Source organism: Barbus barbus, assembly GCF_936440315.1.
Source record: "Barbus barbus genome assembly, chromosome: 15".
Taxonomy (NCBI): Eukaryota; Metazoa; Chordata; class Actinopteri; order Cypriniformes; family Cyprinidae; genus Barbus; species Barbus barbus.
Genome location: NC_136743.1, coordinates 28,142,150 through 28,206,521, shown reverse-complemented (window position 1 = coordinate 28,206,521; position 64,372 = coordinate 28,142,150). Strand labels below are relative to the sequence as shown.

The window sequence follows — 64,372 nt, the reverse complement described above, 5'->3', positions numbered from 1 at the left end:
ATTTCGTCGGGTTCACTCTGTAAGCATGCTGCTTAATTGGTAGATGGTCTCCCACATCAATGTCATGACACACTGCAGTCGTTCTGGTTGGCACATCAGAGAACAAAGTCAAATAGGTTTGTATTAACTGACAAATATCTGCTCGAGGGGTTTCAGACAGATATGACAAATGCGACTTCAAGTCTTTAAGAATCTCAGAGTTTTGCAAACGAGCACCAGCAACAGAACCACTTCGCATAGTTAACCCATCTGTATCAGTGCCATCAGAAACAGGTGCAGACATAACAGATACAGGAACAATTAAGGCAGCAGAACATTTCATTTCGCGGTCACGCGGAACATATAACTTCAGCATATTAATGTGACAAACGCGAGTTTTCCTCTGACGATCAGGTGTGCGAATTACATAGTCTGTTTCACTAAGTTTAGCATCAATTACATATGGGCCAGAAAATTTCGCCTGCAAGGCTGATCCGGGGACGGGAAGCAAAACCAGTACCATATCACCCTGATTAAAAGAACGTGCAACAGCCTTCTTATCAAATCGGGTTTTCATCTTTGCTTGAACGGATGCCATAGAGGCATGAGCTAGTTCACACACATGATGCAAACGCTCACGAAATGAACTAACATAGTCCAAAATATTGGTGACACCGCTGGGTTCACAACCCATCATTTTCTCTTTCAACAGCTTCAACGGCCCCCTTACAGTGTGACCGAAAACCAATTCAGCAGGACTAAATCCAAGCGACTCTTGCTGAGTTTCACGCACAGCAAACAACAATAGGGGTAAACCCTCATCCCATTCTTTGTCGGACTGTACACAAAAAGTACGCAACATTGACTTTAATGTCTGGTGAAACCGTTCTAGCGCGCCCTGCGATTCTGGATGGTACGCGCTAGAGACTTCGTGTTTTATATGGAGCTGTGATAACACTTGTTTAAATAACCGAGACATAAAATTTGTGCCCTGGTCGGTCTGCACAACCTTCGGTAACCCGAAGGTAGAAAAAAATTTCGTTAACGCTTGCAGAACTCCCTTAGTTTTTATGGTGCGTAACGGCACAGCTTCCGGGAAGCGCGTGTTAGAGCACATCATAGTTAGTATAAATTTATGTCCGGACTTAGTCCGTGGCAAAGGACCAACACAGTCTAATATCACCCGTTCGAACGGCTCACCAACAACAGGAATGGGGCAAAGAGGCGCTGGAGAAATTAACTGATTTGGCTTGCCCACAATCTGGCATGTATGGCACGACCGGCAATATCTCACAACATCAGATCTTAACCCAGGCCAAAAGAAATGACGTAAGATGCGGTAGTATGTTTTTGTAATGCCCAAATGGCCTGAAAAACTGTGATCGTGAGCTAACGTCAACACGTGAGAACGAAACTGAATGGGCACGACTATTTGATAAACTGCATCAGCTTCACATTCAGAAGTCACTGGTGTTCTTTTCCGCATTAGCAACCCGTCATCCCAAAAATAAGCAACGGGTTTTTCAAACACATCTTCCTTTTTCACAACAGCAGCTCTGCAACGAGCTAATGAATCATCATATTTTTGTGCGCTCGCTAAAGTGACTCTATCAATAGTCAAAGACAGATCAATTTCAGCACTAGGCACGGTGGACAGTGACTCAAAGCGCCCGCATTCTACCTCTCCATGAAACTCTTGGCAAACATCAGCGCTGTCAGGGGAAGCTAGGAAGCTGTCTGAGAGTTCAACCACGTCACTATATTTACGAGACTGCGCTCGCGTGATCGCACATGCAGGAAATACAGATGTTAAACTTGAAATTATCTCTACAACATTTTGTGGTTCAGAAAGCGGATTCTCCACTACCTCAGGAAGGGGCAGTACCTTCTCGCCTGCCAAATCATTACCGAGAATCAAATCAACCCCTTTAATAGGCAGTTGCGAACGAACAGCGATTTTAACAAATCCGGAAACGAGATCAGATCGAATATTTATATAATGTAAAGGAACTCTGACTATTCCTAGTTCAATCCCTTGAACCAGTACATCGGAACCACAATACGACTCCCTAGTAAATGGTAAGATACTTCCAAGTGCGAAAGATTGGGCCGACCCAGTATCTCGAAGAATACGAATGGGAACTTCATCTCTCTCCTGTCCAGTAAGAAAGACCACACCACTAAAAACAAATGGATCATATCCAGGATCAATTCCTGGCTCATCAGCACTAACTGGCGGACCGGTAACACGAACAAATCCAACACTCTTCGGAGCCTGACGTTTCGGAGACTGGTTCTTCTTTTTCAAAACTGGACACCCAGCAATGAGGTGACCAACCCCGTGACAATAAAAACACTCACGTGACTCAGCTTGATTTGGTATAATAGCCTTTACGGTTTTCACATTTTTCTCAGCTCCAAATTGAGAAGATTCATGACGCGCCGACGAAACAAAAACATGTTTATGAGTCAATACGAATTCGTCAGCTAAAACGGCAGCTTGTGCCAGCACGTTTACTTTTTGCTCATTTAAATGTACTACAATTTTATCCGGCAAAGTGTTTTTAAAATCTTCCAATAGCACAAGTTCACGAAGTTGCTCAAAATCATTTATCTTGCTGGACTGACACCATTTATCAAAAAGAGCTCCCTTCTCACGGGCAAACTCAACAAAAGTCTGATTGGCGGCCTTTAAATGACCACGGAATTTTTGACGGTAAGCTTCGGGAACAAGCTCATAAGCTCTAAGAACCGAGGCCTTCAAAATATCGTAATCTAAACTCTCCTCGATGGACAAAGCTGCAGAAATTTCCTGAGCTTTACCTGTCAGTCTGCACTGCAACAAGAGCGACCATATCTCCCTTGGCCAATGCAGAGCGACAGCTATCCGCTCAAACGCACTGAAATAAGAATCAATCTCAGTTTCCCTAAAAGCAGGGACTAAACGAATCTGTCTACTGATGTCAAACTCACCTGTACTTGGAGAACGTAGAACAGGAGAAACCACAGGAGGACCGCTAGGTACAGATGCTATTGGGGCTTGTAATCCACTCACCGGTCTAGGCGAAACGCGACGAGCCTCAAGTTCACACTGCCTGACACGCAGCAGCTGTGTATCATGTTCTTGCTGCTTGACTCGCAAATCAAGCTCTTTAAGTCGTATCGCCAATTTAAGATCTACTGTATTTAGACCAATCAATGAATTCGGATCTACCATCGAAAATTGAGCTGAAGCCCCTGCCTCATCTCCGTCAGTCATCAACCCAGCGTCGACATCCCTCGACTCCGGTTCAATTATCAAAACCCCCACAGCCACTAAATTCTCCTGCACTCTCTCTCTTATTGCTTGTTTAGTGTCCGCTTTAGAGATGGCTATATCATAATAATCTGCAATAAGGATTAAGTCAGATTTACGACATATATTTAACGCCTCTACAGTAGGAAACTGTTTAAAATCCTCAATACTAAACTCCATAGTTACCCTACACTCCCCCTTTTACAAATAAAAACCGCCAATCAGAAAAAGACAAAAGTTTACTCACCAGCAAGGTAAATTCTATAAAGAATAAATTAGATGAAACAGTCATCCCGGACGAGCCCCCATTTTATTACGTCCGCTAGGGGTGAGACGCAATAAATAAAAAAACAAAAAAAACAAAAAGACTTCCAGCAGGCCGTCAGATCAAAAAGAACCCGAACAAATCACAATAAATTATAAAGTAAATTTATTATGGATTACAAAAGAAGATAAGAAACACCAATAATTAGTGGATCTCCCAAAGAGACCCACAACCCAACCAGAAAATCATTAAAGCAATACAATTAAATATAAAATTAATTAATGAAGTGGCATTTTTCGTCAGAGAGACCCAAAGCCAAAATAACAAACAAAACCCAATCTAATCAAATAAAACGGCAATATAAATAACCTACCACAAAGAAAAGAAAAAATAAATACAACCAACCGTACCTAAACTACCCTAAACATAAACATCATGAAAAATGAGGATTAAATCAAAAAGGCAGGTCTCTCCTACATTTCTACCACATTCCAAACTAAACAACAAAGAAAGAAAAGGACAAAAGAAACACTAGAAACACATTTGGTCTGGCGGCTAGCAGGAAGCCCGGAGCAGTGCGACCGGCCCGATGTCACACCAACTCCCTTCTGAGAAACGGAAGAGGCGTTTTAAAGGAAACCGCCAGCTGATCATCCAATTACCGTTGCTAGGCGGCAACACTTAGCAAATCAGCGGCGATCTGAAACTCAAGAAAAAGAAAACATCCAACAACATATAAACATTATAAAACATAATTACACATAACGTAACAGTCATTCAAATATGACGATGAGGACCCCAACGATTGGCCTTCCTTTCCTTCTCAAACAAACTGCATCTTTAACAGCCCAAGTTTCAAAATTTCCCGGGGGAGAAACCCCCGGACCCCGTTAAAATAAAAGACTCAACATGCAGGGCTAAAGCCCCGGATCTTTTGCAGTACTAGCGACGCGGACGCGCCGACGCCCCTGGACATGCATACTACACGCACAAAACTAACATTTTTATTTAAAACATTGTCTTACCTGCAAGCGACGCGCGAGCATCATCCCGCTGTCTCTTCTTTTTTCTTTTTTCCGCCCCCGACTCTTGGTGCCTTTTCGAGGCCATGTCTGAGGTCGGTGTCGGCCAAATTTGAAATTGATTGAAGCATAATTGAACAGACCACTGGGAGGTGGGGAAGGGGGGGGCACCAGAGGGAGACTGGCACAGAGATTCACCTTTTTCTCGACTAATTTGGTCTAGGCCTATATTACTTTTGTATTGCGTTTGTATATTAACATGCTAGAAATATTTTATTTGTTATTTATACTAGTAGCCTATATTGTGATGATATTTTCACGACCCAGATTTTTTGGTGCCCCCCCCAAGCACTTGGTGCCCTACGCGCAGTGCGTGATGTGCGTGTGCGGAGCGCCGGCCCTGTATATAGCATTTAATGTTTTTGAGCTTTCTGTGAGTACACCGTATGGTAGGATGTACACTCTCTCTCTATTACTTTTTATATATCGCTGGACGATGATATATTTTACAATTTTTGACAATATACAGTAACTATCAATCAGTTTTCTCTATCAAGAGATTTGCTATATAGTACATATTGCATAACATGAATGTACTGAATGCATCTGGTTAAGGTTGGACATACTTACAGTAGCTGTATAATTTATTTCTGATTATTAATTTGTTAATTTGTTTGAGTTATTAATTTGTTATTTGGTGATATTGAGAATAGACCGTAGTCATGGTAGTAGCACCATATTTAATTTCTGACAGGAATGAAAACGAGGCAGTGAAGGACAGAAGTATAGTGTGTTCAATGGATTGTACTCACTCTGGGACAAAAAAAAAAATCAGCCCAGGCATTTTGTCTGATCACTACAATCAGAATCGGTCCAGCTGGACAGCATATGTATATATATATGTATATATGCATACACCCACTGTCATTCAAAATACACACACACGGATCATGATTGTCAGCAAATGGGCTGATTCTGATACCAATTGCTGATTTTTTTCTTTAAGCAAGAGACAAGAAAGAATGAAAGAGTAGGCTACATTAAAAAACTGTTTATTTGCTCTATTACAGGCTAAACTGAAAAAAGTAATAATAATAATATGTAGCCATTTGAAATTTGAGGCAACCACTTCATTTTAATCACAGTCCAAACAAAAATGCTACATACATGTAGCATGAGCAGTCATTTTTATTTAAATTAGATTGTACAATTAAAAGATTTAAAGCAAACAGAATGGTCTGACTTTAGCTTTGTGAAATTATGCTAAAAATGTAAATTAACTCTTTGCCAGTAGGTGGCACTTATGGAACAGCTGCAATATAGCATTTTGTCTATGGCGCATTGCAATTGGGTTTATGCTGTTAATACAGAAGACAAACCAATGCATCGCTGTCTCTGCATGATGGGCCATAGTATCAGCTCCAAAGTGTGTCGACCCACCAGAAAAACACCCTAAATACCAGATGGCCAGTCCGCCCCTGATTGTACTGTTGTTTAATACGAAACGTCTTTCAGTAGACAACAGCGCCATAAAACATTTGTGAGTTGTGAACATGACACAATCTAGGACTTTTATACAGTATGTGCATTTGTAAAAACTAAGTCTATCCAGCATAGCCGTGTTTTTATCCGCATTAAATTCAATATGACATCCACCCCGACATCCAGGTTTTGATCAATTCATAACAATTTGGTATAGTGACAATCTTAATTATTATTTAGTGATGTGTATCACTTGACACGACAATCCAACATCACAAAGCACTATAACTTTTTAAGCCTTACACAACAACTACCTGTCATAGAGTCAATTTTCACTCTATTTTCACTCCCACGTCCTTCATAAATAGCTATTAATCTTATGTGTGTGCGTTTGTGGTTAATTGGTTGTTTATGTTCTTGTAGACACAATAGCCTAGAGCTTGTTGACTGTTTTAGCTCTTTCTCTAGAAATCGAAGAACATATTTCAGAGAAAACCTGGCTGCTTCATAGGTGTGAAACATATGGAGAAAAACTAGAAGGGATTTTTTAAACATCTAAATGGCATGGAGCTCTGTGTGTATTAAGGGCAGAATAAAAAATAAATAAATCACTGCATAGCATTATCTTCTATTCATGTTGAAACACAACAGTAAGATGTCTCACATCACTAGGTGTCACTGCCAAGACGCTCCGACTCTTCCTCATGATCTCTGCTGACAGCTCAAGCTCAGAAAGTTCTTCTGTCTCTCGGGATTCTCCACCGGCATACAAATGAACTTCAGCTGTGAACTGTAGCCAGAGGAACAAAATCCATTAGCATAATTTTTCATCAGACCCTCCACTGGGCCAGTTTTCACAATTCACAATTGTCTCAGTTTTGATGTTAATTTCTTGTTTTCAGTAACATTAGAATGAAGACAGTAAACCAAAGAAACATCAAATTGTAAACAATTGGTTATACTATCTCTATAATGTCATACCGTGTTTCATATGAACTTTTCATTCAAAAATGTGAAAATTCAGTTTCATTGAATATAACTTTTGGAAACAGTATTATACCGCAATTTTATAGTGCAAAATGTCTAGATTAATGATGATTAACCCTTTCCCCGCCAATGACAGAATTTTCCAGTTTTCATTGTTATACAGTAGGGGGACTATTACACAACTTCTGAAAGAGTACTGAATCTCTGGATCAAAATATGTTGAAGAAGAAGCAACATATGTAAGAAGATGCATACGTAAAATAATGCAGTCATTGAACATTAAACTGCCTAATGCTATCAAATGAAATTTTGACCCAGAAAGTGGTATAGGACTGTGCAAGCTTTGGGGGTTTGATGGATGCGATCTATTTCATCTCAATTTTGATCATCGCTCTGAATCCGATCCGGATGCTAATGGTTAAAGAGTTTATTATATATTACCAGTTAGAGCCTGAGGCAATTGAATTCTCAATAATTCTTTATTAAAATGCTTAGTGATGGTGTGGAATGGACATGGGAAATTAAATGGAAAATACACACATTTTGTGCGTTCAACATTTTCACATTGACGCCAAACATCTTGTTCGTGTGTGTGTGTGCACCTGAGATGCACCTGTCCTCATGTTTCAGTAAATTGCTTGTCAATCTTACATCGGTGGAAAGTTCTTTAGTGCTTGGCACAGTTTGAACCGTGTCTATTCTGTAAGTGAGCAGCTTGATGCAACACGTCAGGATAATAGCACCCATTATAATCAACAGAACAAAGTGTAGAATGCTTTGTTGATTACAAATGGGTATTTATTAGCTAGCTAGGCTAGTCAACCTTAACTCAAATTTAAGCTAGCTAGCTAGTAAATTGTAGTTAGTTAGCTGGTTAATCTTACGTAACGTTATTACAGGTATGGACGAAAACTTTTTTTTTTTTTTGCTCTGTGTTAAATGGGATATATGCGGTTTTGAAAATATAAAATATCATCATTTACATGTGTCTGTTTAGTCCAAAAATCTGTAGGGTATTGGTGACTTTAAAGTTCTTTACATTGAATCGTTCACTTGACCAATTTGTTAATAATAGTTGAATAAATGTTACATTTTTGATTGCGCTGATATTTAGGAAAAACAACACTTGTGTGATATTGCTTAACTATATTATATGTTGTAAATACATAGAACAAAAACTAAATTTCAATTTTGGAGCCCTTTTGACTAATTTCAGTGGCATTTGTACCCCAAGCCCCCATTCATTTCCAATTTCCACAGTCAGCTTGGTTGCATGTGGAACCTTTCTTGTTTTTTAATGTATTTTTTGTTGTATAATATACAGTTTAATTACTGTATAGTGCCTTACAATATATTCAAAGATTTGCCAACTTGTTTTGATTTTATGATAGAAATAGAATAAGAAAAAAAAACTGACTAATATCGCTAAGAACAATTTGTTACATTAAGATTTTATGATTAACTGCCATCGTTGCATATACAGTTTGTTAATAATGTCAGCCTATTCTTTGCAACAGGTTTTTTCAAGCTTGTTGAGGTTGGTCAGATGATGAGAGTGAATCACAGTTTTCAGACAGTGCCACAATCATTTCTCATTGGCACTGAGATCAGAAGTCTGACTGGATCGCTGTATGGCTTTGTGTTCCTGAGCCACAGCAGATGGCTCTGTCCCCGGCCTTACAGATCCCTGTTCAGCTGAAACACTCAACTTTGTCCAAGCATCGGTTTTTAACCAACTAAGGCATGGAAATACTTCTTTTGGTATACTGTATGTTTCCCTGCATGCTTCTAAAATCATGAATTTTGGTCTTGTTCAGTAATAACTTATTGTAAGGATGGTGTTTCATAAGATGTTTGCAAATGAAAAACAAAAACAATGTTATAAATGTATAAACACAACAGAAGCATAATTTACCAGCCTAACACACAAATAAACACTGGAGCAAATATTTATATCTTCTGCCAAGAGAATCTGAAAGCCATAGAGTTTGATTGGATGCCAAACCTTTGACATCAATAAAAACCGATAGGGAATATTTTCTATTCCTTTTTAAAAGTTGATAAGTCTATTTACTTTGCTGTCTGAACTATATACAATTACTTGGTTAGTTGGATTTGATTATGTGGATTTGGCATAGCTTTTTCACTGCTGTTTGTCACGCTATCAGAAGTGAGCTGACTTATTTTTAGTCGACTCGCAACCCCACTGATTTACGACCACATGTAAAATATTGCATTTATCTGATTTTTCTGATCTGATTTATATGCAGAATCATGGGCAGTGTAGTTTTTCCACCAAGAATTCTACTGTTAAACATGATTATTTAAACAAAACGAGGGCTAATGGCTTCAACAAAAGCACAGTAGGTCTGCCTTTTATGGCTTGTAAGTTATTATTAAAATGATTTCCTATTTGGAGAAAATGAATAGGATTTTTTAATTCCGGCCCGACTGTTGCACTCGAATGAATTAACTATTGTATAAACATTCTGACATGTCTCCTTTCCTTATGTTGTCTTCAAGTGTCTAAGGCTGTGGTTCGCAACCTTTTTGACAATGTTTTATTAAAATAATAAAACATTGCTTGGCATTAGGAAACGTATACATTATATAAATGCCCATAGAGTTTTAAGATTTTAGTAATTCCCAAAAGTTTTTCAGGTCTAGAAATCTCACTTTTAAAATTAGGCTACCTTATATAGCACATCCAGCTTTTCCAAAACTGTAGGAACCCTGTTTTGTCAAAGACAGTTGTTTAAGGGGCGAATTGAAAGTTTTATTTTGTCTTACTTTATGAAATTTTGAAGCCTGCTTTGAAGTTTACTCTGCCCCCGATTGAGAACCACTTGTTTAATGCCAAGCACAGGTATAAAGAATTCCCCAAATGGTTACAATCCGGTTATATTACATTATACTGAGTGGTTGACCAAGCCTTTCACAAGTAAACTGGCATGGTTTTCTACACTTTCATGTGCATCATTACCTTTTGAAATGGAAAAATTCAAGATTTCATAGTACAAACAGCCTGAATTCATCAATGATAAAACTGTTTGCCTTTTATTTGCCTTTGCACTCAAATAAATGACACCTTGAAATTTAAGGTCGGGGGAGATAAATAATGAGGTCTTGATGGATACTACCTCACTTCCATGCAGTTTTTATGTGCGAGGTGAAAAATGATTGCATTGCCTCTTGTGCAGAACCTTGATTAGCCAATTTACATTTCAGCTCCACACTTTCTCATTTCTGTTTTTTTTTCCTTCTCATCTTTCTCTAATTTGGTGGGGTTACTCAATCTGTTAGACACATTTTCCTAAGATAAAAGATTGGTTTATACAAAATTGCAACAGAACATAGGGTGATGGATTCAATTAGTTTGAAATGTATTTAACGTCTGTTTTCTAACAGCAGCTATGAACTGTAATCATGTCAAGGGAAAGGTCTGGACAGGTTAGTTGGGATGAGATCATCTATATTTTACAATGTAATATCCATATTTCTCCAGCTACCACCTACAGCACTGATTATAAAATCTACATCCACATTGATTGAAGAAATTTGAAAAAAAAAATTCTTTCTACATTTTGGCCTTTTGCCATACTGACATGCCACTTTTATGAAGTACCGTGTACTGTGAAAATGATGATGCATATTGTACCCATATATAACAATGGTTTTAATGACATTGTGCCTGCTATTCACTTATAATGCTGCTAATTATAAATGTTAATCTTCATACTAAACTCCTGCAAAGATGACAGAATATTTACTTGCAATTGTTTTCCTATGGCAAAACATGATGATTGATGCGTTACACAAACTATACATGGTTTATGCAAAATTACAACACATTTTGAGGAGATGTTTACAAGCGACCATTTTCAACTAAAAACAGAAGCATATTTATGTGTTTTGGTCATTCAGTTACATAACAATGGCTTTTGGGGGCAAAACGCAAACTTTGTAAACAGGTTTCAAATATTTAAAAACTGGTCTGTGCTGAACAATACTGTTAACAAAACTTACATGTAGTTTGTAATGTTTTGATTTCACTTTTAGCAGTACAGCCGTCTTCATTTTAGAAAATTCATAGCTACAGTAAATACCAAAAATGCGGTTTTTGCATCCTTATTCCTGACAAACAGGCGTGTATTGTGTATTGAGACAGACACAAGATGTTATTTGAGCTGAAACAAAGACTCCATGGTGCTCACCAGCTCCACAATCTTCTTACCAGAACCAGTGCTTGGTTATAACCTCATGCTGTACACACAATGATGTTCCTGTCCCACCAAAACCACGGGTTACTGTGTACTTGATCGATAAAAAAAGCTGTCCTGGCATAAAAGTTTTTGTATTGAGAGCAAAAAGTACAGATGTAGATTCTCACAGACTTGTGACTTCTTCAATATAGGATCTATTTATTTTTGTTCTGCCAACCATTCCAAATCCAGTGAAGCTATGAGAAGCAGGGTTTTTAATTCCTAAAGCAATTACTAGAGTTAAATGAGTGTGACAATACAATTGGTTCGGTATTTTGTGAATTCCTAATGGGTTGCGAGTTTCACTGAACCCTGCAAGATTGAAACGTCGTTCCAAAACAACACTACATGGCTTTCATAGCCTCATATTATGTGATGACATGTCAAGACTTAAGAGAACAATTATGAAGTCAACAAAGGCCACTGATTATCACAGTATGAATTACTCAAGGATGTCCATATCCAGCATGGAGAAAACTATTAGCCTGTTTAATGGATTTCAGGATGAAACTGGATATTGTTACAATTGTCAGAGAGTCACCACAGTCACCGCAGTCTCCACCAACGACACTCACCAGATCCCAATCCCCTGATTTCTGATCACCGCCACCTGTCAGCACTAATCAGCAGCACTATATCCCTGCACTCCTCCCGTTCACTCACTGTGTGGTCTCAAACTTTCCATGTTGACTAACCTGACCCACTTACCTTTTGTCTACTTACCAGTTGCTCCAGTGTTCCAATCCCTGTTCTTCACCGTCTGCACGCTCCACTGTTACCTCCGGATCCCCTGGAAAAGGAAAAAGGACATTCACACACAGATAAGCCACTAGAGACATTCCCATTCCCTGCCTGCTTCCCTGGACATTCTGCTCATCTCATTCCCCTCTGCTACTACTCAATAAACCTGTTGATTGTATTGCGATCTATGATGACACTGTCGGTCTGGAGAGCTTTATGCAGAAGGCCGTTAAGATCTCCCAACGTCTCACGGCTTGTCAGCCGGACATAACCGCTCATTTTCCGTCCTCACCAGCTGCCTGTACTCCGGTACCAAAACCTATGCAAACAGATACAAATCGCTCTCACGCACTGAGCGCACTGAAGATCGAGACCATACAGGGAAAACCACTCGGGCATGGGCACATCATCTCTGCAAGTAGGCTGTCTTCATCAGGAGAGGATTTCCTTTCTGGTACTGGAGAGACCCACTGTCGATATCATCCTGGGACGCCCCTGGCTATCTCAACATTCCCCCAAAGTCAGATGGGATACCAGCCGATGGAGTAAAATGAGATTCTCCGATGGAGTAAAACCTGCATCCAAAACTGTCTCTCCAACGTCCCTGTACCCCTGGTTAGTAACCTGAAGCTCCAGGTTTGTTCCACCCTAGTGGAGAGCCCCGAACCTCATGAGGTTCCGACGATCCCATCTGACTACCTGGCGTTCCAGGATATGTTCAGCAAACAGGCAGCCACAAAGTTACCACCGCACAGGCCATGGGATTGTGCCATCGACCTGCTGCCTGGAGCTATACTCCCCAAGGGTCGTGTATACCCCCTGTCCATCCCGGAGCACAAGACGATGGAGGATTACATCAAGGAGGCACTCCAACAACAGTTCATTCGGCCTTCCATCTCTTCCAGCCAGAGGCTTGCGGCCCTGCGTCGACTATCAGACCCTCAATGATCACACTGTCAAGCTCCCTTATCCTCTTCCCCTGGTCCCGGCCGCCCTCGAGGAACTCCGTGGGGCCCACATCTTCTTGAAGCTGGACCTGCGGAGCACCTATAACCTCGTTCATATCCGGGAAGGCGACGAGTGGAAGACGGAACATGGCAGAACATCGCCATTACGTGACGCAGGTCCTACGCCAACTCCGGAAACACCACCTCTACCTGAAGCTCAAGAAGTGTGAGTTACACCGCCCCCATGGTACAGTTCCTCGGCTACATCCTCAGTTCGAATGGGATCCAGATGGACCAGGGGAAGGTCCATGCCATCCGGGACTGGCCCCAGCCTCCATCAGTAAAGGTCCTGCAATGATTCCTCAGCTTTGCAAATTTCTACTGGAGGTTCATTCTGAACTTCAGTCTCCTCTCAGCCCCCCTCACTTCCATGCTCCGTCAGAAACTCTGTCTATGTCCTTTAACTCCGAAGCTTGAGCCGCCTACAAGAAGCTCCAGGAGGCCTTCTGCACTGCTCCCATCCTCTCACACACCAAATCTCATGCATAGTGGAAGTGGAGGCCTCCACCCCCGGCATGGGAGCAGTGCTGTCTCAATACCACGGAGAGCCTCCCTGACTCCACCCTTGCGCTTACTTCTCCAGGAAGCTTTCCCCACCGGAGCGGAACTACAATATTGGAAATCGGGAGCTGCTCGCCATTAAACTGGCGCTGGAGGAATGGAGACACTGGCTGGAGGGAGCTCAACACCCCTTTACATTCATCACTGACCACAAAAACCTGGAATATTTCCAAAGTGTTAAGAAGTTAAACCCCCGGAAGGCTCGCTGGGCCCTCTTCTTCACCCGGTTCCAGTTTTCCGTCACGTATCGACCCGGAGATAAGAATGTCAAGGCAGATTCCCTCTCACGTATCCATGTCCCCGACGAACCCTCCACACCTGAACCCATACTCCCTCCAGCCGTCGTTGTGAGCCCCATCCGGTGGGCCCTGGATGAACAGATCCGCATCGCCTCCATTACCGAACCCGCTCCGCTGGGAGGCCCAGAGGGCAAAACCTACGTGCTCACTTCCTTGAGGACTTCCTTTCTGGGCTCCCTGCATGCTTCTCCGGGCTCTGGAAACCCAGGCAGCCAGCGTACTCTCTCGCTCCTCCAAGCTCAGTACTGGTGGCCCAGTATGGCCTGGGATGTCTCCCAGTACGTTCGTGGATGCTCAGTCTGCGCCATCTCCAAGACTCCACATCACTTACCCGCCGGAAAATTAGTCCCATTACCCATTCCACGTCGCCCCTGGTCCCACGTCGGAGTCGACTTCGTCAAGTCAGAAGGTTATACCTGCATACTCGTTGCAGTTGACAGATTCTCCAAAGCTTGCAAGTTAATTTCCCTCCGGGGTTTTCCCCACAGCCCTCGAAACAGCAGAGGCCCTCTTCCATAATCTCTTCCACACCTTCAACATCCCGGAAGATGTCGTGTCCGACCGTGGGCCACAGTTTGTCTCCCGTGTCTGGAAGGCATTCTTCAAAGGAAAAAGGACATTCACACTCCGATAAGCCCCTAGAGACATTCACCTTCCCCGCCTGCTTACCTGGACATTCTGCTCATCTCATTCCTCAGTCTATCTGCTGACAACAATGAGGCACAGATCTGTTATTTTGTATAATTATCTTTGGGAAGCTTAGTGTTTTGGCTGTAGTCAATTACTTAATTATTTCTGCTAAATATGGTGAGCTATTTACCACATGTGCTCTTAACACATGACAAATTTTTACCTTTGGCAATCTGACCAGAAACTCAAGATATATTGATTAATGGTCATGATAAAGATTAATAAATGTATCTATTGACATCCATGGCATAAAATATGGTATGAACTCAAATATGAATGTGATTGCCCAATGCCATCAAATTATTTAACAAAGATACTAAGATAGCTATGCCAAGAGATTGTGTCCAATTGCTATTTTAGCTCAGTTTTAAAGATGCTAATAATTTGGCTGCTAAATAGAAAAGTTTTGATTTACTAACATTGTGCGCAGAGACACAAAGTGATCAATAATACAACAATTTTATGTAAATCTAGGTTTTTGTCATTCACATAACTGTATATTACATTACAGAAAGTTTGGGGTCAGTTTTTAAATAAATTTTATATTTGTAATTAATTCTTCACGTGGATGCAATCAAAATGACAGTAAAGAATATGTTTTGCTACACAAGATTTCTGTTTCAAATAAATGCTGAAATCATTTCAATTTCAAATATTGCTGAATCTTTTATACAAAGAATCCAGAGAAAAATGCATCACTGTTTCAGAAAAATATTAAGCAAACTTTTTTCAACATATGATAATAATAAGAATGGTTTCTGAAGGATCATGTGACACTGAAGACTAGAGTAATGATGCTGAAAATTCAGCTTGGCCTCACAGGAATAAATCGCATTTTAAAATATACTAAAATAGAAAACATTTTCCTTGTTACATGTGCCTACTATAGTAATAACAGTAAATTATGCATAATTACATGCAAACCAAACACTAATTCTCTAACCCTATAGTAAATGCATGTTGTTAATTAATATTACTCAATACTTAAATGTATAATTACACTGTAAGAAGGAGATAAAATAACTAAAATGTAATAATAATAAAAAATAAGCCATTAAAGTTTTCTGTTTGAACATATTTTAAAATGTAATTTTCAGTCTCAGCCTTCAGTGTCACATGATCCTTCAGAAATCATTCTAATATGCTGATTTGCTGCTGAAGTAACATTTATTATTATACATTTTGAAAATAGTTGTGCTGTTGAATATTTTTGTGGAAAGCATACACTTTTGTGGATTCACTGATCAATAAAAAGTTCAAAATGCATTTACTTAGTATAATACTTTTACTTAATTACATATTTTCTTTTTATCACAAATATTTGTTTACAGCACCACCATGGACCCTGCAGAGGTTACGGGCCCCTGCTGAAGCCCCTGATTTAGAGTAATATCCTGTGGGGGAATGGCAATCACATGCAGGTTAGCTGATGTCTCTCACTAGCCTGCAGGGAAATCATTGGCTTTGTACTGTAAACAATCTTTGGACAACACAATGTCACGCTATGTGATGTGAACTCATTAATACTCACTAATGCTCAGTATAATTATTTAACATGGCCATACAATTCTCTGACACACTGCAACATCTCATTACAAAACAAACAGCTTCTGGGGTTGCCAAGTCTTTGTTTCTCTATCTGCTTTAATTACTTTGATTTGTTCTTTGACACAATTGATTTTGCAATTTCGTAAGGATTACATGTAAGAAACAGACAGTCCATCATGTAACACCAAGCAATCAAACAGAATGATAGTTCAAATGGTCATTTAAGATAAATGCATGTATGCTGTTTACATAAACATCAGACAATTAGATTTTACAAACACATCCAAATTAAAATCTGCAGCTATTATTTGATTGGGTGCACACAGATGGATGGGTTATTATGTAATTATTCACCTTAAGAGGGCGAAAACAACGCTTTCCACAATATGTTTTACTAAGGTTAGTGTACGGTTGGTGTTTGGTATTTTTGGGGGTGGAACCAATATCTTACATTCTAACATTTTTTTTTTTAGAACTATAAACAAACATTCCCAGAATGTTTTGGGAACTGATATCTGTCAGTTGTGTTTGCATCAATCATGCCTGAAAACATATACAAGGATATATGAGCTGTTTCCTTAACATGTAAGAATCCCATTTATTTCTTTAGTTTTAACAATCTAAGATTGTTCTTTTTATGTTTTTATGTCTTTTTTTTATTCTAAAGTTCTAATGATCTTTTCAGTATAGGGCACATGAGCTGATTTTTTATTTATTTTTTTAAAAACCGTAAAGTAACATTCTCAGAGCATTTTCAGGACCAAAATGTATTAGTTGTGTATGAGCTGGAGGAAATGAGGAGCTGGGGTTGGTGGGGAGAAGAGAACAGTGTGTGAGATGTATTTAATTTGTCTTATTAGGTTTCAATGTGCCACTGAATACAAGACCTATTTCCTGGAGAGAAAAAAAAATAAGGTCAATTGGAAATTCCAAGAATTACCTGGAATTATTAACTAAGCTAAGACTTCATTCACTAAATCATTGATTTTTTCCAAAGAGAACGTTGTCACTCAGAAAGGCTCTTCTTAATGTAAAAGTTAAATCAAGTCATTTCTGTATTGCCAATCTACAAGAGAAAGATTAATGTGCTACACTACTCATAAAAGTTTAAGAACATCATACCACTTATACATCTGTATGCACATTCCTCCATAAATAATGACAATGCTTATTGAATTTAATGCAGATTATTTTAAGGAAGGAATGAATGCACAGCGTCGACTCATAGTGCCTTCATATTAAACCACAGCAACTCACTATATTAGTCTGATAGCAAGGAATTTGTATAACGTCAATTAATATTCATGAGAATGGATGATGAGCTTTCACACTTTTCCCAGAGCAGACAGTGAAAAGGGTATCTGGCAATAAAGTTCATCAAGTTAATTAAGATGATTCACAAGCCGGTGCTCCTAAACATGATAAAGCGTAGTTCGAAAGATAAAACAACAGTATATTAGTTCAAATATTTAATAACATGACATCTCCAGTGAAACACCTTCACGACTCACGGACAGTCCTATAACTGCGTGTGCCTTGTGCATCGTTTAACGAGACGAACTTCAAATGGCCTGTGATTTTAATTTAGCCCGGCTTGGCAGATATTTAGTCAAGAAATTAAATTGTATCGGTACTTTGACAGACCACTGTTACATACATGAACCATGATGCACGCGCGTAACGATGTTAACACGTTAACGGATGCAACTTACATCAGCCTACACAGTCACGATCATCGAGGGCGATTCAGGTCTCAAGTCTAATGCTTAGAAAGCGACAATGTAATGTTCTCTTTGTCAACGAAGTGCACGGTAGCGTCGTTGTATGCAACGAGCAATATAGACCGAGAGAAGCGTGCAAACTTACCGTATATGCATGCGCTGTCGTTTCGAGATGATAGTCATCTATGAACGAATAAAATCGGCGCGCGAGGAAATAAAACAGACCTTTCCGTAAACCCCTCCTATCCTATTGGTAATGGTCACTCATCACCAGCGTATGGGACATCCCTCCTCCTCCCCATCCTCCTCCTCCTCTCTGGGACTCTGGCATTGATGGTGTGCTGTGATCCTCCTGACACTCTTATTCCCTCCAACTGAGAAGATGAGAGAAACCAGGAAAACAAAGAATCACAACTACACAGAGACTGGTGAAGAATCTATCTATCTATCTATCTATCTATCTATCTATCTATCTATCTATCTATCTATCTATCTATCTATCTATCTATCTATCTATCTATCTATCTATCTATCTATCTATCTATCTATCTATCTATCTATCTATCTTTTCATAAAGAAACTTTCAAATAAACTTATTTTCATAAGTAATTATCTTAAATTTAGATTAAAAGTGACTATTCAAGGTCATAACTGTGTCTTGTAAAATGTGCAGTCAAGATTCATGATCTTCCATCGAGCTTTCATCTCTATATGTAGTCCTCCGTACAGTAAGTTGCCTTATATGTTGTATTTGAGAAACATCAATAAACCCACAAGATTGCAGACATTGCAGTGTGTCAGAAAGTCAAGCAAGGTCAGCGTTACCTAAATATGAAATGAAATAAAACAGAACAAGTAAAATGTGGTAAATGAATGAAATAAATAAATCAGAGGATCACTGGGCTGTTTCCAGGCAACGGGTGTGAGGTGCAGAGATTCATGGCCACTGGAGGGCCCTTTCCTAAACCCACAACCACTGTTTTTAGAAAAACTATCCTGTATCTCTCCAGTGTCTCAGAATTAAGCATTAGGATTTATAAGAACTATTTGCTGAATTATTATTTTTTTCTGAAGGCATGAATGCATATGACTAAGCATTCAGAAATGCTTATTCATTGATGTTTTCTGAAAGTAAACATCATGCAGTCTCTTATGAATGATGCTCTTGTATTTCAAATGCTTGTCAGGTTGCCAACCCTACAGAACACGGCTACTCAGTTTCCCTCTTTAATTAGGATATGTGCCATTATAACAATTTTAAGAGATCAATATTTAAAATAATATATTTTTGGGTATATATTTTGCCATATTTCATAATCAAAAGCATGAATATGTTACAAGATGTTTCTTATCTGCTTTAGGACACCTCTGAAGACCAGGCTTCCTCTCTTTAATTATCATCATTCAGTCTGGCCACTTTGATTGTGCTTAAAAATAGAGCAGAACTCCCCAGGGAAGGTCATTAGCGAGTGGCACTGCTGCCGTTAGGGCCAGTGTCTGCGGACCACTCATTTATTTATTTGAATCCAAGCACGAGAGAATCGTTCAGAGAAAGACACAGCTCAGCAGTCTTCAGGCAGGTTTTCTGTGATATTTTGTCATTTAATCCCTCCATCATTAAAGTATATAATTTATTTTAAACTTTAGCTGCTTGCTTGCAATACATTATGCTTGGGATTTTGCTTATAGAGAAGTCTAGCTATTTTAAAGTTTATCAAATGTGGTCCACTTTTAAAAGCAAGATGCAGTATGTAAAATGAAAATTTTATGCATGCACTGGTTACTCTTTTCTATGCAGTTACAATCAACTGGAACTGAAGCTTTCAAGATTAAAAAAAGGATGCAAAAGCATAATAATATGTTTATAAAAATGGTAAATATGACTAATAATGTTACGAGTTGCTGAGGAAGGAATGCAGGACGACGAGGGATGAAGAATAAACAGGTTCTTTTAATCATGCAGATGAATTAACAACAGAAATAGCAGCTTAAACATAACTTTACTTTGTAGACTCGACCCAGGCTAGAACAAAACTGAATGCTTAAAAGGAACAGGAACAAAGGAGTAAACGAGATAATTAACACAAAACAGGTGAATAGGATGAATGATTAACTAAACTAGGACAGGAACTACCAAATAAGGGCAAAACAGAACTGAAAGGAAACCGACACGTGACAGATATCGCCCCCCCCCCCCCTCCCGGAAGGTGCGTCCCGCACCGTAACATACACATAGGGGAGGGGGGGCGGGCGCCCTGGAGGCTGGAGCAGGGCCAGGACAGGGAGGAGACACGGGAAGCCTCCAGGGCGGATCAGGGGATTCCGGAAGCCATGGCGGATCAGGAGACTTGGGGAGCTATGGTGGGACTGGAGACTCGGGAGGCCATGGCGGGACAGGAGACTCGGGAGGCCATGGCGGGACTGGAGATTCGGGGGGCCATGGCGGGACAGGAGACTCGGGAGGCCATGGCTGGACAGGAGACTCGGGGAGCCATGGCGGGACTGGAGACTCGGGGAGCCATGGTGGGACTGGAGACTTGGGAGGCCAAGGCGGATCAAGGGGTACCATGGCCTTGGCCTTGGCCTGGCCACACAGGCCGTGACTATATGGCACCCCCCCCAAAATTTTCTTGGGGAAGTTCCCCTCTGGGAGCCATTGAGGAGGAGCGGGCACTTGAGGGCGCTCTGGAGGCGCGGAGCTGGACGGAACCAGCGGGGAGACAGGCGAGCTGGACGGGACCAGTGGAGACGCAGAAGAGCTGGACGGGATCATCATCGTCACGGGCGGTGGAACCATCTTTGTCGCGGGCGGCGGAACCATCATCGCCGCGGTCGGCGGCACACTCTTCATCGCGGGCGGTGGAACCATCATCGCCGCGGACTGGGCTCCGGCTTGAGTTCGTCTCCGTTGAGAGAGCTGGCGAGGGCGAGCGGCACAAAAGGCCAAACTAAATCCAGAGGCTCCTTTGTGACGTGAGCCATCAAAATGAACTGGTTACGTTCATCCATATTATTTGCGGTCGAGTCTTCTGTTATGAGTTGCTGAGGAAGGAATGCAGAACCTGAAAGGAAACCGACACGTGACAAATACCAGTTTAAATAACTATTGTATGAATAAAGAAATGTGTATTACAGTTTTTCTTAATTGCTTTGGCACATTTTTCGAAACAGTCTTAACATTCTCTAAACTGTGAGTGCAAATGTCACAACTGTTTGCTGGAAATTCAGAACTTTATTGCATGTCTGCAAAATGTAGTTACTCACCCAAAACATTTCTTTCATGCTTCAAAACCTAGTTATTGTGTCAGTAATTTGGCCAAGGCCACCAAAATATAAAGTATTTTTGTCATTGTGTGAGCCACACTGGTCAAAATGTTTAGTTGTTTTTTCACCATGACAGTCAACCATAGAAATTAAGGTTTTATAAAAATAAATCTGATATTTGTTGAGAAGAGTCAATAGTACATAGGAAAAAAAAGTATATGAACATTTGTATTTATTCAGTACATTTATTTTTGTACAAATGTATTACATGTAGTATGAAGTGTAACAGTGCACTCTGTTACAGTAGTATTTCCTGATGTAAACGTTGGCAACAGTTTGGATGACAGTTACTGTACTGAAATGCAGAAGGCTGCACTTCTTATGTATGCCATATTTCCTTTCAAAAGTACAAATTTACACATTACTGTATGTGGGATATTGATTGAAAGAGACTGTTTCAAAATGTTTGAATTATTGAGGATATGGTCGATCTCCCAATTTTTAGCTGCAGCCTTCAGCCGTTGTAAGGCCATGATTGACAACATTATTTCATCTGATATGCACCTCTGTCCTTGGCCTCTTCTGTCTCTTCCTCTGTTTTGCCTCTGTACACTTCCATGCATCCTTACTCCTCTTCTTCCTCTCGGCTGTTGTGCCTGATCGTTTTCTGGATGTTCATCCATCGTCAGAATTTGTAACATTTGTAATACAGGCCAAAAAAATACTTAAAATCAGCGGCCAAAATGACTTATATGAACGAGAATATATAGAGAATATATGAATAAAGTGAACTTTTTCTTGCAAAATTTTCTAAATGTATTTTATTTGTCCTGTTTGCCAAAATTTCCAAAAGGCAATTAATTCCATTTATGGCCTAAATATAATCCAAATTATTATCGAAAAATAATCATGAAGACATTAACAGGAGACCGCTTGCTGAATTGAGATTCTGAAGACCAAGACCTCCAGATGTTGAAGGTGATCACCTGACTTTGGCAGACCACACAGGTGCAACAATCCAGAAAAATCGTATGGCTTTCTCTCAGACCCATCATATTTAAGCTTCAGTGATTTCTCAGTTACTCTGCACACACTCCTACAATATCTGCCACCTCCAGATACAAAAATATGTTCCTCCTTTCTCATACGTAACATCTTTACTCTCTGCATTGGCATCCTGTGTCTGCAGCAAACATGGGAAGTAAACCAGATGTGAATTCAAATATGTCATTGTGCTGTCACTCACATACATTATATTTCAATGTGAAACGGACCTTATATAGTTGCACTCACTGAACAGCCATCCTCTGGTCTGTATCTCTCCGCTCTGTAAGCAGTTTGGCACTTGCATTGCTGACATCAACAGAAACCATTGCTATGATTTACTGTATGCATAATTTAAAGTCACACTGGTCAAAAAGTGTGCAATATTAAACAAACAATTACGCTATTTATAAAGAGTTACTGAAAAAGACAAAATTATGACAAGACAAAAAATGAAAAATTCAAGTGTTTTTTAATTCATATAATCAAATGGATATTGTTTGAAAGTGCTGAAACAAGATCACAAAGGTATATCAAAAACATCCCTTATACAAGTGATTCAATGTAGAGTCAGTTTAACCTCTGAAGAAACAAAACAGGAAGATTTTAAACCTTACAATCCTTTATAAACTATTAACGACAACAGAAGTAGTGTGAAACTGTCAGTCATTAAACCCCAAAACTATCATTCAGATGAAACTGGATCTCAAACAATGCATTTACTACATAGCCTACAATATAAATTACATAATCATGTCAAAGTGTTTCATAAGCTTTGATGTGGAATTATGTCAGCTGTAAGAAAATGTTGCTGGAATTTCATGCAATAAAAAGTAACTATAAAAAGCATTCTATAATCACTGAAAAGCTGTTTAAGATTGCATTCTGCATGAATTTAAAACTTTTCTTCCTGTTTCTACAGAGCCACAGAACAGCAGGAAGATGTTTGCTTTGGTAATGTGGTGTAAACTGTTTAAGAAGGTTAAAGCTTAACGGCTCCGATCCGTAATTTACATTAGTGGCATTGCAAAAACAAAGACACAAACACTTCATAGACTGCCATGGTTGCAGTGCTTCTGTTTGCAAACACAAAGCATTGCTCTTAGGTGACATTGTTTCATAATTCATTATGCCTCTTAACTGGCAGGCCTATATATCAAGTGCAAATCATTCATGATTTAATCAGGATAATTAAGTACTAACAATTCAAGCTGCTAAAAAAAGGACAGAAAGATGCTTCCCTTTGTGTATTATTAAATTCTAAATCGTAATGATGGTTTAATTGGCTTGCATGAAAGATTTCTAGTTCATACTAAAATTAGTTATTTGATCGTGAATCTCACAAAAACAGTGTACTGTGTATATGTAAAAGTAGAAGCCTACTTTTAGGACTTTTATTTAGGAATTATTGTAATATTATATATTTTTTTATGTTTTTAATATATCAAATAATAAATAATTTTTGCATTGTGTTGAAAAAACACATCTGTTGATGAGAGGGTGGGGAAGAAATCTTAAATGTTCCAAAAACAGGCTTCTTTTTATTTAAGGAAATCATAATTGACTGTTTTTTGCTTTTGATTTGAGTAAATATGACCCAAACTGTACTATACAGATTTCGTGAGATTTACTCTTTTTGCTGTTCAAACAAGTTTAAATGCAATATTTCTATAAATGCAACTTCATAATTACCATTTTTAAGCAAATTATTGTATACACTGAGCCATGCATATGTAATGCAAATGAAAAGGCAGAAGCAGAGCACCAAAGCAGCCATAACCCGAAAGTAAAACAAAGCAATGGACACAGTCTCTGTCAAGGCCTGGGTTAATCAACATTGCCATGGCAAGCAATTTAAAGTTTCATAGTTTATAATGTATTTATGTTCTTCTTCCGGATAGGTTTTACCACTGTTCCCAGCTAAAGTCATCTCCACCTCCGAATATCAGGAAGAAACCCAGAATGGTCAGAAAAATAACACAATTGCCTGCCATTACCAGGCCACAGGCGCCCCACTGGATCTGCAGAGGAAGACAGCCATTAGTTTCATTCATGGTGACACATTTCATTCATTGTACTGTCTGGTTTGCCTTTTTAGAAAGCATATTCTGTCTGTATATGCTTTTAAGTCATTTTGAGGATACTGGGAGCACTAAATGCAATCTGAACAAAAATATAATGAAATTTAATCAATGCCTCTATAGTGAAGGTTTTTCCTCTTGTACAAAACAGAATTCTGTTATAACCTCTAAGAAGCTATTATTATATGAACTTTATGGGTCACCTGGAAATCTAATTAAACAAGAAAAAAATAATCATTTAAAGAACGGAAGACAGGCTATTTTCAAAAACCAGTAAGGTATCTGCAAGAAGTCAATGAAGCGGTGAAAGTATTGAAGCATTCGTCAGGATTTTATACGAGCTGGCAGAGTATTGTGATTTCGGTGCTACTAAAGAGGAGCAGATTCGCGTTCGCATTGTGATTGGAATTGCAGATAGTAACGTGTCTGAAAAGCTGCAATAAGAGCCTGATTTGACGCTGGAGAAAGCGATACAGATTGCTCGCCAGTCAGAACTGATTAAAACACAAAACGCTGATATTCGAGGTGCCTGTGATGTAAATGAAGTAGGCTACAAGTCTAAACACACGAAACATTTCAAGAAACACACAGGAGGTAAATGCAGAGATCCTGACACTAAACCATGAGATGAAAGTAACAAAGTGACCTGTTCAAGATGCGGATGTGTGCACGAATATGGGGCCTGTCCTGCCTGAGGGAAACGATGCCACAAGTGTAACAAAACAGGCCATTTCGAGGTCGCTTGTAAAACAAAGACTGTAAAAGAAGTGACCAGTGACTGAAAAGATGATGAAAGAAAAGAAATGTGGTTTCTGGTGTCAGTTTCAGATGATGCTAATGAGGATGAGTGGCATGTGAAGTCACCAATGCAGGGGACTACTGTTAAGTTCAAGATCGATACTGGTGCATAAATCACAGTCATGTTTGAGCAAACATTTCTGAAACTTCCTAGTTGCCCTCATCTTACTAAAACACTTGCAGACATCAGGAGTCCAGGCAGCAAACTGGAGTGTATTGGTAAATTCTTAGCCTGTACAGAAAGAAAAGTACAAAATGTCAGTTTCTGGACCTATGTAGTTAAAGGCCCATACACCAACAACCTCTTTAGTCGTAAAACTGCCTGTGAAATGAAGCTGGTGAGCAGAGTCGATTCTATTAGCACTGAGGACAGTGTTTTTGGAGACTTCAGACTCCTGGATTGCGAGCCAATCAAAATTGAGCTCATACAGGATGCCAAATCCCTTTCCATTACTGCCAAAAGTGGAAGAGGAGCTGCAACGTATGCTAAAGTCAAGAATCATAGAAGAGGTCACGGAAGCAACAGACTGGTGTGCCCCAATGGTGCCTGTGATAAAGAAGAACGGCAAGGTGAGAATTTGCGTTGACCTTAAGAAATTGAACGAAGCAGTAAAGCGTGAGAGATTCATTCTGCCCACACTTGAGGATATCCTACCACAACTGTCTGGTGCATGCATATTCTCCACATTAGACGCGTCTAGTGGATTTTGGCAGATACCATTGGATGCGAGCTGCAGGAAACTCACCACCATTATCACACCAGTTGGCCACTTCTGTTTCCGGAGACTCCCCTTCGGAATTTTCTCAGCTCCGGAGATATTTCAGAGAGAAATGAGCACTCTCCTCAAAGACCATGCCGGCACGGTAGCGGTGATGGATGATATACTGGTGTTCGGTAGAGACAAGGAGGAGCATGATCGCAACCTCAAGGCAGTCTTAAGGTCCATCAGAGAATCTGGTCTTAAGTTAAACAAAGAAAAGTGTCACTTTGGAAAATCTGAGATTCAATTCTTTGGACATGTCATTGGAAAGGATAGGATCTGGCCAGACACTAACAAAGTGAGAGCTATAACTGAGATCCCCTGCCCTACGAATCTGACTGAACTGCGACAGGTCTTAGGAATGATAAATTACCTGGGCAAATTCCTCCCGGGTCTCTCCTCAGTTCTTCATCCAATGACTGAACTGTTGAAGGGTGACACTGAATGTACCTGGAATGTAGCACAGACACAGGCATTTAACAGGGTCAAGATCATGTTGACCACAGCACCGGCACTAGCATTCTATGATGCAAACAGGACCACAGTAGTCAGTGCAGACGCAAGTAGTTATGGCCTAGGGGCTGCCCTGTTTCAGCAGCAGGAAAATGGACTACGTCCTATTGCTTTCTGTTCAAGGACTTTAACAGAGACAGAACGCCGCTACTCACAAGTCGAGAAGGAATGCCTAGCTGGTGTGTGGGCATGTGAGCGGTTCTCACGGTACTTGCAAGGTATGGACAAATTTGAACTCCAGACTGACCACAAGCCGCTTGTACCCTTAATAAACTCCTATGATGTCGACAAAGCTCTCTTAAGATACCAACGCCTACTGATGCGCTTGATGAGATTTAAATGTCAAAGCAGTGCATGTACCAGGCAAACAGCTCGTGGTGGCAGACACTCTTTCCAGAAATCCACTGACTCATCATGGTGAGTCTGACACAGAGCGTGATGTGACAGTGTTTGTACAAGCAGTACTGTCCACTAAGCCTGTGAGTGGAGACAGGCTAAATGCAATAAGGAAAGCCACACAACAAGATCCAGATCTCCAGTCGGTTTGCAAGTACATCCGCCAAGGATGGCCCAGTCAGACATCTCAATTGACAAACACACTGCACAGGTTTCATGCAGCTAGAGCTCACCTTTCTGAAATTGATGGACTTTTGCTGTATGAGGATAGAATTGTGATTCCTGGTTCTCAGAGACTGGAGGTGTTACATCAGCTTCCCACAGGTCATCAGGGCCTCACAAAGTGCAGGGAGAGGGCTAATATGTCGGTGTGGTGGCCTGGAATAGGCAGGGACATCACAAAAACAGTAGAGACATGTGAGTTCTGTCAAGTTTACAAAGTGACACAAGAGAGAGAGCCCTTGATGGTTATATCCCTTCCCAACGCGCCATGGCAAAAGATCGCTGCGGACATCTGTTAATTAGATAGTAAGAAATACCTGATAGTCGTGGACTATTATTCTCGTGACATTGAGATTGCACATCTGTAAACTATTTTTAGCCAGCAGGTGATAATGCATCTGAAAAATGTTCGTACGGTGGGGGATCCCATACGAGCTTGTGACAGACAACGCTACTCGGTTCACATCTACAGAGTTTGCTGAGTTCAAAATGACATACAACTTCGCTCACACTACTTCCAGCCCTCGTTACCCACAGGCTAACGGTGCTGCTGAAAGAAGTGTTGCTATTGCAAAAAGAGTGCTGAGACAACCAGATCCACAGCTGGCTCTTATGAGCTATCGTGCTACACCGATCAATGCCACAGGATTGAGCCCAGCTCAACTGATGATCGGACGTCAGTTCTGACACTACCAAAGAACCTGCTACCCAGCCCAATTGACTATGAACAAGTCAGACTGAAAGACAAATAAACCAAACAAGCTTATAAGTACTTCTATAACCGACGATAGTCAGCACGTTCTCCATCTGACCTACATCCTGGACAAAGTGTGAAAGTTAAGTTGGATGGAGAAAAAGCATGGAAAACATCAGCGACAGTTGTCGGAAAAGCTCCTGAACCCAGATCATACATTGAGCAAACAAAGGAAGGCACAATCTCTCGCCGGAACCGGAGACACATTCAGAGTGTCCCTGAAACACCTATAACTCCTGAAACATCTGAGACACCACATAGACAGACTGTAACTGAGAACGGTGAAGTAACTGATGGACCCTCTCTTGAGCCTGATTTAACCACGGACTCTAGGAATGGGTCCAGTACCCCAGCTTCCATTACACCACACACTCATACACCCACCTGCAAAAGAACCCTTGCTGGTAGGGAAGTAAAACAGCCCGTAAAGTTTAAGGATTATGTTTTGGGGTAGTTGTTAACAACCAAACTGATGCAAAGAGTTTCCTTGCATGTTAACTTATATAGTGTACTGTAAGATTGTGGAAAGAAATGAAAAGTGAATTATTAAATCCTAACATGTTCTGTTTAAGGGCCAAGTTATGGTGAAGAGATTGTGATCAGTGAATATTATTACTGATATCTGATGTTTATATTGATGCCCGTTACGTGGTTGAGAAAGTAATTCGCTTTGTTTTATATTGTTTAAAGAAAACTAAAATAATAAGGGACTAGCTGAACTTTAAGATGTGGTGAAATGTGAATGGTTTATTGTGATTGGCTGTTCTGTGTCGGGGTCCAGGGTTGCTGGGCAACGGGGGCGGTGCCAGTGATGCAGTCTACCACTGACGGCTAAGAGAGAGTGTGTGCTTGTTAATAAAGTTGAGACTGAGTTCATCGAGTTGTCTGCTCCGTGCATCATGACAGACATATATAAAAAAATTCACATATATTATAAAAACATTGAAAAAACAAAAATACAACAAAATGACTAAAACGAAATTCAAAATGAAAGTAGAAAATATTAAAATTAAAAACTGATTCAAAATATTAATAAACTTGCTATATTAATAAATGAACTATAACAGCACCTCTAAATAGTTTACTGAAATAACACTGATTGGCAAAACTGAAAAAGTATTTATTGATTAAAAATTAAATCAAATGTATTAAGTCAAATGCAAAATATATAAATAAAATGCCTTAGGTTCTTTCTTTCTTTTTAGGTTAAACGTGACTTGGACATGTTTTATTATACATGTTGATAGCCAACAAAGAATATTCTGTCATCATTACCCACCATCCACTTGCTCCATACCTGTATGAGTTTCTCTCTTCTGTTGAACACAAAAAGAAGATATTTTGAATAAAGTTGGTATCCAAATAGTTGATGGTAGCCTTTTTTTCAATACTATGTAAGTCAGTGGCTACCGTCAGATGCTTGGTTACCAACATTCTTAAAAATACCTTTCTTTTGCGTTCAACAGAAGAAGAAACTCATACAGGTTTAGAAAAACTTGAGGGTGAGTAAATGACAGAATTTTCATTTTTTATTCACTTTTTGGCATAACAAAGATAAAACCGAAGCAGGACATATAGGCCTGCAGCATATTCTGTACTCACCACAGATTTTCGTGCAAGGACGACAGGTATCCCATACGCTGACACCACGATTCCAGTGGTTAAAAAGTATGCAAGCTCCCTGCATGTATTGCTTGACTCAGTGTCGTCCGCATGCCTCCTGGCTATTAAATTTGGGATAGGTGACAGGATGTAGAACATCAGGACAAACATTGGCCAGTACACTCTGTGAGGAAGGAAGCACATAGAGGTTATCTTGAATTACTGCACTTCAGATCTTTACAGATGACAAAAAACATAGACCTACCCAAACTGTTCCAGTGCACATCCCAAAAGGAGAAAAGTGAGTCCAAGTGCACCACTGAAGGATAACGCAACAAGAGCTGAAAAGCAATAATTCAGATTAGTCCAGGCCAAGGATTTGAGCACTGGCACATTGTCTGTTTGGCCCCCTTGCGGCCATAGCTCGCAACTACAGAAGTGGCGTACTTATATATATATATATATATTATAAATAAATACCGTGATTTTCCTGTTTAAGCTCATTTCTCAATTTGATTATCATTGGTTGAATACTGAATATGACCGAAAAAAGACTGCAGCACAACGGTATAACAAAAGTAAGTAAAACTTAAACCGTACTGACAATGTATTATTATTTACCATTGCTACATGATACTTAATAGACTTGAACTAACCCATCTGCACTATATCTACACTTATATTATACTGAGGCCTATAGCTTATATGCAGCAGTCTGTAGTTATGAAACTTCAACAAAGTATACAAGACTTTTAGGTAATTACTCTCGACAGCAGATGCTCTCGTAAAAGCATCGGTGTGTTTTTAAATAAAGTGTTATAAAGTACTGATCAGAACAAGAGTTACCGATTAGTTTTACCTTTTATTCCTGCCATCATTCACAAACGCCTTTTGTTTTTTGTGCTAAATGTTACTGGACTGACTTCCTATTTCCTCAAACTACACTCTTAAAGGAGCAGTCTTACAATAACACAATATACTGATCTTTTTTCTCCCCTTTTCTTCTTTTTGTTTCTTGATTTGTATGTTACTGTTCTTTGAATAATAATAATAATAAAATAATCTACTGCTCTGAAGCTCTCCAGTATAACAAACATACAAACAAATAATAATAATTATTATTATTTACGTAGATTCAATCTCTATCTGTAACTAGTTATTATTAATGCATTAACTAACATTAATGAACAAGACATTTGTTACAGTATTTATTTATCTTAGTTAACGTTATACTGTTTTGATTTTGATTGTTTTATTGTTAAAAAACCATTACCAGATAAAACATTGCATTTGAATATTAGAAACTGTTGTAATTAACATTTACTAAGATTAATAAATACTTTTGAAGTATTTTTCATTGTTAGTTCATATGTCTGTCTGTCTAAAAATAATGAATATTATATGAGCCTAGTTCATCTTAAAATAGCCTAAACAATAAAATACATTGACAAGATCCGAAAATGCCATATTGTGGACAATTGAACGTGCATTCATTATTTAGTAAGACCGCTACCCGTAAACACACAAACGCACACACACACACGCACGCACACACGCACACACACGCACACGCACACACACACACACACACAGAGACTTTCGCTATCCTTGTGGGGACTTCCATAGGCGTAATGGTTTTCTACTGTACAGACCGTATATTCTATTGCCCTACTACACCAACCCTACACCTAAACTTAGCCCTCACAGGAGACTTTTTGCAGTTTTAGATTTTCAAAAAACTTCATTCTGTGTGATTTATAAGCTTGTTTACCCGCGGGGACCTCAATTTAGGCCCCCACCGTGACACAAGTCCCCATGAGTCTGTGTGTATTCAGGTTTAAGTCCCCACCGGAATATAAAAACAAAAACACACACACACACACACGCACGCACGCACGCACGCACGCACACGCACACACACACACAGAGAAACAGATTTTTTCGCTGGAAAATAACGTTGGGACTTTCGCAAGAGGTCTGTATCATAATTATAGTACAGTGACAGAAACTCGACTAATTAAGGGTTAAATAAACGTGACGTCAACGTCAAGCAGCCAATCAGAGTCAGTGTGTGGCTGACGTAATTTATCAGAATCTAGTCATCATCAGTTTCTTCGGAAGTGAATCTCATCCAGATGATCTTTCGACGGTAAGGCAAATTACTTTCCATGGTTTCTATCTTTTATAAGTTCATTCGATGTCGCTGTAAGAATCCAAACACACTAATGACAGTCAGAAATAGGAGAGAAGTGTGTTAGTCGTGAATTGAGCTCTTCTGCGAACTTTCAGTTTCTATTAAACTGTCTGTAAAGACTGCAGGTGTTCCTAAAGAACGTGCTTCACTGTATTTCAAATACTGAAATGCTCTTCTATACCATGTTTGATGGCAGAATTTTATTCCACTATACTTAGGAAATTGTTGGAATGGAATTTTGCCTGGACCTCATTAATAAAGCGCTGAAAAAGAAGAAGTAGTGATGGCCTCAGTGATATTACAGGGGCTGGAGATACACTTTTACCTGCCAGAGACACACCAGATCATTCATCTCTCAGGAAGTTTCACAGCAGAGGAGCTGTGTGTTGAAGCAGCCAAGAAGTTGGGTAGGTGTTTCAGATATTACACAAAATAAACACTGTTATCATCACAGACTCAGTAATGTCTCGGTATTACAGGTATATCTCCACTGTGTAGCGCTTTGTTCGCCCTTTATGATGAATTTAGCAAGATCTGGTATCCACCCAATCACCCATTCACCATTGATAAGACTACAAGATTGAAGCTTTACTATCGCATGAGGTATTCCTATTCTCTTTTAGTTTTTCTTCCCTGTTTTGTGTGATGTGTGAAATGATGTTGCATATTTACGTTATAATGGCATTCGTGGCACAGGTTCTATTTTACAAACTGGCATGGGACATCTCCTCTCAAGACATCTCCTCCAGTATCCAGACACTGTCTCAAGAGAGGGACGGAGTCTACAGGAACGGCTGTTCTGGATATGGTTTCACTAACGTACCTCTATGCACAGGTACGGTGACAAAAACATTGCCTGCTTTTAAAGGATGTGCTGTTCAAGAGAGTTGTGGCTGCTCATTTGTATGTGTGTTTTTGTGTTTTTCAGAGTCAGTGTGACTTTCAGAGTGATCTGGCACCGCTGCGTAGCCCTCGTGATGAGAATGATGTCCAGCAGATAGAAAATGAGTGTTTGGGTATGGCGGTGATGGCCATCTCCCATGATGCCATTGAAAAAAATCTTCCTGTCAGTGAATTTGAGTAAGAGCATTTTTTTATTTATTTGCTTTGTATTTTATGAGATTTTTTTAGTTTAAAATTTTTTTTTCACGACTGAGACTATAGCAAGATTTAAAAAAATATAACTTTTCTATTCTATTTCTTTATATATCATGCATTTATTTTTTTGTGGTGAGTTTTGATTCTCAGGCTGCTGCTAATGGAGAACAATCACACACACACTTTTAAGTTTTTTAGTTTAGTTTTGCTTTCTGTTGAAAGTTTTTGTTTTGTTTTTATATTATGTTAGGTATTGTTATGTGTGTGTGTGTGTGTGTGTGTGTTTGTGTGTGTACATATATATATATATATATATATATATATAATAAAATCCCCCAACAGATAATTAAATAATATAAATAATTAAAAAGTAATTAATTAATAGTAATATTTTATTTTAATATATTAAATATTAAATAAAGACAATACATGACAGATAAAAAAAAACATAAAACAAAAAAATTAAACAAGCAAGTAAAGGAAAATCTAAAAAAACAACATCAAATGAAAAAAAACCCCCACAAAATAAAACCTGGAAGAAAAAGAAACACTGATGAAAAAAGTAAAAGTGAATTATATTCTCAACAAACATATACTGGAAATAATTGCATGTGTTAATTGTAAAACCATTATTTTTCAAAAAAATGTAAATAAAAAATACATTAACTGCCCTTATTTTGATATACATGTAGACTCAGTATTTGCTCAGTATTGTTGGAAATGTGTATAGAATGATGTTTGATTTCTGATCACGTTTTACATGATTCATTAATGGTGCCGTTGTCACTGAGATGGAGTTTACAGGTGTAAGGTTGAATTGCCTTCAGTCATCTCTGATTTCTCCCCAGTGTGATCTGAGGAACAAATCCACCAATAATGAGTAATTATATAACTATTAAACTCCCTGTAATTTTCACTGTTTCACTTTATCTTTGTCAGGTACAAGAATTACATCCCCAAGGTCCTGTACAAGTCCATACGTCACAGGAACATTCTCACTCGTCTGCGCATCGCCAACGTCTTTAAAGTGTTCCTTGAGGAATTCACCAGGAACACTGTGCAAGGCAACAAGATCAAAACCCATGACCTGAAGGTCAAATATATGTCTACTTTAGAGACTCTAACGAAACACTTCTGCCAGGAGGTGTTTGAACCCTCTTCTCTCATCATACATGAGAACGAGCAAATGATCACAGACTCCAGCAGCACTGCTGGTGTTCATTACAAGATCCTGGTGTCTGGCACCTCTGGCATTCATTGGTGTAAAGTCCCCACTGTGGTAAGAAGGCATTAGTACAAATAATAGCCATAGTCTGAAATTTTTGTCCGAAATTTCCGCATGTTAAAAAATAAATACAACCTCACGTTGTGTCAATCACGTTTGCACACTGCCTCCGAAACTTTCGTCCATCAAAAAAAATTCGGATTAGGTTCGATTTTCTGCTCTTTCGCATCTGTAGCATGCATTTTGATAGGAAAGGATGGGGAATACGAAAAAACAGAAAAACGCATGCGGAAATTTCAGACTCCATGTGCAATGAACTTTACACTGCCGTTCAAAATGTTTTTGAAAGAAGTTTCTTTGTTCAACAAGGCTGCATTTGTTTGATAAAATACAGTAAAAAAGTAAAATTTTGATATTATAACCTGAGAAATGATACAAGCCGGAGAACAAAAAGTTACAGACGAGATACACACACAATCTGCAATCAGATATGGCAGGAAGGGAGAGGAATGGGCAAAGTCAGTCATCGTCACAATGGCAGAATGCAGCAACTACAGGACAATTGCTCTGTTAAGTCACATGGGTAAGGTATTGAGGATGGTGTTACTGGAGAGATTGAAAGCGCAGATGGAACCACATCTGTCAGAGGAGCAGGTCGTATTCAGGAAAGACAGATGCACGACACATCAAATCCTGATCCTAAGACTTATGCAAGAGAAGGCGAAACGTAAAGGACGACACATCAACTGCTTCATTAATTTCTGAAAGGCATTTGACTCCATCAAACAACAAACGTCACTTGGGCAACACTCAAGTCATATGGAGTCGGAGCAAGATTGACCAAGATACTGCAGAACATCTGTGAAATCTCGCAGTCGGCGGTGCGAGTTGTTGGAGAAATGGGCGATTGCTTTAAAACAACGGTTGGAACAAGACAAAGGGATCCGATATCGCCATCTATATTCATCTCGTAACTCGAGAGAGTAATGGACTCGGTAAGAGACAATGGCACTGGAATATCAGTCCGTGGGTATAAGATCAACAACCTCAAATTTGCAGATGACATTGATCTACTGGAGGAGGATAGAGTTGAATAACAAGGAAATCTGGATCGGATCAATGAAGCAGGGGAGGCCGCAGAATTACAGATCAACATTGAAAAGACAATGACAATTGAATGCGTTCTTGATTTATGAAATTATTCATTTTTAAAACAAACTAACCAATAAACATGACCCCAAACTTCTGAACGGTAGTGTACGTGCTGAAGTTTCACACTTCAGTTTAGAGTTCAGTATTTCTATATGTTTCTAATTCTACAGTTTTTTTTAATGTCACGTATTTATTTTTTTAAGGCCAGTTCAGATCTGTGGACCAATCAGGAGAGACGTAAATCAAAGAGAGACCGTAAGAAACTGAGTAAAGTAGCATCACCTGATGCAGGAGAGGACAGATGGACACTCTTTTCAGACTTTAATGAGATAACGCATCTTCTCATCAAATACTCTGTGGTTACCATCCACAAACAGGACAACAAAAACATGGTGAGTTTTACCGTGAGATCTGTGATCGCTTTGGTTCATTTAGGGAAAATCAGACCTTTTGTTAAACCCAGTTTTACGTTTGTGATCTTCTTCAGGAGCTGAAGCTGGCATCCCATGAGGAGGCGCTGTCCTTTGCCAGTCTGGTAGATGGATACTTTAGGCTCACAGTAGATGCGCATCATTTCCTCTGCAGGGATGTGGCTCCCGTCTCACTGGAAAGGAACCTACGAGAAGGCTGCCATGGTCCAATCAAGTTAGTATATGTACTCATCATGCTTAAATGAACTCATATCATTCCAAATCCCTGTATGACTAACTGTCTTTCTTCTGCAGAACACAAAAGGAAATGATTTAATATATATTCATGTTGGGCACAGCTACATAAACTGCGAAAACTAGTCTTACAAGTTTAGACAATAACTTAATTGAAGTCAGCTACATAAAAATGTAGCTTCGTCTAATTTGATACCAAAAAGAGAGGCTGATTAGCACCATAATAACTTCTAAGCATACTTGCTCATAAGACACAGTCTTGACACTATGGCAATGTTTATGCAACTGGTCGCTGCTCTTTTCTATTCAACAATGGCCAGCAGTAAGCAGTGGTTATCAAGCACTGAGTTCTGAATCAGAAAATTACCTTAATGAGTGACAGACCAAAATTTGATTTAATCTTTCCCACCTCTGTAGCTTTGAAATGTCTTGTGTTCTGCATATTCAATTTTGAATGTGCTAAGGTTGCATTATATAATGCCATTATATTGTTTGTTATATTAGCACAGTATATTACAGTATATTATCTTATATTATTCACTGTAACAGCAAATATTGGATTTAAATCAGACAACATGGAATTATCGACTCAAAATGTAATTGTCTTATTTTTTCCATATTGATTACTTTTTTGAAACAGAAATGTTTCTTGAGCAGCAAATCAGCATATTAGAAGGATTTCTGAAAAATCAGCTTTGCCATCACAGGAATAAATTACATTTTTCAATATATTAAAATAGAAAACATTTATTTTAAATTGTAATAATATTTCACAATATTACAGTTTTTACTGTATAAAAGCAGCCTTGGTGAACATAAAAGGTGAATCTTTCAAAAACTCCAAACTTTTTAATGGTAGTGTAATAATTCAAATTCATATAACTTTCTGTAGCCCTATTTAATTTGTTCAGCATGTTTTTCAGCATCTAAAACTGTCTAATATAGTCATCAAATGACAGAGAAGAATGTTTTTGGACAGCTGATGTAATGGTATCTCTTTTGTATCCCTCAGTAATGAATATGCCATCCATAAACTCAAGCAGGAAGGTTATGAGGAGGGCATGTACCTACTGCGCTGGAGCACTCACGAGTTCGATCATGTTCTCCTGACTGTCATATGTAATGAGGTACTCGCTTCATTATCAGTATGTCAAGCAAAAGAAGAACAAACAAACAGACATTATATGTAAATATGTTTGCGTAAAATTAGGATATTAAAGTTGTTCTGTGTTTCACACAGAGTAACACAAATCAAAACTGACCTTTTTATTCTAGAGGGATTGTCATGGCAGCATCACCAAAACCTTCAAGAACTTCCAGATTGAGGCGAGCGCACAGGGCTTCCTCCTGACTGGGACAGATATTGTGAAACCCACTCTGAGAGAGCTGACGAACCACCTGTGTGGCCAGTGTCTCACAACAGACCACGCCAGCTTAAGACTTGAGCGTGGTTGTCCACCCCAACCGAAAGGTACTGGAGCTTCACACCAATAGTGATATTTCAAATATAGTTAGCTAGCCGTTTTAATCTGTGTCTTCTTAATGAAATTATTTAATTTTAGTTTCAAACTGCACTAGATTTTTATATTAATTCTAAAACTCATGCAGTGGCATGATTATGTACAATATGTTGGGAACAACAGGATGAAAATGAATCCTGTAGGAAACACTAGTATAATAAAATTAATTGGCATGCAAAGTTATGCAAAGATGATGTTTTATTGTAATTTTCGTTGTATCCCTAGTGAAAATTAAATATACAATTTTTTTTTTTCATGTTAAGTATATTGCAAATATATTTTTTCATATTTAGTATACTACAAATACATTTATGTGCTGAATAATAATACCTGGCAATTGTACTTTTAGTATACTAAACTGGTATACTGAAATTCTGCTGGAACAACTAATTTTGTGCTTAATGCACTTTATGTCAGCTGATAGACACGGGACACAGAGCTAAGTGCAATACAAACAACAGGTTTATTGAAAAGCAGCAGGTTAGTCAACATGGAATGTTTGAGACCACACAGTGAGTGAACGGGAGGAGTGCAGGGATATAGTGCTGCTGATTAGTGCTGACAGGTGGCGGTGATCAGAAATCAGGGGATTGGGATCTGGTGAGTGTCGTTGGTGGAGACTGCGGTGACTGTGGTGAGTCTCTGACACTTTAATTGTGCGGAAGTCCAACTAAAGATATACTGAAGTATATTTAATTATGCAGTAAAAAAGTGGAACTATTGCAAGTATACTTTAGGTCAGGGGTCGGCAACCCGCGACCTCTGTGGTGGCTCCCTGTATAATGGGTGTACAATACGTGGGGGAGGTGTTCCCCCTGACTTTTAATAAGACTTAAACTCTTGCCCTTCACTTTTTGACGGGCAAGTGTGTTTACATACAGGTTTTCAAGGGCCAATGTGAATAAATCTAGAACTTTAGCTATATGCTGTGTTATCTTTATTTGGGGATCAAATATTTTGTGGCTCCATGTGAATTTTATTCGGTGGGAAAGGGGCCAAAATGGCTCTTGACGTTGAAGGTTGCAGACCCCTGCTTTAGGTACACTCTAAATATCTTGCATTTAAAGACCTATATTATTCAAAGATCATACAATCCTCATCAATAGTGACTTTAAAACACATTTTAAGCTTAATATTAAGAAATGTGCATTTTGCACATGTAGTACTCTAAATAAAGTTTAATTATAATTTTTATATCAGTACATCTCGAGTAAATATGTTAATAGATTTGAACTATACTTAGTATGAAATAAGTTTATTTTAAATATATTACTTGCTAGGGATGTTAGATTATTATGTACTAAAATCATCCTTTTAGTCTTGAAAGGTGGCAGAAAAATGAATAATCTTCTATTTACTGCTTCACAGAGCAATCCAACCTTGTCATGACGACCAGGAAAGATTCAGCATTGCCACAATCTTCCTTCAATAATGCAGTCATCCATAGGATCCTCAGAAATGACATTACTCAGGTTGGACATCTAAAAACTGTTTGCTTATATGCATGATGTGAATAAGTCAAACCTGTTTCATAGAAAACAAGCAAATTTCTCTATAGTGAGAAGGTATTTCCTGGTGCATCCTGCTGGAAGATCCAACCTAAACTGCGATCTGTGGTTTCGAATGAAGTGATTTGTTTCTAGCTTGTGTAAACTGGTGTTAGCTGATCAAACCATTATGCTGCACTGCTAATCTAAGTAGTATTTATGTCTTGTATCACAGAAAATAACATCAGTAACAGAACATTGACCAGGTTTAACCAGCTACTGTTTTCCAAAAAAATTTAAATAGTATTTTTATGGAAGCATGATTCTACCACAGAATAAAAAACAATAACGATGTAATTATGACTTTTTGTCTTGTAAATCTGAGTTTATATATCAGAATGCTGATTTATGAGAAAAAACTGAGAAAACTGCAAGAAAAAAGGGCAGAATTATGAGATAAAGACTTCGAATATAATGGCAGTCCAGAGGAAAAAGGAAGAATTCAGAAGAAAAGTTCAAATTATTGCTTGGTAAACTGCAATGATGTGAGCACAGAATTCAGAGGAAAAAAGTTGAAATTGTGAAATATAAACTCCAAATAATGAAGTTGCAATTTTGTTTTTATATCTTGAATTTCTGAATTTTTTCATAATTGCGATTATATTCTAAATTCATCTCACAATTCTAACTTTCTAATCGAAGAAAACAGCGAGAAAGAAAGTCAGAATCGTGGGATATAAACTCGTAGGATATATAAGAAAAAAATTCTGAATTACAAGATAAAAAGTTGACCTCAAACACCTATGTCAACATCTTTATAAATGTTTTAGGAATCAGGGCTTGACAATAAGGACTGCCTGATGACCAGGGGCCAGTGTGAAAGTTTGAAAGACATTCGGGCCACTGCTGTGTCGACACAAATTTTTTTTAATTTCCATGTATTTTTATGCCTTGCCAATTTAAACATTCAATCGATTTTAAAGCGTTCAAGCCTAAGAAGACACGTGATAGAAAGTCGTGGCCTAATGGATAGAGAGTCGGACTCGTAACCCAAAGGTTTTGAGTTAAATTGTTACATTTAAACAGTCAATTAGAATAATAAGACATTTAGGCTGTTACCAAACAAATGAAACCAGTATAAAACAAAATGAATCTTTGCAGAAGTTGCATCTGAATGGCATTTAGATGTATTTACACACTGTTTAATGCAGCTCAGAGGGACATGGTGTCAGTCCTGTGTCTTGTTTCCCCCTCCTCTCGTGTCTATATTTGGCCTGCCTGTTCCTGTCCTCGTTCCCCGTCATCTAGTTAATTAGTCCCTAGCCCTGTTTAATTTCTCCGCACCTGTTTCTGTTCTTCCTCTGTGATTTCCTTGTGTTCTTAAGCCCTGTGTTTCCCTGCCCCTGTGTCCGGTATTATCGTCATCTCCATGTCTCCTGTGATCCCAGTGTTATCAATAAAGTTCGGAAGTTTGTGAAGTTCCTCGCCTCCGCGTTTCCCTGCTCCAGAGTGGGCTCTGACAGAATACCGGACCCAAGACTGTGTAAGCGGCGTCCCACGTTTTTTGTTTTCCGTGTTTTAGAAAGTTTTTTTTGTTTTTCCTGTTTTTCCGCCGCGGCATGGACGCCGCCTCCCGCTTCGCCGCCCTGATCCCGAGTCTCCCGATCCGCCATAACCTCCCGAGTCTCCCGATCCGCCATAGCCTCCCGAGTTCCCCTATCCGCCATAGCCTCCCGAGTCCCCCTATCCGCCATAGCCTCCCGAGTCCCCCTATCCGCCATGGCCTCCCGAGTCTCCCGATCCGCCATAGCCTCCCGAGTCCCCCTATCCGCCATAGCCTCCCGAGTCCCCCGATCCGCCATGGCCTCCCGAGTCCCCCTATCCGCCATAGCCTCCCGAGTCCCCTGTCCCGCCATGGCCTCCCGAATCCCCGGATCCGCCATGGCCTCCCGAGTCTCCGGATCCGCCATGGCCTCCCGAGTCTCCTGACCCGCCATGGCCTCCCGAATCCCCGGATCCGCCATGGCCTCCTGTGTCCCCGATCCCGCCATGGCTCCCGGAACGGGCCACCGCTCTGGAGGCAGGTAGCCCAGGCCCCTGATCCCTGGAGGCCTCCAGAGCGCCCCCCCCCCCCCATTGGATGGTATACAGCGTGAGGTATAATGTCAGTCCTGTGTCTTGTTTCCCCCTCCTCTCGTGTCTATATTTGGCCTTCCTGTTCCTGTCCTCGTTCCCCGTCATCAGTAGTTAATTAGTCCCTAGCCCTGTTTAATTTCTCCGCACCTGTTTCTGTTCTTCCTCTGTGATTTCCTTGTGTTCTTAAGCCCTGTGTTTCCCTGCCCCTGTGTCCGGTATTATCGTCATCTCGACTCGTCATCTCCATGTCTCCTGTAATCCCAGTGTTATCAATAAAGTTCGGAAGTTTGTGAAGTTCCTCGCCTCCACGTTTCCCTGCTCCAGAGTGGGCTCTGACACATGGAGTTCTTTAACCTGCAGTTACAAATGCATAATGTTTTGATATTTTAAACATCGATCATAATACATTGAATACTGATATTTGAAATTATTTAAAAAATGAAAAGATACTTTAAAGTCCCCCTGTGGTGAAAATGAAGTTTTTTTTATGTTGTTCATTTGTCTATGTGGTGTTTTTAATATGCTTTTAGACAAAACATGCCAATCCATTAATCACCATTGCTGAGTCCCCCTGTAGTCAAATATTTGATCCCTTAAAAAACTTATCTTTAATCATCAAAATGACATATAAATGACAAAAAACCCATGAAGCTGTGGTTTAATGTGAATTTATAACCGCTAACTTACATTATAACCCGCAGCAATAGTGGGAAAAGTAGCCCGGAGTCAGACCCACCTTTCCCGTATAAAATCAATATCACATTTTGTAATCATAATCAAAAAACGGCACTCTTCGTGTGATTTTATTTATTATTTTTTTTTTTTTACTATATGAAATTATATAAATATATACATTTTCTGCCCCCGTATCTTGGATTTTGTGCTCTTTCTTAATGCATTTTAATAGACTGAATCATGCACTGAAAGAACACTCTAAATGCGCACGCGCACTGTTTAACCCACTAGACTTCACGTAATGAAGCACTCTGTAGGTGTTTTGTTTGGTTTTTGCAAAATACTCCATAATGTCAAATTGCACATCGTTAAAACGACAATTATGATATTATCGCAGACGATATATATCGCACACCCCTAGTCACCATACTTGGCTACATGTCACATCACTTTCACTTTCATAGAACTAAATTCAGAATTTGCGTGCTGTGGTCTGTTGAGAGCTGTGTCTCTGACAACGCACGAACAGCAAAATGGAATTCTCTATCATGACTTCTTGCACTTTAATGGACATTTAGAATATTCAAGTGTTTTTAAAGCATTCAAACGCAAGAAGACGCAAATAACTCCATACAGTGTGTTCTGTGCAAACACACAGAGCTGCGTCTTGGGCAACATGCGAGCCGCTTATTTTCTTTCTGCGTAATTTCCCGCTTGAATGGTCAAATACTTACAAATGTTTATCAAATACCCATCTTGGCAAGTATCCTCAAAATCAGTCGGTTAAATCTTAAGTGAACTTAAACAGTTGAGAAAAAAAATTGGATGTGTATCATCATATCCTGGCCAAATTCCCTCCACTGGCCCTTATCAATCATGGCCTCCTAGTAATCCCCATCCACTTGATTGGCTCTATCACTCTCTCCTCTCCACCTGTAGCTGGTGTGTGGTGAGCGCACTGGCGCCGTTGTACTGTGGCTGCCGTCGCATCATCCAAGTGGATGCGGCACACTGGTGGTGGTTGAGGAGAGACCCCCCCACATGATTGTAAAGCGCTTTGGGTGTACGGCAATACACAATAAATGCGCAATATAAATGCATCATTCATTCATATTGGATCCATTCATTTTCTCTTAAAGTGACCGCGTCTATTTTACCAGCAGTTGCTGGTGTCCTTAATGTTAATCCAGAGAGAGAGAGAGAGAGAGAAAATCACTCACTCACTTTTGTAGCTTAAAACAATGACTAATCTATATTTCACTGGTAAACAAATTTGTGCTTGAACACCTACAAACCTAAAAGTCTAAACCATTGTTTAGTTTGTATTTTTATGTGCTATAACTTCCTTATAACTATATCACGTCTTTAATAGTGTTTGAACTTTATATTTGTGACTAGTAGTTTTTGCTGTGGTATAAAAATTGGAATTGAGAATTGTAAAACTAAAATTTTTAAATGTTGGTGACATATACAAGCTTTTTTATTAGAATAGTAGATAACAGGGATCAAAATCAACAATAACAGCAACTATTTTATTTTTTTTGTGGCAGGACAAGTCAAAAGTTTAACCACATTACTTAGTGTTGAACCCTAGGCATAAATCTAGACGATTTCAATGAGATTAATGTTTAAAATTAAAAGATTATGTAAAATATATTCTTTGGAAACAATATTTGTTGTATTATTAAGTGGTTGAAAGGATGTTTTTGCTAAAAAAATATGAATTAAGAAAATGTCTTGAAGCTGGTTAGACCATCTTAGATCAGTTATTGTGTTCCAGTTTAAGTTGGATATTTCAGCAGGGTCATGTATAAATAATAATAATAATAAAATTATCTGGAGCCTAGAAATGGAAAGCAATGTATTGAAACTGTTATTTAAACAGGAGAAACACCTGGGCCAAGGCACCTGCACAAACATCTATTCTGGGAAGCTGCAGTTGAGAAATGAGGATGACGACGGTTTGTCAAGCCATGAGGTGGTGGATGTGGTTCTGAAGGTGCTGGCAGCAGGACACATTTCTGTAAGTGGCACCACATCTATTGATATATACAGTACGTAGATAACTTTTCTGGGAATTGCTTTCACAAATCCTGCTCTACTGGTCTTAGGCCTTCCTGGACACAGTCAGTGTAATGCAGCAGATTTCACATAAAAACATGGTTCTGATGTATGGCATATGCATGCACAGCATGGACAGTAAGTGTGCCCCACTCCACCAGACAAAAATGCTACAATACTTATTTGTAAAATTAAAGGAATAGTTGACCTGTGACTGCAGATGATCTCATGTCTCATTGTTGTTCTGTCAGTCATTATGGTGGAGGAGTTTGTTCAACACGGCCCTCTGGATATGTTCATGAGAAATCATCGCTCGGAACTCACGCCCTCCTGGAAGTTCCAAGTTGTGGAGCAACTTTCCAGTGTCCTCAGTTATTTGGTACAATATTTAAGTTTGAACTTGACCTTGTTTCACCCTTGTTTACATTTTGTGAAATATTTACAACTTATGGGTCAGTGATATTATGACTTGAAATAAAATGTGTATTTAAGGTATAATCATCTTAAATATTCATTGAACATAGATATTTAAGAACACATTTTTAGTTCTGAATCAGTGTTATTTTAGTATTATTTAACCATAATAATATTTTAGTATTTTTTTAATTTTTTGAATTAGCTTTTATTTTTATATTTTCAGTTCTTTGATAATTGTTTTGTTTGTTTTAGTCATTTTTGTGTGTTTTTTCCCAGTAGTATTATATATTACATATATTTTTGTTTAGCTTTTATTTATTTATAGTTATTTATTTACATGTTACCATGTAAGGTGTACAAATAGTAAAAAAAAAAAAAAAGTATTATTATTTTTTATAACAAAGAAACAATAATGCAAGATTATGCCAAACTGAATTTCAGCCTTTTATAGACACTGGAGAGGTACACAACCTCGATATTTTTCTTAAAGGTCAGCAAAAAGTATCAAATTTAATTCATACATTTAAATTCAGAAGTCAGTTCATCATAGAACAAGTGTTTTCAAATCATTGTCTTTATGAATTGCATTTTAATGTATTTTTCAATTACTGAATAACAGATTCAGACAAAAGAGATGTTTACTGTAATTATTCTTGTTATTCATATGTCACAAAAATAACATGCGACAATTATCAAGTATCCATTTTCCAGGGGGTAATTTGATATCATGCTTTACTCATAAAGTAAATAAATGATTCAGAACTCTTTAATGGGATGTTTGAGACTTACTGTCTTATTCGCTCTCTTTCAGGAGGATAAGAAGCTTGTCCATGGCTATGTCTGCGCTAAAAATGTCCTGTTGAAGCTGGATGGTCTGGAAGGACAAGGTGGTCCTTTCATTAAACTGAGTGATCCTGGACTGTCCATTGCTGTGCTCAACCAAACGGGTAACACATGCTCATTCACACTCATCCAGAGAGCCTCAGTACAGCCTCACACCAAGTGTGCAGTGACTCGTGATCTCTCTTGGCAATGCACTAGCTTGGCTGCGTGCCAGACTCAGGGAGAAGAACGGTAGCTCAGCCTGCAGGACAGGACAGAAGACAGACATGTGACTGGAACAAAACTCAATAAGTAAAGAGATGGGGAGCACTCGGTAGTTTAAGGTAGAAAGAAGAACTAGGAACACAGAGCGGTTAGAACAACGAACTGACAAAGCAAGAGGGAAAGGGAGAACCATATAAAGGAGAGGAGAACACAAGGAACAGGTGAGAACATTCAAACAAACGAGATCAGACACATGAGGGGCAGGTGACAACACTCAAACAAACAAAGAGAGAACAAGAGGGACAGGTGACAATACTCAGACAAACAGAACTAAACAAGGGGGCGTGGTAATGGGAAACAAGGAGGTGGGACTGGAGGAGCACATGGCAGACACAAAGACAAAGCCATGTGCTCATACACAAAACAAACATTGAAACGAGGAACAGATACATCATTGTGTCACAATCATAAGAATATCTGATAATTCTGATCTGATAGTAACCAGTATTAACCCCATTAGAATTAAAGTAATGTGAATACATTTCTTTGAATTTAACTCATGATTGCTCAAAAACATTTATGAAATTTACATAATATTTTTTTCTAAGAAAACAGCATCAAAACAGCAAATAGCACTCTGTTTTCAAACAGTCAATTTATTTTACTTGCATAAACTTTAACTTTCAGATGTAAAAAGTTATCAATTTTGCATGCTGCAATGGTTTGTCAATAAGCGTATATATTCATAGTTTTCAACAAAGTTTAGCCGAAAGTGTGTGAGATATAGGGAACAGGCTAAATATGTTTTACAAAAGCCTTTTGACACTAATATAACTTCATAGATCAAGAAGTATTTTTGGCACCTAGAGGTACTCCATACATACCAGGGTGCAAAATGAGCCGAATGTATAACATTTGATCTAAATGGTTATATCTCTTAAAAAATAATAGTAAAAAAAAAAAGTGTATTTTGAGGGTCTTAAAACTCAAATGAAAAAAATATATATATTTAAATTTTTTATTTTTATGTATCTCTTCCAGGTCAAAACAGACCCGAATGCATTATAAGGGTTAAATAATAATAAGTATAATGTATTTTCACTTTACTAAATGACAAATTCTGAAAGTCCATTGTGCACTATTAACGCTCCTGATTGTGTCTGTGCTCAGAGTGCATTGGCAGGATCCCCTGGATCGCCCCGGAGTGTGTGAAATCCCCCAAAGCGCTGAGCATTGCAGCAGACAAGTGGGGGTTTGGGACCACGCTATGGGAGATTTGCTACCATGGCGAGGTGCCCCTGCGTGAGAAGAAACTCTCAGAGGTGCCTGACTCTTCTAAGATGACTCTACATTTATACTTGTCCAAAGCAGCAGTTGTTCTTTGTTTCTGACTATAACCCTTTTAATCTAACATCTGTTTGTGCAGAAAGAGCGATTCTACGAGGTGTGCGGTACTCTGGTCACTCCCAGCATCAGTGAACTGGCTGATCTGATCACGCAGTGCATGAACTATGACCCCAAGAAGAGGCCGTTCTTCAGAGCCATAGTGAGAGAGCTGGGCCGCATCAAAGAGCAGCACGAGAAGGGTATCTGTCACATAATATCACACGATCATCACTAACACTAATAGTCTTTACCTCTTCTTTATGCAACAGATTAAAAAAAAATAAAATAATAAAATACCCCCCCCCCCCCCCCAAAAAAAAAGAAAGAAGGAAAATATTTTGAGTTTAAAAATATCATGACAGTTAAGCACATTTACAACATTCATTTACAGATCTCATTCTTATTTCTCTTATAGTTCAAAGTAACCTTCATGGTTGTATTTGTATACATTACTGAATTTATTGTATTTTTTATATACAGCACTTCATCTTATGGAGGCAATTCCTCCACAGGAGACTGATCCTACAGATTTCAAGAGAAGATTTCTCAAGAAAATCCGAAAACTTGGAGAGGTACTGGACTTTTCTAGGTTAATGACTGTAATGTACTGTTACTCTTCCCTAGTCAAATAAAGGAACATGTACAGGATTCCTACTGGAATTTCTATACGAATTTGGAAATGTCTTCATAGAATTCATACATTTTTTAAAAGACATTTAAGTCCCCATTTAGTGTTCTAGTATTATTTATATAATATTATAGTATTTATTCATATTTAGAATGAGCTTTTGTTTTTATATTTTAAGTTTTTATTTTAGTTTTAGTATTTTTTTTTTATGTCAATTTGCCATTTGTATTAGTTTTTTAGATATTTCTATTTATCTTTAATACATTTTTTATTTATTTAGTATATTTACGGAAACTTATTTTATTTCACTTAGTTGCTAAGGCATCATTTAAATAGTTTTTATATAATATGCATTTTTTGTATATTTCAGATTTATTTCAATTAACAAAAAATATTTTTAATCGATTTTTTTATTTTAGTTTTATTTAACAATAACAACACTATTGTTCCCAAAAGGACTATTATGATTACCAGTAAGCTCAGTACAGCAAAACCAGTTTAAAGAAATTGTATATTATAGATTTTATAAGAAATTTGTAGAATACGGTACAAATTCCATTAGAATTTCGAACTAGTAATTCTAATTGGAAATCTGGACCAAGTTAAAGCAGTCTCACCCTTGATTCAGTCACAATGAGATCCCCACATTTCCTCTCATCTCTCCTAAATCCCATATTCCCCTTGGATTAATGTTATCTGTTCTTGTTGTTTTTTATAAATCTTGTCCAGGGAAACTTTGGGACGGTGGAACTGTGTCTGTATGATCCTAAGGGAGATCAGACAGGTGAGCTAGTGGCTGTCAAATCTCTGAAAACGGAAAATGAGACCAGCAACCTGAGGAAAGAGATCAGCACCATCAGAAACCTCTACCATGAAAACATTGTCAAATACAAAGGCCTCTGCAATGATGAAGGCAAGTCATGAGCACAGCTACAAACACAAAGGCTCTGTTTACACACAATATTCACATCACTTTCTAATCTTGATGGCTTTCAACTTCATAAATAAGACTATCTACAATACCTCAGTTACACATGAATATGTAGCTCATTTATATGTACTAACTGTATTATTGCTTGGGGTGAATGTGTGTCACTCAGGAGGAACGAACATCAAACTCATTATGGAGTACTTGCCCTCTGGCAGTCTGAAAGAATACCTGCCCCGTAACAAATCCTGCATCGATCAGAAGAGACTGCTGCATTATGCTCTTCAGATATGTCAGGTAATACAGCCAATACAACAGATAGCTATAGATATAGATACAGATAGCTTCACCTGTTTTCACTTATATTCAGATATTTTTATTTGTGACTTAATTGTCCAAATACTTTTTTGGGCTGCACAACAGTAGCGATCACTATGCATAACAGTCATCTTTTGGTATAAATCAGTATAAATATTGTGTGTTTGTCAGGGTATGGAGTATTTGGGATCTCAAAACTACATCCACAGGGATCTGGCAGCGAGAAACATCTTAGTGGAGAATGAAACACTTGTGAAGATCGGGGACTTTGGTCTGACTAAGAGCATCAAAGATGATAAGGAATATTACAAAGTGACTGAAGAACAGGACAGTCCTGTGTACTGGTAAAGCAGCACTCATTCCTTATTATACATCTTTAAATATTTTAAACATGATTTAAATCACTGTTTAAGCTTGTTTCTTATAAATTTGTTGAATATTTCTATAAAGGACAAATGATTTATACATCTGGAAAAGTTATTACCTTCTCCCTTATATATATATATATATATATATATATATATATATATATATATATATATATATATATATATATATATATATATATATATATATATATAAACGTATCATGATTTAAATGTATGCTACTATGGGAAACCAATGCTTAAAAACAACCAAAAAAACTAACAAACACTTGCTACACTTTTTACAAATCTTACTGATTTTGATAATGAACAAAACTCTACCTCTGCATCCTAACTCAAGCTACTATCAAATGTGCATTTCTAAGAGACAAAAAAAAGTTATATTATTATTAATATTATCAGGCAACCCAAACCCGTTTTTTGATTTGAAACACTATCACTAATTAGAACATGCGGAAACTTAAGAAATAATTTTTTCTATTTAGATATTTATTTTGTTTAGGAAAATTAATGGTCTGGTTTATACAACTTTCACTTTGGAGCAAAAAATTTATCGTGATGATTATCGATATCGACTGAAAAAATTATTGTGATAATGTTTCAGATTTATCAAAAATCAAATTGGATTTTGATACAAGATTGACCAATCTTGGACCTACGACTTTTGAACCGGGCCTTTCACAAGCTACCGATACCTCGAGTTTGATACCGGTTCCTGAACGATACTTTTTTGGATACCAATTTTATGAAATCAGTTTTAACGAGATTATAAACTTTGGTTTATTTTTTCAGCTTGTTCACTTGTTAAAAGCATGTTTAACAAGAGTTTTTATGTCTGTAAGTCCATAGTTTCACTGTATATATGCACAAGCATCCAATGAAGGTCCAGCTAAACTAAAGTCATGTCCTCTGTCTTGTGCAGGTATGCTCCAGAATGTCTGATTAATCGGAAGTTTTATAAGGCATCTGATGTTTGGTCATTTGGGGTCACTCTCTATGAAATCATGACCTACTGTGACCGTGATAACAGCCCTCCACAGGTGAGCATTACAAACCTGATATTAAATCATTACATCAGGTTTTATAATCACAGTGATTCATCTGCTAATTCCTGTTCTTGTATGTTTCTCTGGTAGGTATTCCTGAAGACGATTGGCCGGTCTCATGGGCAGATGACCATGGCCAGGCTGGTAGAAGCTCTTGAGAAAGGCTGGAGGATGCCATGTCCAGATTTGTGCCCTGAAATGGTGAGAAATCTGACCCACCCTGGACTTTTCTCTGATTTTGTATTATATTATATTACGGGCAGATTGTTCAATAGATGTGTCTGTGGCTGCAGGTGTACACTCAGATGCGCAGGTGCTGGAGTCACGCCCCAGAAAACAGAGTGGACTTCAAGGGCCTGATCAAAGAGTTTGAGTTTCTTCTCACTAGAGAAAACATCTAGAGTCCATTCATCAGATCAGTTCCACCTACAGAATTCAGATTCATTTTGTATTTGTATGTAACTTTCTCATTATACTAAGAAAAATGATGCATGTTACTTTCTCTTTAAATCTTTGCCAGTTAATCATCTACCTCCAAAAACCCTCTTTAGGCATTAAAAAAACTACTGTCAAGATTTACTAAAGACATGCAGTGAAAAATGAGCGATGAAAAGGAGAGAGAGAGAGTAACGCATTATTTTTAAAAGTAACTTTCCCCAACACAGTAGATCAGTGGTTTTAACTAGGGCTGCTCGATTATGGCAAAAATCATAATCAGGATTATTTTGGTCAATATTATAATCACGATTATACATATCACGTGGTACATATCAAATATATATTTCCTGTAAATAAGGTTGCTATAACATCTACATGGTAGAGACCAGCGAAATATCAAACAAAACGTCCTCAAAATTATTGAAAATAATTAAACTGTCAGTAATAAAAAAGCAAAGGACAAATACAATAGAATAAAAAGATACAAATGAAACAAAAAGTGCCATAGAATGCATTGATGCAGTATTTTAAATTGTTCTCTGATATCTACATAGAAGGTAGGTGGCTTAGGTAAGGGCAAAAATTCTCCAGAAATGGTTTTACATGTCCATTTTCAACCCTAGGATTTGTCCCTAGAATGAAATGGTCTGTTATTACCTTACATGGAAGGGTCATGAATAATAATGTTGACCTCTGCTCTGATTGGCTGTTTCACAATGCGGCTCAATGTTGAGCTCTGCTCTGATTGGCTGTTTCACAGTGCGGCTCAGTAGCTCACACAGCAGGAAGGAAACACAGGGAAAATATATATTTCAATACTTTCTCTCACAGTTATATAATTTGGTAATTATACTGTATATCAAATGCGGGCATCAGGGAGCCGCTATTAATATGCAGGGCATTGAAGCTGCTTTCGAATGCACGATTGCTTTTGACTTTCACTTTTGAGATTTGCGATCGCACGTACTCTGTGTAAACTACAGCGGCAGTACTTACCACACATTTTACAAGATCAGATTCTTGTCAGTGATGCTCAGGATCTGTAAATCATTCGCTATCATCCTCAGTCATCTCTCCTTACTCTGTTTATGTGGCACGTCATATCTGATGTACTGTAATGTAACAGGCTACCGCTGCAAGAAGCTAACCATGTCGCTTTAGTGGCTCGCATTGATTGATTCGGCTGTGCAGGTTCGGCTGGCCTAGAACAAGGCCAGGTTTATGCAAATGTTGGGGGCATAACTATTAGTGATCCCGACTGTAACGTCACAGTCGGTGTTATGTTCTGATTCGCTTATTTTTAAGTGGTCTTTTGCTTGCATAAGATTTACATAAGAAGGAGGAAACAATGGTGTGAGACTCACGGTATATCATTTCCATGTACAGAACTCTTATTATTCAACTATGCCAAGGTAAATAGTTTTCCATTCTATGGCACCTTTAAGGATTTTTTATGCAAGTCTCAAGCAGTTAACAGCCCATGCTAATTTGTTTTGCTCTTGGTAGATTGCATTGGTCATTATGGAAATGATCTGGATGCATCTGTGTTCTTTCATTTGCTTATTTTCAGCAAATCACATACTGAACTTTACACTCCTATTAGCGCTTTTTTTTTTTATAGGATTGCGATTTCATGCCAATTTGCCCTGATTAGTAAATCGGGTCCATAATGTATAAAAATATATGAATTATTTTATGAAAGATAAAACGCAGAGCTGCCTTAATATCACAGGAGACATATTTGTTGTATTTCCTGGATAATCTACAGGCTAGCTGTTTTACCACCGTCAGGCTGATTGGTTCGAAGAATGGTTCCAGTTTCCACTTCAGCTCGGTTTGGCACAAATGTGTGTAGTTTCTCTCTATTGCTGGTCAAGCGTGCTATGAGTGAAGCAAACAGAAATATCTGGTCATTGTTCATAATACAGTCACTATTTACATCTCATACCGTACTGTAAGCTATGTAAATACTGGCATTACCAGGGCAACGACTGATACATCTGTATTACGAGCTCTGCTATCAGCCCCACAGTGGAAAACCAAACCATATCCATATCCGAAACCATAAGGGAACAGTCAAACAATGAGAACCCAACGGTGGAAAAGCAGCTTAAGACAGATAGACAAGACAGACAGACACACAGATAGATAGATATATTAAATTGCAAGGTGCATACATATTTTCATGAATGTCATTTATTTTTTTTTATCTTACTGGTTGTTATATTCAATTGATTGCACTGTAAACTTTTTAATCATCAAAAAAACCATTAAACAGTTTTGATATCTAAATTTGTGCATACAGTAGATCATCTAGTTCTTTGAACGAAAGGGAATGAGTCCATTCCACCAGTTCATCCATTTCTCGCTCCCAGTGTTCCCGTTCATCTGGACCCAGAGCAGGACCAGGAGTCTGGGGGGTCAGCGGGTCTAGTGGGACACAGCAGAAACTGAGGTGAGGTGAGGTGGGATCTCTGGAAGAACACACAGACGGATCTATAGGAGGAATCACCTGGAGCATTGCACTGAGTGTAGAGTCTTCTCATGTGTTCCACCCGCATACGTTTCGCTTTGGTGTGTTTCTTTGGAAGCTTCTGAACAGGGCTGCACATAAAGGCCATAAAACTTAGAATTACAGTGTTTAGAGCCTTTTATTGTGCTTGTGTTTACCGCCCCCTAAAATGCCCCCCTTGGCACAAATTAGATTTTTGTTAAAAATCTAATAACATGAAAACTCTGGATATTTTTCATACTTGGTTTATAATTTATGTCATTGTCACTAAAACTACTCTAACTTTTCTGAACGCATTTAACTTTTGTTTCACTGAAAAAAAATGACACAATCCTTAAGGGGGGTGTTTTCCCCCCACTCTACCCTATATGTAAAGGTAAAGCACATTATGTCCACTAAATAAAACCATAGATTGATTATAGGAGGTGTACAATTTAACGTTGAAACCGTCTATGGAGTGCAATTCTTAAAGAGACACTACAACTAATACTTTCTATTTTAATATCAATAAGTCCTTGCTTGGAAGCAGATTTCCATCATACTGAATTTTGCTTTGGTAAATCCTAATTTAATTTTTTTAAGTCAAAAAGTAAAGTTTAAATAAAAACACAAAACAAAAAGTAGAAATTATGAGATACTAAGTCATAATTACAACAAATTATAATTAATATTATGACAAAATTAGATTTTTTTATGACTTTTCATCTAATAATTTTGACTTTTCGATTTGTAGTTTTTATTTCAGTCAAAAATATTTAATGATTGTTTTAAAAAATTATGTCAATTATGAAATAACAAGTACAAATTATGACTTTTTCAACTGTTTAGGTCATAATTATGACTACTAATGACTAATCTAAACAAGTTGTATAGTTTGTACTTGTGGTGCCACATGGAGCTGAGATACAATTGGAGAACCTTATACAGGACTCCATATAAAAGGGAATAGAGTGCCCCTTAATTTCATTATTTAATTGAAACTACATTTTTTTATTAAATTATTTTTTTGAATAATAACCGAGCTTGTACGTAATGAGTAGAAATGGGTAACACCAACTCACATGTTGCGCTGTGCTTGAACGAGATGATCCGTCTTATTGCCATTTGACCCGACTGCACATCCGTCTCTACAGTTGATGAAATCATCTGAATCTAAAATGAGGAATATCAATGAAGTCTGGCAGACCATCTCCACATCAGACTCTAAAAATATTATGAAAGTTGATCTTTGTGAGATGTTCTCAAATATAAGTTGCAAAGTAACAAAATATTGCAAATAAAGCACTAACAGTAGATTTGATGATACTCTCCGTTTATGTACAGTATTCCACTCTTAAATCACTTTAAATACAGTCATATCAAATCACTTACATTGGGTTCCCATCAGAAGTTCTGGGTTAGTGGTGGCAATTTTCATCCATATGCTGAGATACCCCTCAAAGGCAATTCCACACACTTGTCTTGTAAAGAAGAGGAGCTGGTTTGTTTACAAAGCCTATATTTTTATGATATCTTAGATAGTAAAAGTGTCTGGAGATTAGTGGTCTTACTTCAGCCGCACATCTTCAGTAGCATCTGTATTTGAACAGGTAAAAAACAGTTTGAATCATAATATGATTTTGTAAATGTTGTTTAGTTGTAATCATGTGAAAGGTGGAGTTGGTGGGTTATTCTTACCCTCCGGCTCCTGGCTGTTGTTCATGACCTGTGTTGATGGAGAGCAGGACAGCAGGTCAAAAGCTTCCATTTTTACTGATTTCTTTAGCAGTAGGCAAGTGAACTATTTAAAATGAGTGTGAATTAGGCCAGTGTATCACAATATATGTGCATGTGTCCTGTAACCTGTTGAAAAGTGAGGGAAAGTTTTGTTGATCATGGAAGAGGTTTGTCTTGATTACGAGATTTTTTTTTTTTTTTATCCAGTAATTAATACAAATAGTAATTATATTAAATTAGTAAGTCATTTTTGCTACACATGTTTGAAGACCTATAGGAGAGATTTCATTATCACTTGTAATAATATCCCGGATGCAGCTTTTGGGTTACAGTATTTTTGTCAGTTTTTTCCTTTTGAAGGTACATTTTGTAGTTCAACTACACATTTAGTAAAAAAAAAACATGAAATGTACAAGTTGTTAGCCCAATGCCTATATCAATATACAAATATATAACTCTCTCTCTCTCCGAGAAAATATTTATTCAGAATTTGCTGCATAAAATAAGAGACAGAACCGTGCAATACCAATTAAACAGAGATATAATTCATAAAGCATCAAATTTATATAACAATATCACGACAAGGTCTAATTTAAGCAAGTTTACCCAACTCTTTTTAAGGACTTAACATCAAAACCCGTAATGAATGAATCATTTGCACTCAATAAGTGCTGGAATAGCACATTTCACTGCTTTATAAAATCAGTAGTTACCTGTCAGTCACAGCTACGTCTCATTTCATAATTATATCAGCCAGAATATTACATTCCCACTTCAGATTAGAGCTTGTTTATGTCTTTGTTGGGCAGCAGATTCACGAATACAACTTTCGTCAGTAGTTGGCTCATGAATATTAATTGTGTCATGGGCACGTTGCTTGGTAACCTGTCTGGAGCGTCACGTGACGTAATTAATATTCATAAGTCATGATGAGAGTGTGAGAGAAAACAAAATGATGCGAGAATGTCTGTACACTTTGTGATAATGCTGTAGTCATACTTTTCGCTGAAAGCAATATTTAATACAAAAAAAATTAAATGTAAATATGACACTTAATATAATCATGTAATAACAGTAGGGCCTCTTCGCCCGGTTCTTTCATGTATCTGTGAGAGCTGCAGGGCAATGGTAACGAGCTCCGCCAGCGCCACCTGTGACAGAAAAAAACAAACAAAAAAACTACTTTTTGAAATGCATTACTTTTGACCTAACCTATTTATCATATCCCTCATTTTTAAGTCGCTTTGCATAAAAGCATCTGCTAAATAAAAATATATTGCCCTCTATATTGTATATATTGTAATTAACAACATGAAGTGCATTAAACATAATTGTAAAGTTTCCCAAACTGGGGTTCTTTAAGGAACTGCAGGGGGTTTGTGAGTTTTATGAAAACTAATTATTAATTACATCATAAAAATGTCAAATATAAATAACAACAATCAAAATATAACACCAAAAAAATTATATATTTGTTTACCTGAGGTCATCAGAGAACCAAGAACATGCAAATGTGTTACTTAATTGCTACCTTAAAATCTCAAGTAAATTTATTAGATGAAAGAGGTTCGGCTGACAAAATAGTTTGGCAATCCCTGCATTACATATAAACAAGAAATAATGTAAATTTGTGCATTTTAATATGTTTGGCAAGACAAACGCCTTCCAAAGGCATAGTAATGCATTGTTTTAAAAAAACACTGAACGATAGTTCAAATAAAAAATGTAGTAATGTGTTCATCAGTAGTTGATGCAGTGTTGAAATGTTGGGAAAACACTTAAAATTGTTCTGAAAAAGAACTGGAAAAGAAAATTATGAATCATTTATTTGCTATTGTGTGAGTAATATATAATCAATAAAAAGTCATTGTAGTCTGATTACAAATATTATGTAATAATCCAATTACAAGTACTTCATTTTTGGAATTTGATTACGTAATCCAAATGACATGTAATCGGTTACTACCCAGATCTACGAATGAAACGAAACATTTTAAAATATAAGTTCTATAAGAAATAAATCATAATTTACCTGTGGGTCCTGAAAGAGCTTGTTTATATCTTTCTCATAGCTGTCGATATACAGACGAACTGTGGCTCCGAAACTATCGGTCCCACTGAGACGAAAGATTATACGAGAACCTCCTTTAAAAATGATCCTCAAACCCTACAGGGAATGTTTACATGTTAATAACAGTATCTCTGTGACAAATGCCTACTTTTTTGCTGTTCTTTGTACTTGTATAATATCAACTCAACAAAGAGGATCCACTATATTACCTGGTTTCTTGAAATGATTCCATCCACAGGGTCACTGTACTCAAAATTGTCTGCCGCCTCCACTTGGTATTTCTTTTCCCCCACAGTAAACACCTGCCCAGTGAAAGCCCTGTCTGAAATCATCAGCTCCAGATCCAGCATCATCTCCACAGCCGCATCTAAATCCACTTCCTCATAGTCAAATCTGTCAAGTATAAACATGTCGTCAATCTATAATCAAAAGTATGAGTCTAGACTGTGTAAAAGGCATCTTTAGCTGATCGTGCACCTGGTGTAGTAGTTCCTCCCGTAGGTTCTCCAGTGGTCTGTCATAATGTCTTCTACACTTTGCCTCCTCACCGCTAGGATGGACAGCCATGCTAGCACTGCCCAAAGCCCGTCCTTCTCTCGTATATAATCGGAACCTATGGATATTAGTTGTATGTAAGTCACATTAAAACTGTAATGGATGCTCAAAATCAGTTTATCTATACAATTTAGTGTTTTATCCTTGCCCTAGACCCAGACTTGCAGTATTACACTACTAACTTATAATCTAGGCAAAGAATGAATACAATTATATATTATGTTGTACATTCATTACCTGTGCCAAAACTTTCCTCCCCACACAGCGAGAGACGCCCTGCGTCCATCAAGCTCCCAAAATACCTCCATCCGGTTGGGGTCTCATACAGCTGGATCTTGGTGGCTCTGGCCACCCTGGATAAAACAGCAGAGTGAGTGGAGATGCTGCTGGTCCTGTTAGGTGTACATCTACATAGTGTGAATCGTTTAGGAGTAATATTCACATGTCCAGAGCAGCACTGGTGGGCATACTCCTAGCAAAGCCTCTTACTCCTGTGTGCTGGAAGTAAGGAATGCAGAAGATGTTCGCAGCGATGACGGCAACTGAGTCGGAGGGGTTTACGAAGAAGCCGTGCTTCCCCAGGATCATATTACGGTCCTAGAAAGAGAGAGAGTGAGGACAGGGTCAAGAAAATGTTATGCTGACTGTCACTTGAGCACGTCTGCTTGGGTCAAAGGTCATATAGTAACATTGATCTCAATGTCTCAACACCTACACCGTCACCATCAAAAGCAGCTCCGAAGTCATACTGTCCGCTCTTCATCGTCTCAACAAGGTCAGTGGCATAGGTCAAGTTGGGGTCTGGGTGGCCACCTCCAAAGTCCTCCAGAGGTACACAGTTAATGGCTGAATTTGCAGGGGAGCCCAGCTCCTCACACAGGATCGTCTTCACATACGGCCCAGCCACTGCAGAACCAATGGAAGTTCAAAGAGTCAGTGCCATTAAAGGTGCAGTATGTGATTACTGCAGTCCAATTCAAAATATTGGAGAGAGTTATTTGCTCCCGCTTACTTCTCCTACTGTAAGACTGGATGCTTATGTGGGTTGCCAGATTGAGGACATGCAACAGTATAGCGTAACTGACAATGGAAGCTAACAAGCCTTACACGCTAAGTTGTTGAGCTGATTTATATGCATTTTAATATGCCTCTGGTCATAGAGCTTTTTAGATGTCGAGTTTTTGTTTTAGGCCAGACGGAATCTGTGATCTGTGATCTCTGTGATATGTGTTTTCTGTCAACTGGCAACCCGGGTATATTGGCAGTGGATAAAGTCAGACAGACCAAAACAAATACAGACACTGCGAAACAGAGTGCACATTTCAAAAGGAGAATAATTGTAGGATTGTTTTTCGGAGAAACAGGTATGTGAACTTACCATGTTTCCTATTTATCTGCATACATATTATGATGCTTTTATTCTTAAGCACTAACTACTAACAGCTTCTGGACTGTTAAAATTCAATTAAAGGAATTACCATAGACGTAAAAACCTATATTACCCTTGTGAAAAAGAAGTGCACTTAATTTGATTGAATCTGCACTTCAAATCTTAGAAGTATATTTCAAATAGAAGTGTACAGATATTATATCATATTAATTAAATAGAAGGCCACTTAAATGTATTTAAAGAGAGTACACTTTCAAGATTATGTTTCTTACACTTACGTACACAATTTATTTTGTTGTGTTAAAGAAATATGCTTATTTTGATGAAGACAAACATAGTAAATCACATGTAAATTGCATATTTTTAACTACAATGTAAAAAAAAAAAGTTAAAATATTAGTAGTACATGTAATATATGAAATATATTTAAATACATCACATACAAGTAAACAGAAATTACATTAAAATTATATTTTAGTTTACCATAAATGACAGTGCATTTTGCAGCACTACAGAAGTACTTAAAAAACAAACAAACAAAACAAAACAAATGCTAAATAAATCACTAAACCTGTGCAAAGTTATATCCATTTGTAAAAGATGTAAAACTTCTGTCATCCTTTATTCACCCTCATGTCATTACAAACCTATACGACAGAAACCAATGGAGTCAAAACATAATTGGACCCCAATTTTCACTTCAATTAATGAACAAAATATATATTATATTTTTTAAAACATCTAAATGAAGATAAGTGTCACGAATCCGGTCCATGAACTTCCGTTCACTCCACCAGAGGTCACCCGCTCACCCCATGGACTCTTGCACTACACCACTGTTGCACTTCACCATTGGACTACAATTCCCATCATCCATTGCAGGACACACAGCTGTCACCAATCTCACATTGCTCTGATTACACAGCTGATCACACAATCACACACACTTTATAAGCCTTGGACTTCCTCTCTGTCATTGCAGAGTATTGTATAGCGTATATCACTCTCCTAGCGATAGCTACTCTACGGAGCCCACTTAGTTGTCATAGTCTTGCCTTGCCTTGCCTTGTGTGTTTTGATTCTTGTCCGTTTTTCCTGGATTTACCCTTTGCCTTGCCGTTCGGACTCTGTGTGCACCTCACTTGGACTATTGCTCGTGTACCTGGACTATGTCTCTGCCTTGCCCTGTTGGATATTGTTCGCCGATCGTCGACCCACGCTTGCCCTAGGATTACTCTTTGGCTTACCTGTGATGTTCCTGTTTGCCATTGCATGAACCTTGCTTGTTTTGTGACCTCGCCTTTGAATAAAGCCTTGCAAATGGATCCGCACGTCTCACATCTTGTTTGCCACGTTACAGAAAGTAAATGATGACAGAATTTTTATTTCTGGATGAACTATACCTTTAACAACCAGGCAAAGCATGTAAACCTAAATCTTTTGTATTAATGCAAGCATACTAATAACTTCTTGCAAAGAACTGGTTACATGAAGCAAACTCTACCCACAGACTACATTTGTAAGCACAGCAGTTAATCCACCCAGTCAACTTTACAGCTCAAGTAACATGCATGAATGCAGAAGATTCCTTTAATTTCAAGGGGCTCATCGATGTGGGATGGTGTTACTCCTTGAAAGTGGAGAGCTGTGCTTGGTTTTAGTGTTCTGTCAGATGGCTCGTCTTAATGATTCAGATCACTGCACATACATGGAAACTCAATCTCGCACAGAACCGGGCAGCAATGCAAGCCTAAACTCATCCCTATCCAACAGAAGCATCTTAGTCCATTAAGTAGATGCAGCTGCTACTCTAAATGCTCTTTTGTAAAAAGTGTGAAATGGTCTTGATGAAGCTTTGGCTATGGTGGTAACTCAATGGCTGTATCAGTCCATTTCTATCAGAGGAAAGAAATATGGTTCCTCACCTCCATGCATGGCATCTAAACGGATTTGTATGTGGTTGTCTCTTGACAGAAGCTCCTTTAGAACAGCGAAATCGAAGATGTTCCTCAGTGAGTTGGCATATGATTCGACCGGATCCACTATTTCCACTGCCAAGACAGAATATGTTATTTCTCTTAAAACGAAGGCATTCTTTTGAATCAACAGCTCAGAAGTTGCAAATATTGTCACCTGTAAAAGGTTTGAATTTGTTCTCCAGGTCGAAGGACTGCTTGCCGATAGTCCCCAGATCCACTCTGAGTTCAGGACAGATGGCAAACTCCTCTATGGTTGTGCTCAACTGGAAGATTTTATTTGTGACAGCCTCTGGTGCTGGACCTGTATGGAGGAATTATCAATAACTCAAACAAAACAGTTCATTAAAGCATAAGTTGTAAGACTGGGTCTACATTATGTTATTTGATCTGTGAAGAAGGTTCAAATTTCACCCCATATATATATAAATAAATAAATTGCTTGAAGAAAATGAAGCTTACATCATTACATTTCTATTGTGCCTTCATGAATATGAAGTAAATTTCATTCCTTGAATTTTTATTGCAGTAAAACCAAATATTGTGCATTTATTTTAAATTGTCTATATTGTATTTAAACACACACACACACACACACACACACACACACACACACAAATATTACAATTTAACATAATTATTTTTTATTTTAATGATATCAAAGCTGAATTTTCAGCATCATTACTCCAGTCTTCAGTGTCACATGATCCTTCAGAAATCATTCCAATATGCTGATTTGCTGCTCAAGAAACATTTATTATTATTATTTTTTTTTTATCAATTATGAAAACAGTTGGGCTGTCTTTGTTGAAGTCTAGACTTGTTTCAGGATTTTAGAAAGTTAAAAAGAACAGCATTTATTTGAAATAGAATTTTCAGTAACATTACAAATATCTTTAACTTTTGATCAATTAAATGCATTCCTGCTGATTACTGACTCCAAACTTTTGAATGCTAATGTATTATAAATATAGGAAAATATACTGTGGTAGAGTCGATCAATGTAGGCTTTTCAATGACTTAATAATATTATTTTACTATTATTTTATTTTAATTTTATTATTTCTGTGTGATGGTTAATAATGCATTAAATTAAATATACTGCATTACAGTAATGAGAATCTAACGGAAATCAACACTGAGAATATTGAGATATACAAATCATCTCTAAAGTAAAATATCATATAGTATAAAAGAATAGTAATTTGAGTGGAATCAAGCTAAACTGCCACAAAAACACTAGCACAAGCTTATGATCATAACTTGAGCCTCATTTGGGGTATACATATCTTATTTCTGTCATTGATTTTCGGGTGAAATATGACACCGACATCTTTCCTTCATCTTCATAATCACATGTGAGCCATTTTACCTCCATTGGCGGTATTGAATTTGATGCCGAAGTCTCCGTCAGGTCCTCCAGGGTTGTGACTGGCTGTGAGAATAATGCCACCAATAGCTTTGATCTTCCTGATCACACACGACACAGCTGGCGTCGACATGATGCCATTCTGACCGATCACAACACGACCCACCTGAGAAATTCATCAGATCACGTTAAATAAAACCACCTGTAACTGGTCAATGTTTTAGGAAATAATATACAGATTTTTCTTCATAACTTAATTTTGATAGTCCACTTTAGACATTTTGCTGACTATAAATAATTTTTAAACTACATGTCAACTAGCAGTCATTAGAGTATTAGTAGATTGTCTGTTTAATTCCTGTTAACACTTTATTTTGATGGTCCCCCAACAGACATTCTACGAACTATAAGTATCTCTGTAAGTATGTCAACAACTTATACTAACCCTAACATAACAGTCTAATGAGAGTTGGTTATAAACGTTGAAAATTATTGGGAGTTGGTTGAAATGAAGTTGGAAAGTTGCTCATTCGTGGACTATAAAAATAAAGTGTTAAAATAAATTTCATCTGGAAATTAAAGAATGTTATAATAAATGCTTTCATTAAAAACACAAGGTATGTCTAGACGTTCAATTGCATATAACACCATTGGAGGCTAAAGCTGAGCATAACTCATGTATCTGCTCTAAAAAAGTTCATCGGGTCAACAATAGTAACTTCACCCAACATGTTCTTTCCGCCTGTGCCAGATCTAATTGGCAAAATTAGAAATCTATTAATCCATTGTAATGTGCCCTAAATATATGTACCCAACAATTGTGTCAAGAATAAATATCTTTTGTGGCAAATTTAGAACTGGAAAGTGGTGAGCAACAAACTAGCTTCATTAACGCTTCTTCCCCATTTCTTGCCATCCAAATATAGGAATATAAAGTACAATTTACCACAAAAGATACGGTGTAGGTGTAATGATGCATTTGAATGACAGGTGTCTATAAGATTGGTATGTTGAAATTCAGAAGCATATACAGTGTAAATATTATTTTTTTAAATAATATTATTTTATTCAAAATTTAACATTTTATTACATTTTGTTTTACTTACCAATTCAAATTATTTGTGAAATACAATCATTTCTGAGTGAAAACTGTTTCTACACTAAATTTGTTCAGTGTAGTGGTTCCTCATAAGAAAACATACTGTAAGAATTGCAACTGACCCCATTAGCGGCAGCCATCTGCACTATGACCTGAATGGCAGTCGAATTGAAGTAGCGTCCATCTCCACCCACCACAATAGTGGAGCCCTGCCTGTCCCGCAGGTCGATGGAGGAGAAGATGCATTGAATGAAGTTGTGCAGATAGTTATTTTCAGACTGGAAAACATGGGTCTTCTTCCTCAGGCCGTTGGTTCCAGGCCTCTGGTCGAGGTACGGAGAAGTAGGCAAAGTCAGCACTTGCAAGGGACTATCGTTCATTGCTCCAGTCCGTTGTGGAAGAATGAAGGAGAAGCTGTTAGCTCCACTCAGAGGAGAGAGAGAGAGTGACTGGGACGGGAGGAGAAGGAGGAAAAGCCTTGTGCACTTATGGCATTCCCCAGAGTTGGATTGAGGCCTTTAACAGACTAAAAATAAACTTGGTAACCGAAGATGGCTTCTCACACATGTGCATGGGGATCACTGTCAGACAAGCTCGCCTCCAGAGGCCTGTTGAGGCAGATGCATAAGATGACCAGCAAGGCCTCATTCATGTGCGGTATTTACTCAGCATTTACTCAGAAGCTAAATAGAGCTGATGCTGAGTGAATAAGCCCAGAATTATCTGCCTGTAAACGCTACATGAGTTGTTTTGCCATATGCTAAATCTCCCAGGATCATTCAAGATCCGTGGCTAATAAAAAACGTGCCATATAGCTTGCTTACTGGGTGGCGTTTGGGGGTAGTAAGGGGGGTTTGGGTTTTACTGCAGCACCTTTAAAATCCTTAAGGATGAAATTTCTGTGTTGATGTGTTGATTGTAACAGGTGGTTTAGCTGGCTTCAGAATGAACCGAATAAAAAAAGACCCAGGCTATGTTCTTACTGCAACCAGACCAGGTCCGTTGGGGAAAGAAAGAAAGAAAGAAAGAAAGAAAGAAAGAAAGAAAGAAAGAAAGAAAGAATTTATCTGAGATTATTTATATTTAATACATTTCAGACAAAAAAAAAAAAAAACTCACACTGGGGATTGTCTATAATGCATTTGATCTATTCTGCTGTTGCTACAGAGCAAGTACAGAGAATTGTTACTGCCAGTACATCCACAGACAAGCTGCAGTGAGCATGCAAGACATACTGCTGCCGCACAAATATCAAATTTTACAAAATAGCAAAACTTACCCATAGTAGATCTAGACAAGTGGAGCTGGGGGAGGTAGAGGATTTCTGACAATGTCCTGCAAGACCTGATTAAAAACAAACACTAAACCAAAATGTTGAGCTGCAAGCCAATCAGCTTGTGCCACGTAGTGATGATGTGATTCCTAGCAGATAAGGACCTATCAGATGCTTTTAAAACTGAACTAGAAATGTGTCCCCATGACATACTACTGATTAACAGGATGCTGAAGTTAGTCACATCCTTGCTGAAAAATAAAACAATAGAACCCTGCCCAAAACACAATAGAAAATGTAATGGATTTAA

The 64,372-nt window shown here is 38.2% G+C and overlaps 4 protein-coding genes across 6 annotated transcripts; 1 reads left to right on the top strand and 3 right to left on the bottom strand.

Annotated features, from left to right (window-relative positions):
* Positions 1 to 22,622: 22,622 nt before the first annotated feature.
* On the bottom strand, positions 22,623 to 30,242 carry LOC306881246 (leptin receptor gene-related protein-like). The gene is made up of 4 exons (XM_079435249.1): positions 30,154 to 30,242; positions 29,560 to 29,635; positions 29,295 to 29,478; positions 22,623 to 24,188 (listed from the first exon to the last, which is right to left on the bottom strand). Exons 1-4 carry the CDS (start codon positions 30,170 to 30,172, stop codon positions 24,072 to 24,074), a joined length of 396 nt encoding a protein of 131 aa, XP_079291375.1. The 5' UTR covers positions 30,173 to 30,242; the 3' UTR covers positions 22,623 to 24,071.
* A 1,118-nt stretch (positions 30,243 to 31,360) lies between these two features.
* On the top strand, positions 31,361 to 52,390 carry LOC306880745 (tyrosine-protein kinase JAK1-like). Its single transcript, XM_079434483.1, has 24 exons — positions 31,361 to 31,443; positions 31,707 to 31,895; positions 31,968 to 32,091; positions 32,185 to 32,323; positions 32,417 to 32,568; positions 33,526 to 33,865; positions 35,167 to 35,355; positions 35,451 to 35,608; positions 36,641 to 36,755; positions 36,904 to 37,099; positions 38,517 to 38,620; positions 43,332 to 43,469; positions 43,558 to 43,645; positions 43,759 to 43,886; positions 44,736 to 44,871; positions 46,142 to 46,293; positions 46,398 to 46,557; positions 46,838 to 46,929; positions 47,715 to 47,898; positions 48,086 to 48,210; positions 48,403 to 48,575; positions 49,540 to 49,657; positions 49,754 to 49,864; positions 49,957 to 52,390. Exons 2-24 carry the CDS (start codon positions 31,772 to 31,774, stop codon positions 50,062 to 50,064), a joined length of 3,354 nt encoding a protein of 1,117 aa, XP_079290609.1. The 5' UTR covers positions 31,361 to 31,443; positions 31,707 to 31,771; the 3' UTR covers positions 50,065 to 52,390.
* LOC306880748 (uncharacterized protein) lies at positions 52,288 to 55,216 on the bottom strand. 3 transcript variants are annotated; one of them, XM_079434488.1, is made up of 7 exons: positions 55,043 to 55,216; positions 54,291 to 54,318; positions 54,164 to 54,188; positions 53,985 to 54,073; positions 53,675 to 53,765; positions 52,614 to 52,705; positions 52,288 to 52,531 (listed from the first exon to the last, which is right to left on the bottom strand). In XM_079434488.1, the coding sequence occupies exons 2-7, from the start codon at positions 54,313 to 54,315 to the stop codon at positions 52,389 to 52,391; spliced, it is 465 nt and encodes a 154-aa protein (XP_079290614.1). In that variant the 5' UTR covers positions 54,316 to 54,318; positions 55,043 to 55,216; the 3' UTR covers positions 52,288 to 52,388. The 3 variants fall into 3 exon arrangements, with proteins under 3 accessions (XP_079290614.1, XP_079290612.1, XP_079290613.1); XM_079434486.1 differs by having other exon boundaries at positions 54,291 to 54,455; positions 55,043 to 55,184; XM_079434487.1 differs by lacking the exon at positions 55,043 to 55,216 and having other exon boundaries at positions 54,291 to 54,485.
* On the bottom strand, positions 54,795 to 63,321 carry LOC306880746 (phosphoglucomutase-1-like). The gene is made up of 11 exons (XM_079434484.1): positions 62,912 to 63,321; positions 61,694 to 61,856; positions 60,479 to 60,625; positions 60,271 to 60,396; positions 57,671 to 57,861; positions 57,398 to 57,552; positions 57,193 to 57,308; positions 56,878 to 57,013; positions 56,610 to 56,793; positions 56,362 to 56,496; positions 54,795 to 55,480 (listed from the first exon to the last, which is right to left on the bottom strand). The coding sequence occupies exons 1-11, from the start codon at positions 63,167 to 63,169 to the stop codon at positions 55,391 to 55,393; spliced, it is 1,701 nt and encodes a 566-aa protein (XP_079290610.1). The 5' UTR covers positions 63,170 to 63,321; the 3' UTR covers positions 54,795 to 55,390.
* Positions 63,322 to 64,372: the final 1,051 nt, after the last annotated feature.

Excerpts from the sequence above, each read along its gene's own strand:
- LOC306880746 (XM_079434484.1), bottom strand. The coding sequence starts at position 63,169 with ATGAACGATAGTCCCTTGCAAGTGCTGACTTTGCCTACTTCTCCGTAC. Across the intron at positions 60,397-60,478 it reads CAAATTCAAACCTTTTACAG|TGGAAATAGTGGATCCGGTC; the intron begins GTGACAATATTT and ends CTGTCTTGGCAG. Across the intron at positions 56,497-56,609 it reads GAATCATTTCAAGAAACCAG|GGTTTGAGGATCATTTTTAA; the intron begins GTAATATAGTGG and ends CATTCCCTGTAG.
- LOC306880745 (XM_079434483.1), top strand. The coding sequence starts at position 31,772 with ATGGCCTCAGTGATATTACAGGGGCTGGAGATACACTTTTACCTGCCA. Across the intron at positions 31,896-31,967 it reads TGAAGCAGCCAAGAAGTTGG|GTATATCTCCACTGTGTAGC; the intron begins GTAGGTGTTTCA and ends TCGGTATTACAG. Across the intron at positions 48,576-49,539 it reads CAGGACAGTCCTGTGTACTG|GTATGCTCCAGAATGTCTGA; the intron begins GTAAAGCAGCAC and ends TGTCTTGTGCAG.
- LOC306881246 (XM_079435249.1), bottom strand. Across the intron at positions 29,479-29,559 it reads TGTGCACTGGAACAGTTTGG|AGTGTACTGGCCAATGTTTG; the intron begins GTAGGTCTATGT and ends CCTTCCTCACAG. Across the intron at positions 24,189-29,294 it reads TCCTTGCACGAAAATCTGTG|ATCCAGTGGGGCGCCTGTGG; the intron begins GTGAGTACAGAA and ends CTTCCTCTGCAG.
- LOC306880748 (XM_079434486.1), bottom strand. The coding sequence starts at position 54,360 with ATGGAAGCTTTTGACCTGCTGTCCTGCTCTCCATCAACACAGGTCATG. Across the intron at positions 54,074-54,163 it reads ACTGAAGATGTGCGGCTGAA|ACAAGTGTGTGGAATTGCCT; the intron begins GTAAGACCACTA and ends CTTCTTTACAAG. Across the intron at positions 53,766-53,984 it reads ACTTCTGATGGGAACCCAAT|ATTCAGATGATTTCATCAAC; the intron begins GTAAGTGATTTG and ends TCCTCATTTTAG.